Raw genomic sequence first — 67,654 nt, forward strand, 5'->3', positions numbered from 1 at the left:
AAACTGTGTTATATAAATAAAAACTGCTGAGTTGACATATTTGGTCTCTGGTGGCTTTGTGGAGGAACATTCAACATTCAGGGAAGCCAGAGAAATGATCTTTCCTCCCCGGGGTTCCTCTGACTGGCTTTGATCTCTGTGTGCAGCCTGAGGCTGTTATTGACAGGCTGGCAATCGATGCAGTGACACCAAAACATCCATGTGCTGTGGCAGATAAGGGCATGAGCAGTGTCTGCTGCCGATTTGGGCTTGCTCAGTGCCCAGGGCAGGTGGCATGGGCAGCAGCACTGGCTCTCAGCACCACAGTGTGGGTGCCCTGGGTGCTAAAACAGCATTTATTGCCATTTAAAGCAGCAGAAATGCCACACTCCTGGCAATTTGGGAATCAGCATGGACTGTGTTTGGCTTTAAGGGGCAATTCCACAGTACAGCCTGGAAATAAATATGTATTTTATCCAGTTACAGTACATCTGTGTCAGATATTGAGTGTGGGATACATGAATGGTAACATGAATGTCCAGGTTTTGCTCTGAAGATTTGTTATGGACTGAAGTGCAGCAGGAATATCAGTGCTCACCTTGTGGAGTAAAGCTTTTCCCCTCCCACCTGCTCCACTGCAGCACAGCACGTTCTTATCTCACTGTTTAAATAACTTTATGGTCTGTATTGAAACTTGTGCTCTTCATTTACCACAGGGCAGTGACTCTAGTTAATGAGAAACCCGGCAGGCAGGTGCATTTCCAGGGACCAGCTGCATTTCAAAACAAACCTGCAGCTCTCACTCTGAGGTCTTTATTGACTGTGGGAGAGGAAGCCTCTGGGGCTGTCACTGCAGTGACACAGCTCATGTGGGGATGGAGAGGTGTGTCAGGGATCTGAGCTCACCTTTAGCCGGGTGAGGACTTTGCTGCTGTCCTTAGTGGGATTTGTGGTTGAAAAACGCTGCAGGATTTTAAGGCTGGTGTTCCTGTGAAAGACAATAAGTGATTCTAGTTTTACAGGATGGGTAGAGGGGTTTGGGTTTTGTGTCTCAAAGCTGCACTGACAGACAATTAAAGGAATCAGTGTGTCGCAGACATCTTTTCATAAAAAACCCTTTCCTTAGGATTTTTCCTCCTGAGAAGCTGAGAGGCCTCAGGAACAAAATGTAAACATTGATTATCTGCTGCTGTGGAATGCAACAGGTGCATCTGTGATTGGCCCATCTTGGATGTTTATAATTCATGGCCAATTAATGCCCAGCTGGCTCGGAGAGAGAGTCTGAGACAGCTGCCTTTGTTATCATTCCTTTCTATTCTATTCTTAGGATTTCATCAGAAGGCTAGCTTTCTTCTATTCTTTTAGTATAGTTTTAATGTAATATATATCATAAAATAATAAATCAAGCCTTCTGTAACATAGAGTCAGATCTCAGTCTCTTCCCTCATCCAAAAACCCCTGTGAACACCGTCACATCAGTGCAGGGGTTCATTATTGCAGCCAGGAGAAGAAGAGCTGGAGCTGACTGACTCTGGTTGTGATGTTTTGCTGCAGTGACAGTCCTGGGGCACATGGAGTAGTTTGGGAGGGTCAGGCCCTAGCACAGATCATCTGGGTTTCTTCCCCAAACTGCTGTGCTCTGAGTTTCTCCTTCATTCACACAAAGTTCTGTGCCCCATTCCCCAAGCTCACTGTGGTGCCATAGATTTGGGACATGGGAATGCTGACTGGAACTGTTGCTGCTGCACATTTTTTCCCCTACACACTCCTCAGTGCCAGGGGTGGTGGGGCTGCCTGCCTGCACACCTTGGAGCCCTGCTGGGGCTGTTCAGGTGGGGTTTTTGGGGTGCATCCTCTGGTTTAGCACTTCCTGGGGCTGGGGGGTAGAGCCTGCTGTGATGCTGGGTGTTTGCTTTTGGGTGTTTTGCCAAATTGGGTCAGATCTGTGTCAGCTCTCTGGGCTGTTAGAGGGAAGGAGGTCACACATGGGCCTGCTGAAGGTTTCCTGTGCTCAGGGGCTTCCCAGCCCTCATCCTGTCAGCTGTGTGCCACTGCAGCCTCGTGCTGAGCTTCAGGAGGGGCTGCTTCCTCCAGGCAGGCCAGTCTGCTCTCCAGGGCTTGCTTGTCACAGACATCTTTTATGGCAAATCCTTTCCTTAGGATTTTTCCTCCTAAGAAGCTGAAAGGCCTCAGGAACAAAATGTAAACAATGACTATCTGCTGCTGTGGAATGCAACAGGTGCATCTGTGATTGGTCTCATGAGGTTGTTTCTAATTAATGGCCAATCACCATGAGCTGGCTCGGACCCTCTGGTCAGTCACAAGATTTTATTATCATTCCTTTCTATTCCTTGCTAGCCTTCTGATGAAATCCTTTCTTCTATTCTCTTAGTAGACTTTTAATATATCATTTTCTTTTCATATAATATATATCATAAAATAATAAATCAGCCTTCTGAAACATTGGGTCAAGATTCTCATCTCTTCCCTCGTCCTGGGACCCCTGTGAACACCACCACATTGTTGGTGTTGCCTGTTTCATTTCCTCTTACTCTCTAAGATATTTTCTATTGTAGATACTATAAGAGATTTTAAATACCTAAATTAAATTACTGCAGCAAAACCAATTGCTGTAATAATTTCTTCTGCTCCTGGAATTTTGCTGTGCAAGGGATGCAGAAATGTTCCCACTTGCAGGCCAGAAGCAGTTGATTTGTTGATGCACAAACATTATATCTGTGTGTGCTGTCAGGATGCTGTCAGCAATTGCCTTCCAGCCACAAGCTTTCCAGCTCTCACATATTTTCCTAAGAGCCCTGAATACCCCAGAGCCCCCCAAGGCTGGGGGCTGCCCCTGGGAGCCAAAGCCCTGTCTGGGGCAGCAGCAGCCTGCTCAGCCCTCCTGCCAAAGCCACCGAGGGCCCTGCCAGGGCTGGGGAGCAGGGTTGCACAAGTGTTGGAGGAAATGCAGCCTCGGGTTAAGCAATAGGTCAGGAGCTTTGGCTGGGGAAGGTTTCTGTGGCTCCTGCCGTGCTGCAGTTGCTGTGGGGAGGTGCAGGTGCTCCATGGAGGTGCAGAGCTGGGGGCTGCAGCTAATCCTGCTCGGTGTCACCCTCCTCCTCCTGCTCCCTGTGGGCTGCCTGGGGATTTCCAGCCCCAGGATTGCCATGGAGAGCTGAATGGAGGCTGCAGCAGGAGCAGGACCTGGTCACTGTCTGGTGTTCCTGTGGTCCCAGCATGGAGGTGATTCCTGCAGAACTGGGTGTCACAGTGTTCACAGAGGTCTCAGGATGAGGGAAGAGATGAGGATCTGACTCCATGTTTCAGAAGGCTTGATTTATTATTTTATTATATATATATTATATTAAAACTATACTAAAAGAATAGAAGAAAGGATTTCCTCAGAAGGCCAGCTAAGAATAGAAAAAGAATGATAACAAAGGTTTGTGGCTCAGACTCTTTGTCCAAGCCAGCTGACTGTGATTGGCCATTAATTACAAACATCCAACATGGGCCAATCACAGATGCACCTGTTGCATTCCACAGCAGCAGATAATCAATGTTTACATTTTGTTCCTGAGGCCTCCCAGCTTCTCAGGAGGAAAAATCCTACAGAAAGGATTTTCCATAAAAGATGTCTGCAACAAGTGGGGGGCCAGCTTGGGGCTCCCGTGGCACCTGCCAGGACCTGGTTTTCTGTGCCATTTCTGAGCAGCACGGGGCAGTCCCTGTGTGCAGGGTGAGTCAGGCTGCTGCTGTTGGCGTTGCATCAGTTCCCTGCGTGTGGGAGCTGCACGGGCACGTTGGGAGCACAGATCCCTGCCTGTCCTGCTGCTGCTGGAGCCCAGCCCCTGCTCTGCTCCAGCCACAGCTCATCCTGACCCCCTCCCAAAGAGCCTGCAGGAGCTGTCCTGTAGGGGGACGCAGTATGGGTAAATGAAGCTGGTATAGAATGCAATCTTATCCCCTAAAGAGTTGCAGCTGAACCAATTACTAAAGATTAGGAGCAGGCCTGATCTTAACAGGCCACAGCTGTAGCCAATAAGAACAGTGGTGTAAAAGAGTGGATTGGTGGGATCTGGAGTCAGATGGCTGCTGCAAGGACCAGGAACAGTCAGTGCTTAGAGGAGCTGCCTGAAAGAAACATCGAGGAGATGTGAGACTCAGGTGATATGGAATCCTTGCACTATAATGATAACAGAACTCTTGATCTATAAGAGAACAGTGTCCCAACCCTGCTGGGGAAAGACCAAGCACACGCAAACAATGGAGAGCAGCTGCCTGTATTGAGCAGGGGGAGCCTGGGGCAGGGTGCAGCCCCTCAGCCCTGCAGGCTCCTGGGCCAGGTGTTGTGGCCAGCACAGAGCCCTCAGCCATGCCTGGGGAGCTGGCTGTCCTTGGCCGCTGTCTCAAGGAGCCAGCCCAGGGTTGTGACATGCACAGGAGCAGCTGGAGAGGATGGATCTGCCCTATCAGGAAGCCAGTGGGTAAGTTCTGCAATCCCTCACCCCAGCGCAAGGTGACTGAAGCTGCTGCTGACCAGACTCTTGTTCCTGGAACCCCAAAAGCAGCAGAGCAGGAGGATACAGCAGAGCAGGAGGATGCTCCTCAGTGGGCTTCACCCAGGCACAGTCAGCCCAGGGCAGGAAGGGCTGTGCCGTGTCCAGGGCCAGTGGCTTGTCCTGAGCTGCCTCCAGCCGGCTCCTGCTCCTGGGGAATGGCTGCAGCTCTGCTGGATGGGGCCAGGCCCAGCCAGCACCAGGGGATGGATGGAGGCACATACAGGGGTGCAGCTGGGACTGCAGCAGCCTGGGCAGGGAGGGATGTGTGGATCCTGCCTGGTTTGCTGAGTCCTGCTCACACCTTCACTCACATTTTCTGCCTGTCATGCTGGATGGAGCCACGTGATTGCTGAGGTGCCTCCATCCATGGGCGACCTGGAAAAGAGCAAAGGAGAGAGGGGACAGCAGTGGGAGCCCCCAGCCAGGCTCCTGCTGGGAACAGAACTGAGAACCGCCCTCCCTGGGCTGCCCAGTGCCACCCAGTGCCCAGGTGTGTCACAGACATCTTTTATGAAAAATCCTTTCCTTAGGATTTTTCCTCCTGAGAAGCTGGGAGGCCTCAGGAACAAAATGTAAACATTGATTATCTGCTGCTGTGGGATGCAACAGGTGGATCTGGGATTGGCCCATGTTGGATGTTTGTAATTAATGGTCAATCACAGTCAGCTGGTTTGGACTCTGTCTGAGACAGAAGCTTTTGTTATTCATTCTTTCTTTTTTTTCTGTTATTAGCTAGCCTTCTGATGAAGTCCTTTCTTCTATTCTTTTAGTATAGTTTTAATATAATATATATCATAAATATTCTGAAACATGGAGTCAGATCCTCATCTCTTCCCTCATCCTCAGACCCCTGTGAACACTGTCACACAGGTGGCAGCTGGGGGATCACCCACACTGCCCATAGCAGAGCTCAGCACATTGCCCCCTCCCCACCACTGCCTCCCCGAGCCCCTCCACCATTCCCATTCCCTCCACCATCCCCATTCCCTACCTTCTGGGCTCTCTCCCTCACTCCCACTGGCACTTGGGTCCTCTGCTTCCCCCAGCAGTTCGGGGCTGTCCCTGCTGTTCCAGGGCAGCTCCTGCAGCTGGAGCAGGGTGTGAGGGTCCGGGGCGTCACAGGGGCTGTGGGGGCTCGCACCCCCTGTTCCCCCCAGCACTCACCCGCTGGCGCAGGCTCTGCTGTTCCCGCAGCAGCTCCAGGAACCTGGAGCTCCACAGCAGCTTCTCAGCCCCCAGCTCGGTGCACAGGAATCGGACATCGGCCTCCAGCGCCTCCAGCCTGGCCAGCACGGCCTCGCTGCCCTGGCCACGCCACTGCCCTGGCAGCACAGCTCAGCTCGGCTCCTGCCACCCCGCGGGGCACTGCCAGCCCCAGGGGCACCCCGGGCCAGGCACCCACCTGTCTGCGCAGGCTGCCACGCAGAATCCGAGTCCGCATCCTCCTCCTCCTCGCTCCCCTCCAGTCTCAGCTGCAGGGCTGTGCCGAGCTGGAAGCCAACACGGACAGTGGGCATGGGCAGGTGCATGGGCACCAGAGCCCCCCGGTGCCACCCAGCAGGCGCTGTCACCGGGCCCGGCTGTCCCGGGGCTCTCCCAGCCGGGCTTTACCTCCTCGGTCACCTGGAAGGCGCCATCCCAGCAGCTCTTGTAGCACATCAGCAGCACCTGGGCAAGAGGACGGCTCACACCTGCCCTGAGCGGTGTCCCTGCATCCACAGCGCTCTCGCTGGGCACAACCGCACCCGCCCAGCGCCTTGAGCCGCGCAGCCCCAAGGAACGGGGGTGCCGCTCCCGCACGGGGTGCTGCGGTGAGGCAGCTGCAACACCACAGCAGCAGTGCAGCGATTGCACCCTGACCCCAGCTGCAACACCACAGCAGCAGTGCAGCGATTGCACCCTGACCCCAGCTGCAACACCCACAGCAGCAGCAGTGCAGCGATTGCATCCTGACCCCAGCTGCAACACCCGCCAGCCCCCCAGAGCAGCAGCGGTGCAGGTATTGCACCCCGCGTCCAGCCCCCAGTGCAACACCCACAGCAGCAGCGCAGGTACTGCATCCCCCCTCCAGCCCCCCATAGCAGCAGCGGTGCAGGGATCGCACCCCAGCACGCCCCATTTGGAGCCGGCCGAGGTTCGGGGAGCCCCCCGGGGAAGGGTCCGTGCGGTACCGACCCAGGCCAGGCTCCAGAGCCGCCGCAGCCCCCGCAGCGCCGTCCCGCAGAGCTCCAGGAGCCAGCGGCCCCCGGCGCGCAGCAGCCGCGTCCAGCAGGGCCCGGCCGGGGCTCGGTGCCGGCCCATGGTGGGCACCTGTGGGCCGGACATGGACCTGATCAGGCCCAGCCATGGCTCAGGGCCGGACACGGGGCTCAGCCTCGGCCGGGGCTGCCCAGCAGCGATACCGAGGGTGGTCAGGCTCTGTCCCGGCTGGCCGTGATCAGCACAGCGAGAGGGGAGCGGACACGCGGGACCCCTGCCGCAATCCCCACTCCCTCCCCGTTCCCTTCCCGCTGCCCCCTTACCCAGCCGTGCACCGCGCCCCTCCTGCGCCTCGGCCCCCAGATGAACTCCTCCTGCCTAATCCTCTTGGTGACGAGGCTGGGCAGGGATTAGCGCTTCCCTAACGCTCCACCTTTAGGGTCCATAAGGACAGGGGTTGCTCTTCTGCGCTTTCCTTTGCTCAGGATTCATCTTTCACAAGCAAAGGACTCAGGACGTATTTCTAAGCACTACTTTTAGCTTTAATTAGCTTTCAGGTAAAGGCTGTGCAGCTCTCTCTGACTCCTGTGCCCATCCTGGGGATCTTTAGTCACTCAGGCTCTTTAGGAAGTAAAACAGAAGCGTTCAGAAGTCAAATGGGAGTTTTAGGCACAACTGCTGGAGTCAGGACCCAGCGGGGAACAGCTGATCCTTTGACTGAATCGGGTGTGTGCCATTTCTCTTTCTGCCCCATCAATGTGCAGAACAGGCTGTGCCTCCTTCGGTGACAAACACAGCCAGGGCAGGAATGCCTGCACTTCACGTTGTCCCTGCAGCACCCAAATGTGTCACAGGGAATGCAAAGCTGGCCCTGCCTGCACAAAGGCTCTGAGCTGCACCAGTGCTTTGCTGCTTCTTCAAAATGTTCCACCCAAAAAAGTCTGACAGCTTTCCTCGAGGGCAGAGGTGCAGCAGAGACTTCAGCCTCTGAAATCCAGGTGCTCCAGCCATCCCTGCTCAGAGCAGCAGCAGAACTGTTTTCATACCGAGGCCAGGGAACCAAAACCATCAGCTGGGAATTCTTTTTTCCAGAACTAAGTAGGAGCAAGGCCTTGTAGTTTATGCTGTTTCCTAGATCTTCCACCCCCCTGTACTTAAACTGTAGCTTAAAACACACAAGTAGGCCAGCTTTGCAGCTTGGCCTTTAAGCTGCTCTATCCTGATCCCCCTGAGGAGGAGCAGCCACCAGTCCCAGCTCCCTGCAGGATAAGCCAGCTCCCTCCAGGAACAAACACAGAGCTGCCTTGATCCCCAGATCAGACACAGCCCAAAGCAGAATTCTGCTCCCTCACAATCCCAGACCCAAAACCTAGGGGAGCAAAGGGGCAGCAGAACATCTGAACCCTCAGATGTTCCACAGTCTGCACACTCTGGGGACTCAGTGACATCCCTGTCCCATGCAGGGGTTACACAAACACATCCCAGCACTGATAAAGCAATTCCCCACAGCTCAGTTCAACAGTAGCAATAAGATTCTGGCGTGGTTGCTGCGAGAAGCATCCAGCCATGATTCCTGTCCCTCTCCAGGGACAATCCAGCTGCCTCATCCTGATCTGTCAGCAATATTCCCTCACCAGCACAACCATGGACATTCCAGTCATGCCTTGCAGCAGGATCAGCCAAGCTGGAGATCAGAGCCTGGCACTCCCTGCAGAATTTAGGAACAGCTGCCCCAGGAGAGAAAGCACCAAGAGAACACCCAGGGACAAGGAACAGCTCCAGTGCCAAAGGGGAAGAATCCCAGCAAGTCCCCATAGAGCAGGTGGACACTAAAAAGCAGCAGGAGTCAAAGTCTGGACTGAATAAACCATGAGAAGAGACAAACATGGAACTTTTATTGTTTATGTACAAATGACAGAGGTTTGTATTTAAAAGAGAACCCACCCAAAGTCAGCGACAGTGAAGAGCTGGCTCTGAGCTCTGGCCCTTCCTGTACCTAATGCACTGAGGAATATTGGGAGATGGTGTTTAAAATGAAAGAGAAAAGGGTTAAACTGCCTTCTTCTCTGCTTGAGTAAGAATCAAAAGCTGCTCCACAAAATGAAGAACCTTCCACTACACGGACTAAACAAAGAAACCCAAAGTCAACTTGTAACTGTACACTTCAGCTTTAAAAAAGGCACAACAAAACCAACAAAATAAAACAAAACCAAAAGAAACCAAACCTGCAAAGCTAAATATCAGCAACAAAAGTTATTTAAGTCTCACAACATGGATGGGACACACTGAATCCTAGCCCAGTTCCAGTGGAAAAGGAAATGCCTCTGTGTGGGTCTGCAGGTGACAGGGGGCAGCAGTGTCAGCCTTTCCAGCAAGATCCCGACCAAGGTGGAAGCACAGAACAGTCAGGAACTCAGAACTACTACAACTACTGCACCACCTTTGTCCTCCTGCAACTCAGGTGATTTTAAAATGATGCAAAGTACATGGTCCAGGATTTCCTCCCCCCATCCAAGTCCCTTAGAATGAGTCACTCCTGCTGCAGCTGCCATCCTGCTTCAGGGCTTCTCAGTGGGGAGTCACAGACCTAAATCCCAGGAGCATCAGCACTGATGGCTCTAGTAGTCCTGCAGAGAAAGGACAGCACATGCACATTAACACCTTCCCACCTCCATTCTGCTTTTGGAGCTGGGGGTCTCAGTCCTCTCTCATCTCACACACCACTAGCTGCAGGCAGAACAGATCTTTCTCTTGTAGCTAAACATTGAAAAGCAGGACCCTTCCAACCTTGAGTATCAACTCAAACCAGATGCTTTTGATGCTCCAGATCATGACAAGAGGATGCAAAGCAGCTTTTTCCATGAGAAGCACACAGGAGTTATCTGTGACCTGGGCTCAGCTGCTGCCACAGCCAGGGGACAATGCTGACCTCACACTGCGACTCCTCAACCATGACAATAAGAACTCAAATGACAGCAGCAGCAGCAGCAGCAGGAGGGTTTTTAAAGCTTGCGAGTCAGCCAGCCCTTCCAGTGAGCAATGAAAACACAGACAGAGCACGGATACTTACGGCTCTTGGCTTTTTGTTTAACTTGAGATCAATCCTGTGGTTGGAAAGACAAGAGAAACGTCCATGTCAATACCTGACCCAACACCAGAGTTACTGCACAGGGCACAGCTAGACAGAGACTATGGTTAATCCATCACTCCCAGCTGGCTGAGCCAGGGGCTGTGCCCAGGGTTACTGGGCACCAGAGCAGCACAGGAGAGCCGAGTTATTATTTGCCAAAAAGCAGACTCCATCCACTCCCAGACAGAGTTAAGGGGCACAATCAATCACAGGGCACTTAGGCAGTGAACAAGGGGAACTAGGCATGCTTTATGTTAATTTAATCTGCCAGAGGTGTAACTATGCCACAGGTAATTAGCCAGACACAGCGTGAGAGTTATTTACTTGGATAGAGAGAGGAGTTAGGATGACAGGGATTATATGAGCCAAAATTACTGAGTTAAGTACATTTTTCCAAAAGGAAATATCCAAGTCTATACTTATCTCCTTAAGCAGCAAAGCCAAAATAATCAGTTTTTATACTAAGTTTTAAAGTTAAAAAGTTTTATCTATTCAAATATGAAACAGAAAGGTAAAGAAGAGTGAAGTTAATTTATAATTTGCTGAAGTTATTAAATAAAATGTTACCTCCATCACGCTTTTCTGTTTTTAAAAAATACTTCCCAGCCTAACCTAATATACATACCTACAATTAAACAGATAAACTAGGGGTTAGCGAGGTCTCAAAAGGCACATCGTGTCTACACACTAACAACACAGCACGAGTACTAATTCAAGTCAAACTTACTCAAAGTCATAATCAAACATGCCAGACGGGCTGAGGGGCAGCATTTGAAAGGAAGAAAGCAATAGAAATTAATATACTAATGAATTAAATCAATTAATTGATTAGCCACCCTAGCGAGTTTGCTAAAAAAAATAAAATGAAATAAATAATAAAGCCAGTGTTCAAACACCATCAAGTTCTTCAGATATCTTAACCAGACTGGACACAAAAAGCTCTCTGGCTTGGCAATGCAGAGTCCCCCTCCCCACTGGATTTTGGGAACAAGAGGTGTTAGCAGAGAGCTGGGTTTGGTCACACAGGGGATTTCAGGAGCTGAAGGAAGGGCAGCTGCCAGACCCAGGGCAGGACAGGAACCCAGGAGGGCTTGGGAAACCAAAGTGAGGGGTCAGGAAGCTGGGGAGGGGGCTGGGCTGCCAGGGCAAGGCAAAGCTGCTTCAGGCAGAGGTGACACAGAACTTGGTGCCCAACCTGCACTGGGCTGCTCCTCCCACACCCCAACAAGGCTGCTGTCCCCAGCTGGGTTACCCAGGGACATTGGGCCAGAGCTGTGCACTTTGGGGACTGTCCCACCCCCCAGACAAGTGGCCTCCAGACACAGCTGTGCCCACAGCTGGCAGGACTGATCAGGGAATCCCATTCCAGCACTGCACTAAGAGCAAACAGCACTGGGTTTGCTCAAACCCAGCCAAGCACACAGAAAATCTCCAGCCTGGCCTTGCTGTGGTGTGGCAGGGAGCAGAGGGACAGCACAGCCCCTGCAGCCACACCTGAGGCCCTGGGTGCACCTGAAGCCAAAGGTCCCACAGGGGGAGGCAGCGAGGCTCCTGCAGGGCCCTTCCCCAGCACCTCCCAGAACGGGGCAGCACAAGCCAGAGTCGTGCTGGCAAGAGGAAAAGCTTCTGAATAAAGAGAAAAGCCAACATTTCTTTTATTTTTCTCTTTTGACCCCTCAGGGGACCCACAGGTCTGGCTGAAGCACCTGTGGGGTTGTAGGGCCTGGAATGCCCTCGCTGCATGTTGTTGCTGGGGGGTTTTTAACCTAAACATATTCGAGAATTGTTTGGTCTTGTCTGCCAAAATTTAGGGGATACTCAGTAACAGCAATCACAATTTGAACAGAGCTTTTATTACAGACAAATTTAATGATCTTTTTATGTTTTTTAATTCTCTATCTGGCCCTGCTAAGCATTACAAACAGTCAGTTCCTGCCTTGCTGAGCCCCTCGGAGTGTCTGAAGGGGCCTGGGAACACAGAAGCTGCCACAGGTGAGCAGGGCAGGGCTGCTCTGTCCAGCCAAAGCTGCACAGGGGGATGTGAAGGAACCCAGAGCCACACAACCTGTTGGGAGACAGCTTCCCTCCAGCTCCTGTCCCTAAAGTCCAGGTCAAGGACCAGAGCAAAGAGATTTGTGTCAGTTCCAGCACCTGCCCTGCACCCCACCATGTTGTTGGCCATGGTTTGTGCAGGGAGAATATTTTATAATTTGTTTGAAATGGCAGTTTCCTTAAGCTGTACTTCAGTTTTACAGGTTGTTTCTCTGGACTTGTTCACGGATGTGGTTTCCTTGTGTTATTCCTGAACTTCTTCCAAATATCTACAGGCAAAAAAAGAGATTTGAACTTCTTTGGATTCCCAGTTCATGGGGAACCAAAGGGACATCCAGTCCTTTTGGATATTTGCCCAATTCAGGCTGCTGCAGGAAGGAAATTCTGACCTAAGAATTAAAGACATGCTAATGACTCAACACTTAATGAAGGCAAAAAAGGAGTTAAGCATTTTTCAAGCGTTGTACCTACCTCATGTCCCCACCCCACCTGTCCCCAGCCCCCCTTGTAAATTTTACCACTTTAAACCCTTTCTCTAATTGCATGGCAGATCCCTTAAAGAGGAGAGCCAGGCAGAGCCAACAGCTCAGAGCCAGCACAGACTGGCTCTGAGAAAGCTTTTAAAACTAGAAAGTTTTAAAAGCTCCATTACTTCTATGAAATCCTTAAGCCCCAGGTTCAGCAACCTTCCAGACAGCTCTGCAGGGTCTCCTCTCCAGGGTTTTCCTCCCTCAGGACCTGACTCAGGCACTGTCACAGCCAGAGCCTGGCTGAGGGCACAGGGACCAGCTCACTGCCCTCATTATGCCTCAGGGGCAGAGCTGGACAGGTAAATCCAACCAGAAAAGAGGTCAAGGAATCTGTTCCACGTGAATTTCAGGTCAGTTTAATAACAAACACTCTGAGGTGAAGGTGACACAGCAACTCCTCTATGCCAGCACTGAGACTCGGTTGGGATGTGAGAGCTAGAAGGGGCTGGAGTGGAAATCCAGACACAGGGAGTGTCCAAAACCCCAAAAACATTCCTATTTGCATTCCACTCTCCCTCAAAGCAAGCACTAACATTCCTGTCCTCCTGGGCTCTGCAGAAACCAAGCAGCAATCTCAGGAGGTCAGGACCTGCTGGAAGGAACAAGCTTTATCCTGCAGAGATGGGAGAGCTGGAGAAGCTGCCCAGCTGTGCCACAGCAGGAGTGAGCACCCTGTGCTGCTTATTTAACCTCCTCAGCACTCTCCCCTCCTCTTCCAAAAGCAGGAAAACCCCCAAAAAACTAACCCCAGCTGCCTGTTGGTTATTCCAACGTGTTCCCCTCAGGCGATAAATTCAATCCAGCCCCAGCCAACTGTCCAGGTGTGGTGAGCAGGCTGCTGGTCCCACTGACCTGTGTCTGTTTTTGTTCTTTCTCTTTTTGTGGCTGCTGTGGTGGCTCCCAGAGGAAGTGGAGGAAGCAGCTTTCTGAGGCTTCACACCCTGCACGGAGCCATCCAGCTCTTCAGCATCCTCCTGGTTGGGCTCATTCTCCTGGTTGTGGAAGTCTGGAGAAGTGTCACTCTCTGTGCCACTGCCCGGCTCCCCTAGAGCAGGACAAAGCCAGGTGAGCACCAGGGTGAGCTCCTGGCACAGCCCTGAGGGGGGGAAACAGCCCCAGAACAGCAGCAGAGGCACCTGAGCAGCACCAGGTGAATCACAGAGCCTCTGCAGGATGGACACGAGGCTGCTCCCCAGCACTGAGGAACCACATCTGATTTGGTGCTGGTCACAAAAAGGTTTCTCAGTGTCCTGGAGGTGAGTGGTCCCTCCCCAGGCCTCCTGTGACTGACACATTTACAGATGCAGGGCTTCAGCTCCTCCAGCCTCTTCCTCCACAGAGCACCAAAGCAAATTCAATCCTTTTCACACACAACACAGCCCTCTGAGCCTGGAAGGAACTTGGGAAGCCAGGAGCAGCCTGAGGGCAGCAGACAGAGGGGCTGGGCAGGGGAGCCAGACCCCAGACAGGGCAGAATGGTGGGGAGAGTGTAATTCTTCTCAAATTCAGAGCAAAATGACAAAGGGACTTACGCTTCTCAATGAGCTGGTCCTGCACTCCAGCTAATGCACTGACAGCCTGCAAAACAAACAGGATGTCAAGGCAAGCAGGGATTCACTTCCCAGGGCTCAAAGCACAGAGCCCAGGTCACACAGACACATCCCTCTGAAGTGCCCGATGTGGCACCGGGGCTCTGGGGCAGAGACAAAGCCAGGGGACAGCAGTGACACCAGGGACGGGCACCCTCCCACCCCTTAACACTCTGGAAGAGGCTGCAGGGTGGGATAGGGATGCTTAGGGCAGGGAGTCAGGGCAGGTATGGGATTTCAAATGGGGAAGTCATTCTGCAGGTGATCCCAGCAGGACTGAGGTACTAAGGGACAGGATGGGATGGGATGGGATGGGATGGGATGGGATGGGATGGGATAGGAATAAAACAGGAACAGCAATAGGGACAAGGAGAGGGATGGGGATAAAACAGGAACACAAATGGGAACAAGGAAAGGGATGGGATGGGGATAAAACAGGAACAGGACTGGGGACAAGGAAAGGGATGGGAATGCAGACAGGGATGAGGACAGAGATGAGGAGAGGGGTGGCCACAGGGACGGTGATGGGGTCAGGGCTCACCCCAGCACTCACCGCTGCTGAGGTGACCGAGGACTTGCTGAAGAGCCTCTCGGCCTCCTTGAACTTGCGGTTCCTGCGGTCGTTTTTGCTGTTGGAGTTCCTGAAACAGAGACAGGCGCGATGGCGGGGCCGGGCGGGCGGAGGGGCCCGGGCGGGCGGGCAGCGCCTCCTCCGCCCCTCACTCACTTCTGGTTGGTGAGATAGCGATCCCAGCCGCGGATGATGTTGCCGTACATCTGCGTGTCCTCCAGGTAGCTGCCCTCGAAGGCGTAGATCTGCCGCTCCAGGTTTGCCAGCGTCTCCTGCCGGGAAACACCGCCGCGCATGGAGCAGGCCGGGCCGCGCCGCTGCGGCCCCGCCGCTCCCCCGGCCGCTCCGCCGCCACCCGCACCGCACCGAGCCCTTCCCCGGTGCTCACCGCCAGCTCCTGCTTGCGTTTCACCAGCTCGGCGAGCTCCCGGCGGGTGTCGGGGATCTGAGGGGGCCCGCCGGCCTTGGCGTGCAGCGCGGCCATGGCGGCGCGGCCTGCGCGGGAGGGGCGGGGCGGTGCCGGCAGCCGCCGCCAGGGGCGCTGCAGAGGCGGGAGGGGCGGGGCGACAACCTCACCCTCATTACACCCTGCACTCCTAATTAATTATCCCGACTATCCTGGGAGGATGAATGGGGCTCAACCAAACACGAATCCGAAAAATCCTAGCTTTTTCTTCCATCTCTCACCTAGGCTGAATAGCAATCATTATCATCTACAACCCTAAATTTACCCTCCTCAGCTTCTACCTGGCTATTCCCTCAGCAGCCCTGGGAGGATAAATGGGGCTCAACCAAACACAAATCCGAAAAATCCTACCTTTTTCTTCCATCTCCCACCTCATTATCATCTACAACCCTAAACTTACCCTCCTCAACCTTCTACCTATACACTATAATAACTGCAACCGTTTTCCTCATCCTAAATGCAATCAAAAGTCCTAAAGCTTTGTGCCCTAATAACTGCATGGACCAAAATTCCGTCACTAAATCAATACCCTGGGGTAGCTTGGTCCATTGAGGGTGCTGGTGAGGAGGGAGGGATGGGGTGATAACCTCACCCTCATTAAACCCTACACTCCTAATTAATTATCCTGATTATCCTCTCAGCAGCCCTTGGAGGATGAGTGGGACTCAACCAAACACAAATCTGAAAAATCCTAGCTTTTTCTTCCATCTCCCACCTCATGATCATCTACAACCCTAAACTTCCCCTCCTCAACCTTCTACCTATACGCTATAATAACTGCAACCATTTTCCTCACCCTAAATGCAATCAAAGTCCTAAAGCTTTCTGCCCTAATAACTGCATGGACCAAAATTCCATCACTAAACGCAATACTCCCAAGGGTTGGAGCGTTCTGTGGTTCTGCTGCTAAAAATTCTGCTAAAAATTCAGAATTTCCCCGAGTCTGTGGTCTTTAGGGTCACTCTGAAAGGAAGGGGGGGTTTGTCTTTACAAACAACCTGTGGGTCTGCTAGTAGATAAAACCAGCACTGAGAGATGAAAGAAATAATGGGAAGGATTCTACTGATTGATAAATGGAATGAGAGGGATTTACACATCTACTGTAGGTCTGCTGATAAATAAAATTGGATACTGAGGGATGAAGGAAACAATGGGAAGGATTCCACTGATTGATAAATGGAATGAGAGGGATTTGTCTTTACAGACAAACTGTAGGTCTGCTGATAAATAAAACTGGAAACTGAGAGATAAAAGAAGTAATGAGAAGAAGCATTAATTTCATAGGACTTCCACTGATTGGCACAAGGAAAATAAAAAGGGGGGTATACATTAGAAGGGGGTCTCTAATAGGTGTTCTAGGAAGTTTGTACCTCTCAAGTACCTCAGTCAGTGGGGAAGAGAGGGAAATGCAGCTGGGAAACTGGGATAAAAAGGAGGCTGTGTCCTCTAACAACTTGAGAGACCCCATGGGAAATGTCCCATGGCCTCTCCCTTTATTAGGATGAAGTTCCAGGACTCCTCTGTCTCCTGTTTGGACACAAACCTCAGGTGTTAGTGGATTAATTTTCCTGACACCTCCAACCCAAACCCTTCTGTGATCCTATTAAACTGAGTCACTCTGATCCTCTGCAGTGACACTGGGGGCCAGTTTGCCCTTTTGCAGTACAGCAATTCTGTCACCTCCCATTCGTGTGAGAACCCTGTCAGGGCACACAGAATGATCCACCCTGGGGTGAGAAAGGGGAGCAATACAAACCTCCTGTGCTCACAGCTTCTCCAGGATACAAATTGTGCAGTTTTGAACTTATTTGGTTTCTTTACTACAGAAACAACTACTGAAACTTCAAGTCTTCTGAGGAAAAAAGAAAAAAGGACGCTAGAAAAATATTACAACTGAAAGCAATCAAGGCTAAATTTACAAATTGTTTATTTAAAAACCCTTGGAGTAGATATAAAGGAGCTCCTCCTGCTCAAACCCCATCCTACCCATCTGAAACCCCAGAGCAATGCCCCATATTTACACTATCCATGTGTACAACAAGCACCTTTGTGTACAGTCTGTACACAGCAGGGACAAAGAGGTGAGACCACAAACACCCAGGTGAGTCAGTGAAGTGTGGGACACACACATTGAACATAAAGCAACGTTGGAGAGACACCAAAAACTCTGCAACTCCCAGTGAGTGGGACTGGTGCTTCTCTCCCTAAACACTGACTTCTTCACTGTTAAACAAAGGACTTGGGTAAGTTTTTATAAAAAGAGAACTTAAATAGTGCAAACTGGTTAAAACATGTCACCCTATCAAAGGTGTTTCTTCCTGACACAAACAAACCCTGGGGTGGGGTCAGGAAAAAGGGTTCTAGCTTACAACCCAGACACTCCACATCCAGGGCAGCTTCAGCATCATGTGTGGGAACAGGGAACTTGGGTCACAGTCTCATCACCTGAAATTCCAAGAACTGTTTAACTTCTGTTTCACATTCTCTTGTGATTTCCAGACGGAATTCCAGTGAAATGCCCGTCCCTCAGTTACCAATGAGACAAATTAAATACTAAAAACATACAAATACATGAGAATCTTTGCCACATTTCTGCCATTTTAGCAGTGATCCAGGTAAATTCTCCTGTCAGAACTCTCAACAGGCAGAGGAATTTGGCAAACTACTGAACAGGACGTGCATCAGGTACTCTCTAACTAACCTTTCAGTCTGTAGCATTTTCAAAGGGCTACAACAAAACAAGTCATAAAAATAATTTTCCAGATGCTGTCTGTGTTTGACATGGTTTGCTGGAAGAGTCTGGCAACATCTGTGGAGGGTTTCCAGCACCAAGAGTTTTCACATCCAGGTGCTCTTCGGCTTCTTGGGAGAAAAATAAAATAAAAAATAAAGCTGTATTTCCTGATATGCAAAACTATCAAACACAAATAACGAGCAAAGCTCCTCAAAACAAACTATGGGAACAGACCAGCAACAGAGAAAGGACTTTAAGGCAACAAGAGGCATCAGTGCTGCAATGCTCCACGTTCACATCCCAGTCCTGTTCAACCACAAGGAGTTTCCCTCCTCTGCCTCTCCCCAGCTTCTCCCTCCTCCGTTAACTGTCAGACTCCTCCTCCTTCTCCTCATCCTCATCATCGTCCTTGGTGTTGGCCTCAGATTTGTCAGAGGACTCGTGGAGCAGCACGTACTCCCTGCTGCTGAAGCCGAACTTGAGCACGTCCTTCTCCTTGAGTTCGTAGTAGCGCTGGGGCTCGATGCGCTGGTTGTTGAGGAAGGTGCCGTTCCCCGAGCCCAGGTCGATGATGTAGGGCCTCACCCTGCGGCCCACGGTGCCATCAGCCCGGGTGTACTCCACCAGCCTGCAACAAAACCACTGCTCAGCCACCTGAGACACTGCAAACGTGTTCAAAAAGCAGCAGGGGCAGAAATTGTGCTCTGCGGGGTGGTGGGAAGATGGCTTATAACGAAGGGTCTTGTAACTTTTTGACCTAAACTGTAAAAACGTGAACTAAACTCACTTACCTATGTAAGAAAACAAAACAAAAAGAACCCTGCGTTGTGAAAAACAATTTAAAAACCTTAAATTCCTTCCAAATTCCTCCCACTCCCCAAGCTCCAACTGGTACTGGAAGACGGCTTATAACTAAGAGCCTTGTAACTTGTTAACCTATACTTACAAACACCAACTAAACTCACTTTTCTTACTTGTGTAGGAAAAAAACCCAACTGAATTATTAAAACCAATTCAAAAATATCATCCTAAATTCCTTCAAAGCCCCTCCCACTCCTGAGCTCTCACCAGAACTGGAAGACTGCTTATAACTAAGAGTCTTGAAACGCTTTAATCTATACTTAAAAACATGAACTAAACTCAGATTTCTTATTTACGTAAAGAAAAAAACCAAACAACTGCATTATCAAAACCAATTCAAAATTCTTAAATTCCTTCCAAACTCCTCCCACTCCCTCGAGCTCTCACTGGTACTTGAGGATAGCTTATAACTAAGAGCCTTGTAACATTTTAACCTATACTGTAAAACCATGAACTAAACACACTTTTCTTACTTATGTAGAAAAAAATAACCAACTGAATTATCAAAACCAATTCAAAAATCTCATCTTAAATTCCTTCAAAACTCCTCTCAGTCCCGAAGCTGCCTGAGCTCCCACTGGTACTGGAAGACAGCTTACAACTAAGAGTCTTGTAACTTTTTAACTGTAAAACCATGAACTAAACTCACTTTTCTTAATTATGTAGAAAAAACCACAAACAACTGCATTATCAAAAACAATTAAAAACCCTTAAATTTGTTCCAAGCTGCTCCCACTCCTGAGCCTCACTGGTACTGGAAGACAGCGTGCTGCTTGGAGCAGGAGGAGTGGTCAATGGAGATGGGTTTTATTAATTAATAGATCTTTAAAAAGCCTTATAACTGAGTGCCTAGTAACCTTTTAACCTATACCATAAAAACATGAACTACTTTCCTAAAAAAAAAACCAAACTGCATTATCAAAACCAATTCAAAAATCATCTTAAATTCCTTCCAAACTCCTCCCACTCCCTGAGCTCTCACGGGTACTGGAAGACAGCTTATAACTAAGTATAACTTGCAACTTTTTAACCTATACTGTAAAACCATGAACTAAAGGCACTTTTCTTACTTGTGTAAAAAAAAAAAAAACAAAACCAAAAACCAAACTGCATTATCAAAACCAATTCAAAAATCATCTTAAATTCCTTCCAAGCTCCTCCCATCCCCGAGCTCTCACCGGTACTGGAAGACGGCTTACAACTAAGTATAACTTGCAACTTTTTAACCTATACTGTAAAAATGTGAACTAAACTCTCTTACCTATGTAAAAAAAACCCCAAAACCAACTGCATTATAAAAACCAATTAAAAAATCTGATCTTAAATTCCTTCCAAGCTCCTCCCCCCGCCGAGCCTCACCGGTACTGGAAGACGGCGTGCTGCTTGGAGCAGGAGGGGTGGTCGATGGGGATGGGTTTTATTAATCAATAAACCTTTAAAAAGCCTTATAACTGAGTGCCTAGTAACCTTTTAACCTACACAGTAAAAATGTGAACTAAACTCTCTTACCTATGTAAAAAACCAACTGCACTATCAAAACCAATTCAAACCCCTTAAACTCCTCCCAAACCACCCCTGCCGAGCCTCACCGGTACTGGAAGACGGCGTGCTGCTTGGAGCAGGAGGGGTGGTCGATGGGGATGTCGGCGATGCGGCGGTGCCGGCCCAGCAGGTAGGCGCTCTGCCTGTGGATGTACATCACGGGCAGGAACTCGTCGTTCTTGAAGGGATACAGGCGCCAGCGCGTCTTGGGGATGCGCGCCTCGGGCGGCTCGCTGTACTTGATCACCACGCCCCGGAAGGTGTTGCTGTCCTCCAGCAGCGCCCCCGACAGCTCGAAGCTCGGTTTCTCCTTGTTGGCGGCGGGTTTTTCTTTCTGCTTGCTGTCTGACTGCCAGGGCTCAGCGTCGGGCTCGCCCTGCCGGTGCTCTCGCCTCCTCTCGTTGTGCAGCTCCCTCTCCGCCTGCTGCTCCCGCAGGTTCTGTGCGTCCCGCTCGTGGCTGCGAGCTCCAGGGTTCTTCTTCCTGTCTGAGTGCTCCTTGTGCCTGTCCCTGTCCCCGCTCCTGTCGCGGTCCCGCCGCTGCTCCTGCTCTGCTGGGTGCCTCTGCTTCCTCTCCTCCTTCACCCTGCCACAGTGATCCTCCCGCTCCTGCAGGGACAGCCAGAGTCAAACAGCAGCTCAGCCACTCAGCCTTTTGGAAAATCAGCAGCTTATAGCTAAGTAGAACTTGTAACTTTTTAACCTATGCTGGAAAAATAGGAACTAAACTCATTTACCTATGCAAAAACCCCCCAAAAACTAAACTGCATTATCAAAACCCTTAAATTCCCTCCAAACCTTGCCCACTCGCTGAGCTCTCACTGGTACTTGAGGACAGCTTTTAACTAAGAGCCTTATAACTTTTTAACCTATACTTACAAACACAAACTAAACTCACTTTCCTTACTTATGTAAAAAAACCAACTGCATTATCAAAACCAATTCAAAAATAATTTTCAAATCCTTCCAAACTCCTGCCAGTCCCTGAGCTCTCACTAGTACTTGAGGATAGCTTATAACTAAGAGCCTTGTAACTTTTTAACCTGTACTGTAAAAACATGAACTAAACGGTCTTACCTATGTATAAAAAAACCAAAAAACAAACTACATTATCAAAATCAATTAAAAACCCTTAAATTTCTTCCAAACTCCTCCCAGTCCCAAACTCTCACTGGTACTGGAAGACAGTCTTGTAACTTTTTAACCTATACTTACAAACACAAACTAAACTCACTTTCCTTACTTATGTAAAAAAACCAACTGCATTATCAAAACCAATTAAAAAATCATTTTAAATTCCTTCCAAACTCCTGCCAGTCCCCAAGCTCTCACTGGTACTGGAAGATGGCTTATAACTAAGAGCCTTGTAACTTTTTAATCTAAACTGTAAAAACATGAACTAGATGTTCTTATCTATGTAAAAAAAAAAAAAAAAAAACAAAAAAACAAAAAACCCAAACAAACAACAAACTGCATTGTCAAAACCAATTAAAAACCCTTAAATTCCTTCCAAACTCCTCCCAGTCCCAAACTCTCACTGGTACTGGAAGACAGCTTATAACTACGAGTCTTGTAACTTTTTAACCTATACTTACAAACACAAATTAAACTCACTTTTCTTACTTATGTAAAAAACCCAACTGCATTATCAAAAACTAATTCAAAAATCATCTTAAATTCCTTCCAAGCTCCTGCCAGTCCCCGAGTTCTCACTGGTACTGAAAGATGACTTATAACTTGAAACTTTTTAACCTAAACTGTAAAAACCTGAACTAAACTCACTTACCTATGTAAGACAACAAAAAAAAAACCTCTGCATTATCAAAACCAATTGAGAAATCATCTTCAATTCCTACAAAACCCCTCCCACTGCTGAGTCTCACTGGTACTGGAAGATGGCTTATAACAAAGAGCCCTGTAACTTTTTAACCTGTAAAAACACCAACTTGTAAAAACATAAACTAAGAGTCTTGTAACTTTTTAACCTGTAAAAACATGAACTTTTAAACTGTAAAAACACGAACTGAACAGCAGCTCATCTACCTCGGCCTTTTAGAAAATCCCAATCCCACACACTGGGATACTGGGATGTCCCTCCCTCTGATTTGAGGCGCATCTGTGGTTGTGCACACACGGGAAATAAATGAGGGTGCAGTGCTGAACCCACCATTGGTGACCCTGCAAATGGCACTGACGCAGACACACAGGGAGTATTTACACAGGATGCAGAAAGGGTTTTGCCATCTTGCTGGGGTGCAGCTCTGACACCACCTGGAACAGATTTCCCTGCCAAACCACTTGGCTTCCCGCAATTTGCATGGAATAAAGCGCCACAAACAGGCAGCGCAGCCTGCTCTGGGGAAAGGATGCAGCTCCCTGGGCTGCGGCACCGGCAGGGCTCTGAGAGGAGCTCCAGGCACGGGTGGCACAGCTGAGCCGGGCAGCGGGAGCTCCTGACTCGCCAGACACGGCACACCGGGCAGGGCCCTGTCTGAACCGACCTTCTGTGCTCGCCAGGCCGAGTCCCGGGAACCGGGCCCCGCTGCACCGACAGCCCCGCTCACCTGCTTCACCCTCACGGCGCCGTGGTGCGGGCTGTGGCTGCGGCTCCTCCTGCCTCGCGGCGAGCGGCTCCTCCTCCCGGACCTGCTCCTCCGCCGGGGCGACCTGCGGAACAACGGGAGGGGTTGAGCGGCGGGGCCGGGCCGAGCGTGGCGGGGCCGAGCGGCTGGGCCTCCTCACCTGCTGCCCGCGCGCGGCCCTGCCGGGCCCCGCCGCTCCTCGCTCGGGCTGCGCCGGGGGCTGCGCCGCTCGGCCTTCACCGCCACCTCCCGCCGCCGCCGCCGCTCTCTCCGCCGCTCCTCCGCCGCGGCCTCCATGGCGCCCGTCCCGACGGAAGTGCCGCCACTTCCGCCCCGCCGGTACTTCCGGCCCGCCGGCGCTTCCGCCCGGGCGTTGGTGCGCGGCGCGGTCGCCATGGTGACAGTGCCGCGGCCGCCATGGCGGCGCCGCCGGAGTCGCTGCTGCGGTACTGCCCGCCCGTGGTGGTGTCCCACCGAGAAGACAGGCCCTCCGCGGCGGTGAGCGCCCACGGGGCACGCGGGGGGGCACCGCGCTCCGCCGGGGCTGAGCGGGCCGGGGACGCGGTGCCCTGCCCGCTGCTACAGCGCTGTCGTGTTCCCGCAGGGTCAGGCTCCGCGCACCCCCGCCGGCTTCGCCACGCAGCAGCCGCAGGAGCTCCTGAACCTCATCCTGCCGCCGCGGTGAGCGGGGCCGGGCCGGGGCCGGCGGTGCCCGGGGGGCGCCCGGTGCCTCCGGTAACGGCCGGTGCTTGTCTGGCAGGGAGTGGGAGGAGGCGCAGAAGCTCTGGGTGCAGGAGGTGAGCACCGCGCCCAGCACCCGCCGCGACGTCGTGCAGCTGCAGGAACAGCTGGACCGGCAGCTGCAGCAGCGGCAGGCGCGGGAGACCGGGCTGTGCCCCGTGCGCAGGGAGCTCTACACGCAGTGCTTCGGTCAGTGCCCGACACAGCTCCCACCCCGGGGACAGCCTGCACATGAAAAACAGCCTTAAATCCTTGTAGTTACCCTCTTAGCTGCGCTTCGACCGAGTTTAGTTAAAGTAACTTATAGCCGTTTATATGTTACACACCCTAATGACAGTGCTAGGCTCCCAAAGGTGAGGGGTTGCCTTCACATGAAAAACAGCATGAAATACTCGTAGCTACCCTCTTAGCTGCACTTCAACCAAGTTTAGTTAAAGTTACTTATAGCCATTTTTATGTTACACTCCAGTGACACAGTGCTGAGCTCCCAAAGGCGAGGGGATGCCTGCATGTGAAAAACAGCTTTAAATCCTCCTAGTTGTCCTCTAAGTTTCACTTGAACTACGTTTATCTGAAGTAACTTATAGCTGTATGTGTGTTACACACTCTAATCGCACAGTGCTGGGCTCCTTAAGGTAAGGGGTTGCCTGCACATGAAAAACAGCCTTAAATCCTTGTAGTTATCCTCTTAGTTTCACTTCAACTAAGTTTATTTAAAGTTACTTATAGCTCTGTGTGTGTTACACACTCTACAGTGTGAGGGGTTGCCTGCACATGAAAAACAGCCTTAAATCCTCATAGTTATCCTCTTAACTGCACTTCAACCGAGTTTATTTAAAGTTACTTAAAGCTGTGTGTGTGTTACATGGGCTCCCAAAGGCGAGGGGTTGCCTGTGAAAAACAGCTTTAAATCCTTGAAGTTACCCTCTTAGCTGCACTTTAACTAAGTTTTATCTAAAGTAACTTACAGCTGTGTGTGTTACACACTCTATGGTGTGGGCTCCCAAAGGTGAGGGGATGCCTGCACGTGAAAAACAGCTTTAAATCCTCATAGATTTCCTCTTAGCTGCACTTCAACTAAGTTTATTTAAAGTTACTTACAGCTCTGTGTGTGTTACACACTCTAATGACACAGTGCTGGGCTCCCAAAGCTGAGGGTTAGCCATGGGTTGGAGAGCAGGGTCCTCTGAGGGCTCCCCCATGACTGCAACAATCATTACACGTTTTTAAGTGTTTGCTGTTGCAGATTAGGGGATCAGCTAATTACTGGCATTACCTGGAGGGCTGCACCACCACTCTGCTTTTACCTGCTGTGCTCAATGTAACAAAACACTGCACAAACCAACAACCCATCAAATTCCTCCTCCTCCATAAAACACTGCAAAACAACAAGTTATTTACACAAACCGTGTGAGAAAGTTTGTTACAGGAATATAAACATGAGAATGCTTAGAAAATCTTGAATGATCAGCGTGACAGCGAGATGAGCAGCCGTGTCCCTGGCAGAGGCACTGCAGGCTCTGTCCCTCCTCCCTTGCAGACGAGCTGATCCGGCAGACCACGGTGAGCTGTGCGGAGCGGGGGCTGCTGCTGCTGCGCGTGCGGGACGAGCTGCAGCTGACACTGTCGGCGTACCAGGCGCTCTACGAGAGCAGCGTGGCCTTCGGCGTGCGCAAGGCGCTGCAGGCCGAGCAGGGCAAGGCCCACCTGGAGAAAAGGGTGAGACACCTGCACTGAATGGTCTGAAGGACAGGGGGTGGAAGCAGGTTTCCTTGCTGTAAGAGCCTGAATGAGAGATGTGGAGCTGTCAGCTCCAGCTGCAGGCAGGCCTGGAGTCCTGCATCCCTCATTCAGGCTCTTACTAATGGTGCCCCACGTTGGGTGCCACTCTGAGAGCTTAAATGAGACGTGGGACTCCAGGCTGCTCTCCAAAGTGCAGTTTATTGTATCCAAGATTTTCAGCAGTCCAGCATTGTGGGTGACAGAGCCTGTGCCTACAGCTGGAGTCCTGCATCCCTCATTCAGGCTCTTACTGATGGCGCCGCACGTTGGGCGCCACTGTAAGAGCCTAAATGAGACATGTGGGACTCCAGGCAGCTCTACAAAATGCAGTTTGTTACATCCAAGAGGTTACAGCAGTCCAGGGTCATGAGTGACAAAGCCTGTGCCGACAGCTGTCAGCTCCAGCTGCAGGCAGGCCTGGAGTCCTGCATCCCTCATTCAGGCTCTTACTGATGGCGCCGCACGTTGGGCACCACTATAAGAGCTTAAAGAGAGATGGGGACTCCATGCAGCTCTCCAAAATGCAGTTTATTCCATGCAAGATGTTACAGCAGTCCAGGGTCATAGGCAACAGAGCCTGTGCCTACAGCTCTGTCAGCTCCAGCTGCAGGCAGACCTGGAGGCCCTTTAATTTTGGTTACAATGCATTCTATACTTTTCTTTTGGTTACAATGCATTCTGTGCTTTTCTTTGCTGAGTATCTTAATACAGCAGAACCAATCTATACCTTAACTTTTATCTATAGCCTATCATAACTACTATAATTACCATATTCATGTTACTGTTCTCCAATCACTAAAAGTCAGTACATTACAGTTTAAGCTAGAAGTTGGTTTTTCTTGCAGTGGAAAGTTCTGAGACCTTTTTTCTACTTGCAACATTGGCAGGCTTGTTTGCCTGTGTTATCTTTCTGTTTGGTAAAAACATCTTCTGTTTAAAGTGAGTTTATTCTTTGCTCTAAGCCACGAAAACCCCTTCTAACTAACACACCCTTTGCCTCCTTGGTTATCCAGTAAGACTGGCTCAGCAATTCTTTTCTTCTATATCAAAACTTGCTTCCATCTCTATTCCTTCATCAGACTCTACATTTAAAAATCTTTCTGCTAAACATACACATCTGTGAGACTTTCTTGTCAAACTTTCATCCTTCCCAACACCTTGCCAAACTACTTGGGTTCCTGTGGTGGTGTTCACAGGGGTCCCAGGATGAGGGAAGAGATGAGAATCTTGACTCTATGTTGCAGAAGGCTGATTTATTATTTTATATTAATATATTATATTAAGATATATATTACATTAAAAGAAAATATATTAGATATATTAGAACCATACTAAAAGAATAGAAGAAAGGATTTCATCAGAAGGCTAGAAAGGAATGGAATGGTAATAAAATCTTGTGACTGACCAGAGACTGGACTTTGATTGGCCATTAATTAAAAACAACCACATGAGACCAATCACAGATGCACCTGTTGCATTTCACAGCAGCAGATAGTTATTGTTTACATTTCGTTTCTGAGGTCTCTCAGCTTCTTAGGAGAAAAGATCCAACTAAAGGATTTTTCATAAAATATGTCCTTGACAGGTTCCCACAAGGCGCTCTGCAGGCACTATGCAGACTGTGGGAAAGCTGTTTCCTTTCCCAAAGTCTGCACAGTGGAATTTTTGTCTGCTATGCTAATTCCAAACCTCCACCTTGACCCCTTCCTGTTTGCCTTAGTGTTTATATCAAGTTTCTGTTGTGGTGGTTTATTTTATGGGAAGAACCTTCTTTGATAGTGTTTAGAGAATTTCTTATGTCAAGTTTCTGTTGTGGTGGGTTATTTTATAGGAAGATCCTCTTTGATAGTGTTTAGAGAATTTCTGCTCTTTAAATCTTTACAGCTTCCCATTGTACAAGAGATTCTAAAAAATTACTTTAAAAACATAGTCCGCTGTCTCTGCTTGCCATGTATGAACTCTGATACTGAATTTCTTTCTCTTTTACTGTTGAAAACAATGCAAAAGCAGAGTTTAATTAGTGCTAGTATCCCAATTAATGTAATACAATTATTTTACTGAAACCTGTTATCTTTTTTCAAGTTTTGACTGTAAATTAAAGTGTGACAAGGTGAATGACGCCTTGGGGCCCCGTGATGGAGCTTTCTGCACATGAACATAGCAGATTTTATATCCTTAAATTTATTGTTTCTGTTTCCGCAGGATGGCAGCAAAGACCATCAAAATACTCAGCTCACTCTCCTCGGGCTTAGCTGCTCTTCTGAAGCTTGTTGTACAGCTTTAAAGACTGCACCACACTCCACTCTCTCCTGATGCCATAAATTTTTTCTCTTGTATTTTTCAGATTCTGCACTGCATTAGTAAATAACTCTGAACTTCTTCATATAGAGTGTTAGCAAGTTCTCTTCACAGTTTAGTTAGCCAAAACAATCTTTTTTCTTTTCCTGAGAACACCATTATAGCTTCAGGCTCAAAAAGTATGAGCAGTAAATTGAGGAGAGCAAACTGGGAGGATGGGACTTCATAACCTGAAGCTGTAATTCAGCAATTAACTCCAATATGTAAATGGGCCAATACTTATAAAACTGTGAAAACTCTTGACCCATGGTGCATTTTGGGTGTAGCCACAACCAGGCTCATGCACTGCCAAAGGTGTATCCTTTGAAAGCCTTTTAATAAAACTTCCTTCATTCCTTTAACTCTGGCTAGCCTCTGTTCTAGGTAGCCTCTCAAGGCATCAGTCCCATCTGAACTAAAAATTGACTATTTTCCAACAAAACCTGAGACATCTGTACTCTTTCCCAAGATTGCAGAGCTGGAAGAGGAGAAGGAGGAGCTGGAAAAACAAGTGAGCGAAGAGAAAGCGAAATGTGAGGCCATTGAAAGGCAAGAAACAGAACGGAGAGAAATAGAAGAGAAGAAACACAGTGAGGAGGTTCTGTTCCTCAAACGGACAAACCAGCAGCTGAAGGTCAGTACAAATCCAGAATTCCAAATACTAGTGGTAAAATTCTCATTAAAACCATTAAAGCCCTAGTAACACAACACACCATTTAACATTAAATATTACCCAAGAACAACTGTGCAGGGACTGGATAATTACTTGTGCTTGTGGCTTTGGGGAGAACAGAGCTGCTGCTCTGTACTTTGTTTTTAAAAGGAAAACAAAACCCCACATCTTTTAAGTAAGGAAAGAATGTCACCCTGAACAGCATCAAATGTTTCTGGCTACAACTACAAACATTTCCCTTAGAGCAAGCTGCTTTTCCTGCAGATTTTACTTTTTAACTCAGATTTTCAGGCTGCCTTGGAATGTTTTAGGACACAAAATCTTAGATCAGATGTGTGTTGCCCCTGAATCAGATTCTTCCTTGAAGTACCTGTACTTGACCAGCTGTGTGTGCCACTGCTGAGGGTTATTGTGGCTGCTCCCATCCATCCACTAACTGGCATCAAATTTTCTCACTAATCACAAAATTTGCTGTTCCCAGCTACTCTTGTCCTGGAGTCAGTTCATGTTCCAAATGCTAGAGAGCCAAATACTTAATTTAGCTCACATAGTCCAGCTTCAAATCTGAGAATTCAGACCACTGTTTCAACAGCTTTTATTTAATTTCCTCCTCAATGCTTCACATTCTAAACAGAATCTCTCATCGTACAGAGCCAAGGCCAGCTCTCTTCTCCTCAGAATGTAACAAATTTCATGCCAGGAACGACAAACTAATTTATAAAACATGTAGGAACGGAATTGCTGGGGAACAAACCTGGCCTGGCTCTCCTGGCAGCAGCACAACATCCCTCAGCTCCTTGCTGTGAACATCCAACAGAAAATTTAGCCCTCCACAGCACTGAAGGTTTATTTTTTGGTTAGGAAATCTAATTTGTCTCACTGTCTCATTTGTTTTTCAGGCCCAACTTGAATGCATCATTGCAGCAAAGAATTAATTGTTTTGTTGTCCTCAAGGCAGGCTCAGAAGAGCTGTCAGAGCAAGAAGCTTGCAATTAGTGACAAAGATTTGTCTTCCTAAAATGATCTTGAGTTTTCACTTACCAGTAACAGCAGGCAGTGTAACTGTGTTCTTTCTTTCTCTCTTGAAGAGTTGAAATTCAAGAGCTTTTATTAATTACTGCTCCCTCCTTCAGAGCCATCTCAGCAGTCAGCTCTTTGAACAGTGAACTTGTCTGGAACTTGCCTGTTGGTAATGTGCTAATGACCTTCAAAGCAATAACTAATAAATATTTTTAAATGCAAACATCTCTCTGACATTATTAATTTGAAAATGTTGTAGAAGATTCAGAAATATAGAAGTGCCTACAAGCAAAGTAAGTCACATGCACCAAGAAATGGCAGCTCACTCTTGGACAGGTGTCTTGGGGGCATTTCCTTGAGTATCTGCTGGTGTCAACTGTTCATGGACATCCCTTGCCAGAACCATCAGCAGTGACAGCACAGGCAACAGCAGAGCTCTGGGTGTGACTGTTTCTGGTGAAATGAAGGGGCACAATGGCACTCACAGATTCACTTCTCACTGGAAGCAAATGAAATCCCTGCTTGAGGTACCTCTGTGAGCAGCCGGTTACACTGAAGGTGAACAAGGCAAAGAGAATTCCCTGTAGTCATGTGAAAAACCCCACAAAGCCAGTTTCCAGAACTGGAAAAACTGGGTTTCCAGAACAAAACCCACCCAAACCCCACCACTGAGCAACACTGGAATAGCTGCTTGGCTACTGCAGTGTTTGCTGGCCTGGGACAGCGATGTGGAAATACCACCAGCTCCAACTGCACAAAGAACTTTCAGATGATGCAGAAACAAAGACAGAGATGCTGTTCCTGGGGCCAGGACAGACCGGTCACACTGGGCTTTGAACAGGAACCGCAAGTTTTATAGTAAAAAAAGCCACCGCATACTAGAGCTGTTTTATGTAAAATTTAATAGAATAAGCAGCTATTGCTTATGGTTGTATTTTTTGTGCTTTGATCTTTGTCCCTCCAAGCCAGTTTTTTTCTTGTTCTTATTCTTATTTTTCACGTTGTGAGTTTCATAATAGCGGACTCCGACTTTCTTGGAGCGCTGCTGCCTCTCGGCTCGTCTCCTCTGCAAACACAAAACACATTAGCAAATCCCCAGCATCCAGAGCCTCAGTGTCTGCAACTCTCCAATGGTGTTCACTTTGCATTCCACACACGTTAAGTAAAATAAATAATTTCAAACAAAATGTTACTGATGTGACTCTGCACAGAACCCACCCGCCCTGCTCTTATGGGAGAAAACTCCATTTCAGTCTTTGCAGCAAGACACAAAATTCAATCTGGTGTGCATAGTCAGGTAAGAGGGAGGTGACAGAAGTTGTCACATTCATAACAGAATTCAGATTTCATTCCCCTTCTGTTCATGCCCAAAGTCTCAAAGCTCTTTAGTGATATGGCCAAGGATAGAAAAGCCAGCTGATTTCCCTGCTCAGTTGTACTACAGGAAAGAACACTTACTTCTTTGGATGTGAGTTTCTTACAAGGCTGTTTACCCAACTGGTCATCATCATCACTTTCCTCTTCTTTCATCTTTCTTTTCTTCTCTGTGCCTGCAAACAGCAGAGATCATGCCCTTGGTATCTTCCAGAACATTCATTTGTTTGAAGAACTGCAGGCTGAGGTCACCATTTCAACTCCTTGAGCAACATATTCCCTTGGCTGTATTTAAGAGCTTCTACCAAAACAACATGAATGTTCCTCACAAGAGAATCACAGCTATTACTGTGAAAACTGCTCTTGAACAGCAGGTTGCTCCAGCCTCAGCCAAGTCCAGGAGAATTCCACAATCCTGTCAGAACAGGGCTCTCACACTGGATTGTGCCTTTACTAAAACTGACAACAACTCAGTAAAAACCTATAGCTTGAAGTATCTCTGCTTTTATAACATCCCAAATCCCATCCACTCCTTCCTCTAACACCCAGGGCTGCTCTGGCTGCAGCCTGCTGGGAGCCCAGGCTGCTGGAACTCAAAAATTGCCTTCACTGTATCCTCCCTCACTGAGAGGGACACCTCCCATCACACACAGCTGTTCCACAGGAAGGCTACACCAGGTCAGCAGCAGCCCTTGCGACAGCTAAAGGGAGATTTAAGTAGTTTTAGGGGAAAAGATCTTGCACACAGGATCCAGTGGATGCTTCTCCCCTTAATGCCATTTTTTTTCTCTACTAATCTTATTTTACCTCTGTCTCCAGTTTCTTTGGGTTCTTCAGCCTTCTCCACGGATTTTGCAAACACTTGGTCACTCAGTCGCTTGGGGATTCTATGGAAGATAAAACCAGCAATAAAAGATTGTTGTTACACAAACAGTGACCACCTCTGAGAAGCCATCAGACTCCAGCAGATCCCAGTCCCCTGACAGCATCAAAGCCAGTCTTTGCACCAGAATATTGCAATACCCTTGTTGCTGGAGTTGTTGTGCTTGTGTGCTATATGAGAGAGAAAATGTAGCACTTAAACCTTGAAATCTCCCTCATCATAAAGCTGGTGGGTGAGCTTTGCTAAAACTGGGCCTGCTGTATGTGCCAGGACTCACTGCACATGCATGAACACCCAGAGATATCCAACCTTGGGATTATCCAACATCAAGGAGGGATCCAAGGATGCAGTATTGCTGCCCAGATAACCAAGATAATGCTAACTCCAATCCATAGTTTAGGAGGCAGCTTTCCAAAAGTGAGAACATTTTTAATTTGCTGGTAAATAGCAGCTCCTGGAGTAATCTTTCAAAAACAAACTGCTATTTTGCCCAATTCCCAACCCTTATAGCTAAGCCCGATAAGCTGTGGCAACTTATGTGTGTCAAGCAAGTCAGAAATGGAGTCAATCTACAGCAGAGCCTCATCAACCCTTTCCCCCCCTGCAATACATTGGACAGATTCAGGTACCTTATTGCTGAGAATCTCTTGGCCTTGGCTTTATCCAAAAATTTTCTGTATTTTGCAATCTTGTCCTCCAAAGCCTTAAGAACTGCTTTAGAGCTCTCCTGCACACCTGGTGCCATCTGCAATTCCTCCTCTCCTGGATGTTCCTCATTCTTCTCTTCCTCCTCTTCCTCCTCCTCTTCCTCCTCTCCAGTGGATTCATGGTCAGTGTCATCAAAGCCTGGCACATCCACAGGAACCAGGTCTTCTTCTGAGAACTGAGGTGCCACGTTAATCCTGCCGAAGTTCTGCCGCACGTGGGACATGAGCTGCCTGATTTCATTGTTTGTGTTGTTCCCCTCCTCTGCTGCCTCCACAGCTGGTGCCACCAACTCAAAGACTTTCTCCTCAGTGATATCTTGGCTGGATGTCACAGCTGCTTCCAGCACAGGAGGCTGCAAGGAAGAGCAGGGTGTATTATCCCCAAAGTCTGTCCCACCATCTCCAGGAACAATTTTCATTTTCTCTCATCAGAAAAAGCCTAAGATGACAACATGATTACTGACATTTCTCATAGTAATAATGACTCAGACATCTCTGTAAAGAGCACTGCTACCTGGTCCTCACAAAATTCAGGTGTCACATGAAGGACCATGCTTGGGCAGAGCCCAGGACATGCACTGCCAAAGATCCATGGCACTCTGGGAGAAGCAGCAGTGAATACCATTAGGAAAATCAAATATGAGGGAAGAGGAGACACAAGCATCACATTCTTACCTGGGGAGCTGGCTGACCTGCCACTGGTTCTGCCATTGGTGGCATCACAAAGAAAGGGATTCTGCCCCTCTGCCAGTCATTGAGAACCATCTTGCTCACAGTCTGCAAGTCAGGCTCACCACCCTGAGAGAAACAGAAGAGTTTATGTCCATGTTTGTGGGGCACACAGCCCTCCCATGCACCATGAGCAACAGAACCATTGCCATTTCCCATGTTCAGAACAGGATCTTCCAGCCCACAAATGCAGGAAGCTGGCACACCTTTAGCAGTTTTCCAGTCCTAGCAGCAAGTTTCTCAAGGAAGTCCACTGTATCCGTCCAGCACTCAATTTTGTATGTCTTCCTGATGTACTCCTCTTTGGCTCTTTCCAGCACAGCACAAATATGATCTTCAGGGCTCTTAATCTTTTCAACTTGAACCTGAAAAAGCACAGCAGAGCATCAGCAGAGAATCAACCCTCTGAGACCATCACAGTGGGAACAAGCAAAGCCTCCCAGCCCCCAGTGCAGGCACATACCACTCCCTTGAGCACAATGTCTGTCTCTGAGTCTCCTGATGGATAAACCACCCCGGGGCAGTCGATGAGGAAGATCCGCCGCATCAAGGTGATGTACTGCCACACCTGCAAGAGAGCAGCAGCTCCCATCAGCACCTCCACACAGGCCTTGCTTCATTCTGGCAGCCCAGAGCCAGAGAAACAGAGCCTGAGTGCTCCAGATTGCAAGGCAAGATGTGTTCCATTACCATCTGTATGGCAGATTATCTTTGTCATGTGGGCATTTAGCCTTATCTCTCTCTGAGTGATCAATCACACCTCCCTCTGGGAGGACACCTGCTGATAACAGCTACTGAATGTCCCTGCATGGCTGATAAGAACTACAGCATCCCATTGGGAGATGGGAGCCCAGAGGGAGGAGCCAAGCATTCCTACCTGGATAGAATCTGGAGATTCTGCAACACCAGCACGGCTTCTGCACTGCATTGCCCAGAGGAACAGCAGCTGCCTCTGCCCCTGGATCTTCAGAGGCAGAGACTGCACCTTTCTGCAGGATCCCTGCTCCAGCAGAACCAGCCCTGACACTGCAGGAGGGCTGAGCCACAATTCCAATGGCACTGCTGCCAACAGCCTGACCCACAGGGTGTCAGGTTGGGTTCTGGCTCTGGCAGTGTTGGTTTAGTTCACTGCACTGTTTATTTTATCCTTTTTTTTTCCTTTTCCCTATTAAAGAACTGTTATTTCCTGCTCCTATATTTGTTGCCTGAGAGTCCCTTAATTTAAAATTTATAGCATTTTGGAGGGGTGGGGAGGGTTTACATTCTCTGTTTCAGGGGAGGCTCCTGCCTTCCTTAGCAGCCTCCTGTCTTTCCAAACCAAGACACTGACCCAGCGTTTGGATCAGGGAGTGAGGGCAGCTGAGAATTCCCATCACAGCCCTGCAGTACAGCAGGGTGGGAATTGGGGAATGCTGCCAGAGCAGGGCCTCAGATCAGGGACTGTCCATGAGCTCCTCCTCAGGGTCCCACAACCTGTGCAGGTCAGTGCAGAACCTGACAAGGTCACTAGGCTGTTTCACACGAGCACATTTGTGTCTTTAGCACTGGGATGTTCCTACCTTTGTTTCCCCTGCAATGGGGGCCACACTGCAGACCTTCTTGGACCTCAGGGTATTGATCACTGAGCTCTTGCCAACGTTGGGGTAACCAATGAATCCCACACTGATCTGCTTCTTGTCAGAGTGTAACTGGTGAGAAATAACAGATCCTTTTACATCTTGGAGTGAGGGACAGAATTACCACTGCAGTCCTGAACCCCAATTGCTAACAAAGCAAAAGACCACACACAGTAACCTCCCCAAGCCAACCACAGATCCCCAAAATCGTTTTGTACCTTTCCAAACTGCCTGAGGAGCTGGATGAAGGCACCTTTGCCGAATGGGTTTGTGAGGCTGGCATGGAAAGCAAGTGTTGGATACTCCTGGGAAAGGACAGTGACCCAACGCTTCTGCAGAGGCAAAGAGGGCTGGGTTAGAGACTGGGGCTGGACAGTGACACTCTGAGCTCAGAGAGGAGGACACAGCCTCTGCACTGGGCTCACAACTGCAACATGAACATTGCTAAGGAAGAACCTTTGAAGCACTTCCCCAGCCCAACAGTATTGTTTGTATTAAAGACAAACAATTTCCCAAAAATGCCTTCACTGCTAGCTAAAACTCATTAGTTTAATGACATAAAGCAAACCAGCTGGGGTGGATATGGATCCTAGGCAGACTAACATTTAGCACACTCTGGAGACAACAGCTGAACTGTTAAATCCAGACAGAGGAAGTAGGGAATTTGTGGCTGGCGTGTGTTGCTCAACTTGGCCAAACTTGGACAGATTTACATGGTAATTGTTACTTTTACTGCAGGCAAGCAGAGAACTCCCAGTGCCCCAGTTGCAGTACGCCCTTCCAGACCAGCATGGGGACTGGCACAGAGCTACAGCCACAACAGGAACAAAGAAGGTCCACAGAATAACAGGCAGGACTGTGCTTACAGTGGCCCAGGTAGGAATGAGATCACATTTGTTCAGGACAAAAATGAGATGTTTCCAAGGCTTCTCCTTTTTAAGGTAGGATTCCACGTGAGGGGAGCGAGTGCCCATGGGATCTCGGGCATCCAGAACTTGAACAACAACATCTGATGAGTCAATCACCTGAAAAATATAAAAAAAAAAACACACAGAAATAATGGATTTTGCAGAAAGCAAGATATCTGTACCTCCCAAATGAAAACTAGTGATATTTGAAACTATATAATTAATTTAAAAACCTTGTATCCTTCACAAACTGCTAGTTCCCCACAGACAAGTGAAGTTCAGACTAACATCCATTGATGCTCTACTCTCTCCTCTCCTAAATCCCCTCCAAATTCAGCCTGGAGAGCTGAACAACTTTTACCTGCTCTTACGCACCAGTGAAGAAACCACTACACCCAAATGGGAAAACTAAAGTGCTGCAGCACACAAACCCCCAGTGTTCATCCTCCATTCAGCAACAACTCCCTTCTCCCATTTCATAATGCATCAGGGTATAAAGGATGTTTTCTGGACCAATATGAAACACACAACCAAGCAGGAACCTGCTGTTAGTCCACGAAGCAGCTACAGCAGGGAGCTGTCATTTATGACTTGTTTCAAGCCAAGTGAATTTGTTTCACAGCTTTTTCCTGCAGTTTTGGCAGCCTCTTACTGAAATCTGTTTTGCTGAACCATTCCCAGTGCTTTTAGATCCAAATGAAAAGGTTTTTAGCTACATTCAGAAATTCAGAGCAAAAAGTCAAACAATTTCACACCTAGAGAGTCACAGAGAGCACACAAACTGCTCATACCACCCCGATTCACTCAGTCTCCATTTCTCTGGCAGCCATGGTGGCTCATGGAGAATTGAGGGTCAGAGCTCTCCCAAGATGACCCCATCAACATGCCAGATGTTTTTAGCCTAAAGAAACTAAAGGGAACATGACTCTTTTACTTGTGGTGAAGACCCAGGAGTCCAAGAGAAACTGATACCTTCACTCTGCCAGTCCTCTTCTAGATCATGTATTTTAAGAATGTTTGTTCCTGCAGGACAAGAGCTCAAGAATCAAGCTCAGTCAGGCAGAGATTTAGAACTTAAAATCTACTCTTTTTGAGTTTTTCTCATTGTTGCTGTACAGGATTTCAGTGCTGTGCTGAAGCCCCTAACTGTGTAAAGGCTGACAGATGTGATTGCTGTAAAATCCAAGTGCCATTTACCTTGTAGAGCTCACCCCAGATTCTTTTGGACTGTCCTTTCTTAAAGATTTCCTCTTGTGCTTCATCCCTAGAAGATATCACCAGAAACATCAGCACCACAGATACAGAGTCAGGATCATCTTCTCTTAATCCATTTACAGACAAAAGAGGGGACAAAGCCCAAGTAACAATTGGTATTTAGCCAAAACCCCACATTCAGCTAATCTCCTTTTCCTTCCTCCTCACACAGTAACAACATTGATGGAGGTACCAGATCCATATTTAAAAACAAGGCTGGCTTTTCCTATATGTACACAATGAATAATTTTTCCTTTCCAGTCACCTTACACCAGTGTCCTCTGTCACCAGGTCTCGGTCCTTGCCCTGGTCATAAGACTCTGATGAAGCCTCAGCATTCTCCACCAGAGACTGCACATCACTTGCAGACAGATTTGGTCTTTTCCTCTGTGCTTTGGGGCCAAACGTTGTTTCAAATGTTTCTGTGTCAAGAATGTGAACTCTGGAGGTCTGAGGAAAAACAGGTTGGTTAAAAAAAACAAACCCCAAACACCATTTTTTTCCAATCTCTCGTGAAACACAGGAAAAGAGCCCCAAGTTCAACACAGCCCTGGCAGCCTGTAAGTGACAGGCACTTCCTTAATAATGTTTGAGTTTTCCACTTCAAGCTTTGAGAAACACAAGAGTGGATACTTAATAAGCAACAAAACATTCTGCACTTGCCAACGAGCCATGCTTCAGTTCTTCCACCATAAATGGTGTCAAATGCAATTACAGGCACCGTGATGAAAATTCAGCTGCTATCTTTGATCACTGCTTGTTTTTCTAACAAGAGCACAAATCTCGCCAAATTCTCAGATTTTTGTCAGGGATAATTACAATCAAAACTAGATTTTAAAGCTTGCAATGAAAGCCAGCTTGTCTTGGAACAGCAAACAGTGCATGGCTGAAAGGAGCAATTTGTTTTTGTAATGCATGTTTTAACACAACCTTTTCCCTAATTTAAATAATGTTCTTATGACATGAACTTGCAAAGTTTCCATATGACAAAACATCTACCAATAGTCCAAAATAATGGTTTGGACACAGTGAAAAAATGGCAGTAACTAAAATTGGATGTACTAGAAATGAAGGGTGAATGAAGAAGAATTTCTGGTACAGGATAAAACACGTGTTTGAGTTGAAATTCATCATGTGAGTGTCTGCAGGGTGCAGCAGCCTCAGGAAAGGCACAAAAGCTGTTAGAGGCATTAGAACGTCAAAAGACCATACACAGTAACCCCTCAAACCCCCATTAACCTATCAGAAATCAGATCATAATATGACAATATCATAACCTGTCACAGAATCACAGAAGGCTTTGGGCTGGAAGGGACCTTAAAGCCCATCCAGTGCCACCCCTGCCATGGCAGGGACGCTTTCCACTGTCCCAGGTGGCTCCAAACCTGGCCTTGGGCACTGCCAGGGATGGGGCAGCCACAGCTGCTCTGAGTACCCTGTGCCAGGCCTGCCCACCCTCACAGAAAAGAATTTTTGGGGTAATTTCCTATTGGAAAATGAGAATTTTTATTAAATAATATATCTCTCTTTGCTCTAACACTTGATGGCCACAGTGACAGGACAGAACCATCCTTCCCCAAGGAATCCACTCCAGCTGCCCCTTGTAGAAGGCAGCATTTCCCAGTATTTCCCAGACTGATCAGGACAGCAGAGCTGCTCACAGCTGTGCACACAGGGATACCCACGTGTGGTTTGATCCTGTCGTGGAACAGGGACATGGGCAGCTTCTTCTGCTTCATGATCACCCTGTAAGGATCCTTCATTACAGTCTCCATCTCCTCCTGGAATTTCTGCAGGGATGATTGCTTGATCACACGAGTATTTCCTGTAAAAAAACAAACATCACACTTGGCCATTCCTGATCTCAACTGCTCCAACTGGGGACACTAATAAAACATGAGCTTTGCATCTAGAAACAAAAATATCAGTGAAAACAAAAAGGGTTTTACTTGAGACCAAGCCCAAAGAAGCAGCCAATCCCTTTCTTTGCCACCATTTATAGGAAATTTTAAAAGTATCTTTAGGATATTTACTAGCCATACACATGGGCAAACCTTGGGGAACAAAACAGGAGCCAAAATAACCCCCCTGAGGGAGAGCAAAGCCCCAAAGCACAGGTACAGGCAAGGGGTGACAATGATGCCTCAGGATTTCAGCTTTTCTATTTTCATATATTTGTAATCCTGCAGTTCTTTAGTGTATAACTCCAAACTCCACACACAGTGGGAGCTGCTGCTTCCCCATTTGGGGCAGACACAACAATTCCTCTCCAGGCCTGGCAGTCAAGGACACCTCACTGCCTCAGGCCCCAGAGATGGAAACAAAAGTGAGTTGGGGGCAGCAAACTTGGGGTAAATGACTTCATTAGCTGAAGCTGTAATTGGAAGATGAACCCCCAATATGCAAATGAACCAAACTTATAAAAAAAGTGTGAAAACTCATGACCTGTCATCCATTTTGGGTGGCCCTTGGGGGGCTTTGTCTGCCCTAAATGTACCTGGAGGTCCTTCAATAAGTATAATTGCTTTTTATTCCCTTAATTTTGTCTGCCCTCTGTTTTTTGGTAGCCCCACAAGGCATCAACAACAGCAGGGGTCCCTCTCCTTCCCACACAGCTCTCAGATCACCATTCTGAAACAAACCCCTTCCATCACACTAAATTCAACAGCTTTGAAGCTTGCTGAGTCTGGAATTTGGACAAAACTCACCAAACCATTTGATATTTGGTTCCACTCTTGCAACAGTGCCTGGTGCCACAGTTGACTGATACTGCAGAGGTTTGATGATTTTGCCACGTTTGTTCCTGAGGGACAAATGAAGAAATGTCAGTGCACAAAGGGCAGCACTGACCCCTCAGGCCCTGTGTGTGCCAGGCCAGAAGCAGAAGCACAAAATGCAGAGGGACTGTGATGGTGTTCACAGGGGTTCTTGGATGAGGGATGAGGATCTGACTCCATGTTTCAGAAGGCTGATTTATTATTTTATGATATATATTACATTAAAACTATACTAAAAGGATAGAAGAAAGGATTTCATCAGAAGGCTGGCTAAGAATAGAATAGGAATGATAAAGGTTTGTGGCTTGGCTCTCTGTCTGAGCCAGCTGACTGTGATTGGCCATTAATTAGAAACAACCTCATGAGACCAATCACAGATGCACCTGTTGCATCCCACAGCAGCAGATAATCAATGTTTACATTTTGTTCCTGAGGCCTCTCAGCTTCTCAGGAGGAAAAAATCCTAAGGAAAGGACTTTTCATAAAAGATGTCTGTGACAGAGGGACCCTGCCCTGCAGTGGTGAATGCTGCTGTGCATCCCTGAGGTGAGTTACCCAACCCGAGTGGCACTGATGGCAGTCACAGCCCTTGGTGTCACTCCAGCCAGGCCAGACCCTCCCTGCAGCTGCTTGTGGCAGCCAGGAAGGGCTCCTGGGGCTGCAAAAGGCACCAGTGCTGTTTTCTGGCAAACCCCACTGAGCTCTCTCACAAAGCCCTTTAACCAGCTCTGCAGGACTCACCCATACAGGATGTACAAGAGGAGACCTGGTTTGAACTCAGCAATATCTCAAAATCCCTCCTTCCCATCTGCTCCCCAAACAGGGGGAAATTTGGCACAAGAAACCAAAGAAGGTGATGTGAAACAGAACTGCCATGGCACAGCCAGGTGGGTGCTGCTCCCCTGCCATGGATGTCTAAGTGTGGGACAGGGGCACCCTCTGTGGAGATGCTGAGGGAGCTGAGGCTCTTCAGGTGTTTGGGGGGAGATTTTGAGCTTTGCTGCTGTGGGAAATTCAGGAATTCTGTGTGGTCTGGGTCTCTCCAGGCAGATGCATCAAGTGTTTTACACCTGTATCCTGGGTACATTGCTGGGCTGCTGAGAGCTCAGGATCAGGCCTGGGATCAGGATCAGGCTCAGGATCAGGCTGGGATCAGGCTCAGGATCAGGCTCAGGATCAGGCTGGGATCAGGATCAGGATCAGGCCTGGGATCAGGCTCAGGCTCAGGATCAGGCTCAGGATCAGGCCTGGGATCAGGATCAGGATGGGATCAGGCCTGGGATCAGGATCAGGATCAGGCTGGGATCAGGCTCAGGATCAGGGTGGGATCAGGCTTGGAATCAGGCTCAGGCCTCTGATCAGGCCTAGGATCAGGATCAGGCTCCCCAGCTCAAAGGGTTACAGAGCCCACCACAGAGCAACTCTCAAAGTTTCCATATGACAAAACAGCTACCAATAGTCCAAGATAATGGTTTAGACACCATGAAAAAATGGCAGTAATTAAAACTTGATGCACTAGAAATGAAGGCTGAATGAACAAGAATTTCTTGTGCAGGATAAAACACATGTTGGACTACAAACTCATCATGTGAGTGCCTGCAGGGTGCAGCAGCCTCAGGAAAGGCACAGAAGCTGTTAGAAAGATTAGAACATCAGCTGGCACATTAATGTATCACAAATCAATCATAATATGACAGTATCATAATCTATCACAGAATCAAAGAAGGCTTTGGGTTGGAAGGGACCTTAAAGCCCATCCACTGTCCCACTGCCCTGTCCAGCCTGGCCTTGGGCACTGCCAGGGACCCAGGGACAGCCACAGCTGCTCTGGGCACCTGTGCCAAGGCCTGACCCTCACAGGGAACAATTTTTATGGTAATTTCCTATTGGAAAACGAGAATTTTTATTAAACAATGTATCCTTCCTTCCCAGTGCCAGTCCCAGCCAGGGATCCAGGGACAGCCACAGCTGCTCTGGGCACGCTCTGCCAGGGCCTGCCCACCCTCACAGGGAACGATTTTTGTGGTAATTTCCTATTGAAAAACAAGAATATTTATTAAATAATGTATCTTTCCTTCCCAGTTCCAGTCCCGAGGCGTTCTGGGGCCTGTCCCGGGATCGCGGCCAGGCCAGGCCGGGCCCTCACCTGCGCTCCTTCTGCCGGTACATGTTGAGCCGCCGGATGGTCGCTCGGTCCCGCATGTTGTTCCCTCCCTCGCCCCCGATGCGATCTGCGGAGACAAGAGAACATCAGCCCCGCTTCGCTTCGGTTCGCTCCGGTTCAGCCCGCCCGACCCGCGGCCCTGCCCGTACCGGGGTTGGTGCTGGCGCGGGAGGGGTTGATGGAGCAGCGGCCCTTGTAGCGCGGCTTCACCATGGTGCCGGTATTGGTATCAGTGTGTGTGAGGGTTCCGGTGTCGGTATCGGTGTGGATGCGGGTTCCGGCGCCGGTATCGGTGTGGATGCGGGTTCCGGCGCCGGTATCACTGTCGGTTCGGGTTCCGGCGCCGGTATGGGTGTGGATGCGGGTTCCGGTGCCGGTATCACTGTCGGTTCGGGTTCCGCTGCCGGTATCGGTTCCGGGGCCGGTGCCGGGACAGGCCCGGAGCGCTCAGGCCGGGCCGCGGACACGCGCGCGGCACTTCCGGCGCTCAGCAGCGCCTGACGCAATTCCGGGAGCACCGCGCGGCGGCGCAGGCGCAGTGGCACCTCCGGGCCCGGTTGCCACGGCAACCTCGGCTCGGCCTGCCCGGGCCCGGGTCCCTTTGTGTCACCCTGTGTCACCCGTGTCCCCTCCGTGCCCCTGTGCCCCGGGCTCTGTGTCACTGTGTCCCGTGTCAGTGCCCGTCTCTGGAGTGGCGGTGCCCGCCCGGAGCGCCGCAGTGTGGCCGGTCCGGCCCGGGCCCGCGGGGTGGTTGGGAGTCCCGCTGGCACGGGAGCCCCCATTGTTCGGGAATGGAGTTTGTGCAGTGACACATCATGGAAATGGTTCGGGAGAGCGGCGGGAGCGCTCCCTGCCTATCGCTGGGATAGGGGTGGCTGGCGTGACACTGGGGCTGCTGATGTGACACTGGGGCTGCTGATGTGACACTGGGGTGGCTGGTGGGATACTGGGGCTGATAAAGGGGCACTGGGGTGGTTGGTGGGATACTGGGGGCGCTGGTGGGACACTGGGGTTGCCAGAGGACACTGGGACAGCCATAGGGACACTGGGGCTACTCATGGGACACTGGGACAGCCAGAGGGGCCCTGGCGCTGCCAGAGGGACACTTGGACAGCCACAGGGACAATGGGGTGGCTGATGTGACACTGGGGCTGCTGATGGGACACTGGAGCAGCCAGAGGGACACTGGGGCAGTCAGGAGGACACTGGGGCTCCTAAAGGGGCACTGGGACTGCTTGTGTGACACTGGGACAGCCAGAGGGACCCTGGGGCTGCCAGAGGGGCACTTGTACACCCAGAGGGACACTGGGGTGGCTGATGTGACACTGGGGCTGCTGGTGGGACACTGACTCTACTAAAGGGACATTGGGACAGCCAGAGGGGCAGTGGGACAGTCAGAAGGACATTGGGGCTGCCAGAGGGGCACTGAGGCTGCTGGTGTGACATGGGGCTGCTAAAGGGGCACTGGGACAACCAGTGGGACTGCCAGAGGGGCATAGGAGCAGTCGGAGGGGCACTGGGGCTACTGGTGTGACACTGGTACAGCCAGAGGCGCCCTGGGCCAGTCAGAAGGACATTGGGGCTACTAAAGGGGCACTGGGGCTGCTGGTGCGACACTGGGGCTGCCAGAGGGACACTGGGACATCCAGAGGGGCCCTGGCGCTGCCAGAGGGGCACTTGGACAGCCACAGGGACACTGGGGTGGCCGATGTGACGCTGGGGATGCTGATAGGACACTAGGGCTGCCAGAGGGGCACTCAGACTGCTGGTGTGACACTGGAGTGGCTGGTGGGGCACTGGGGCTGCTAAAGGGGCACTGGGACAACCAGGGGGACAGTGGGGCTGCCAGAGGGGCATTGAAGCAGCCAGAGGGGCACTGGGACTGCTGGTGTGACACTGGGACAGCCAGAGGGACACCAGGACAGTCAGAGGGACACTGCTGCAGCAGGGACTCGAGCACCAGGCCATGCTGCTGGGTGTTTACAGGCACACAGGGCTGCTCTTTCTGGGTTACTGGCAAAGAATTTCAGAAATCAGCAATAACAACACTGCGTGTTTTCATGTGCGAGTAAAGAACTGCGTGGATGGTGCATTAACAGAGCAAATCTGTGCAAGGTCTGTGTCCAGAGCCCACATCCCTGTCACTGCCAGACTGTAACAGCAATTTGAAATCCCCTCACCTAGGGGAAATGAACAAAGCTGAGCTGAAACTGTGTTAATTGATAGCAGAGCTTGGGCTGGGGCCAAGCTCAGCACCTGGGGGAATACTTGCCCAAAACACAGCTCTGGCCCATCCTTCCCAAACACTTATTAGCAGCACAGCAATGTCCTTCTGGTGCTGCTAATGCTCCTTTAAGCCCAGAACAATAACAGAGCTGCTGGGATTTTGTTCTCCTAATGATTTTCAGTGTTTTGCTGTGAGGTGCAGAGTCCCTGCTGCACAAGGGAGCCACGATGAGTCAGGCCTTGGGACATGTTTTGTAAGACTGAGTCTGGACTTGGAGGCTGTTTGGCTTAAGCCTCCACGTTCTGGTTTTTCTCTTTAATAGAATTATCTGTGCCTTGGGCATTGAAAAAGTACACATTGATGTGGCTATAAAAAAAAATCAATTCCAAATTGTAGATAATTGTTTAAGCTATCAGACTCGAGGCTCATGGAGAAGAGTTTTCCCGGGACAAGTGTGTTTTCTATTAGAGTCGATATCAATCTGTCAGAAGAGCCTTTTGATTTTCAACATTTTAGACTAAATAGTTGAGTAATACTTTTGCTCTGCTCTCCCCAACTCTTTCTTCCTTTCCCTTAAGAAAACTCCCTCTTTATTGTTAGCAAGACATCTTGGGGAGCAGCCAGAAAGTCGCCGTCTCTTTCTGTGAGGGAACAGACCCAGCCAGCTTTGGGCAGGAGGTTGTGGCAGGGAGAGCTTGGCTTGGGGATGCCCTGGAGTTGGCTGCTGAATTCCCAGGCTGGAAGTGTTGGTGGGACCCTTTACCAGCCATTGGGGTGGGCTGCAAGCCTGGATTTTGTGTCATAAAATCCCGCTGATAATGTGTGGGACCTGCTTTTAAACTGGCACCTTGCCGTGGCTCTTTCCTCACCCTCACAGATCCCCTGACCCAAATTCCAGCAAGGGGCCAGCAGTTGGTGTTGAACTTGCAGCATCCTTGAGGCTGCAGCTGCTTGTGTATCTGATAACATGCAAGTCAGATATTTTGCTCCACTAAACTGATGTTTTGTTGTTCCATGACTCACAGCTTTTCCTTTGCTGTTGATGATTTCCCCCTATTTCAATCTTTGGCTTCTTCTCATTCTGTCCTGCCCAGGACAACAAGGTCACAGATCCATGTCTCTCTCCTCTGCTATGTGGCCTCAGCTCCTCTGCCTGACCAGGGCTGAAATGAAAGAATTTTGAGTTTTATGTGGCCTCATCTTTGTCAAATCCCAGTGAATGTGGTTACATGATGCCATCAGAATGACTCATTCCCATAATTACATATGTTCTGAGGGGTTATTCCCATTGTATTATTAAAAGCTAGCGATGTTGGATTTTTGGCAGGGCTTGTATTCCTCGTATGATCTACAGATTTTGTCAATTAACTGAAGGAAAAGTAGATTTCCAAGAGTTCAGAACAAGACCAGACTTGCTCTCAGAGCCCTTTTTCAGTGTGGTATTGAGCTCCTCTGTTTCATTAACAGGACAAAACAGCCTCAGCCATCTCCCTTACAGCAGCAGTTCCTTGCAGAGCACAAGTGGATTTTGTAGCTCCTCTTCAAAATCACACAGAAGATCAGAATCAGAAGTTTATCACCACAGCAGCTTTTTCCCAGCTCAGTTCCTCAGGCTTGGCTTCCCAGGGATACAGCAGCAGGAGCAGGAGGGCTCCTGGGCAAAAGGTTCCAGATGTGACGGCAAAGACAAAGTGATCCTGGATTGTTGCTTTGAATATGGAGTTCCCAAAATGGTGACTGAAGGAGGAAAAGCTGAAGTCAAGAAAAAGGCAGAGAGGTGTAAGAGAGCTTTGAAAGCCAGGAAAAGTAACTTCTGGGCTCCTCTGTGGCCCTGTCAGTGCTCGAAACCAGCATTTCACCTCAGGCAGGAAATTACAATATACCACCTACCTGGCTGCCTCTCTCTTCCTGTTCTTCAAAAATCCTGGAAATTCCAGCAAGCAGCTCCAGCCAAACTTTGGTTTGGCATTCAGTTGGGTGTGATGTATTACTGAGTACATAAATGCCATCAGGGTGATTTATTGATGGTGCCTAATTAAATACTCTGGTATTTCTGTACTTTTAATATAGATTTTTAAAATGTGATGCCTATCATGTCTGTCTGTGAAGTCTATTGACTTCATAAAATTTGTAAATATATATCTGAATTATCCCTTTTAGTGTTCTCAGACAATGTAATCCAAACCATAGTTTTAGAGATAACCTTTTTCTCACTATCCTACTTTGTTTCCTTTAATCAAAGCTAAGATTTCTCCTGAGTGAGAAATCATTTAAACATAAACATGGGCTAAGGAGTATATATACATTACCTTCACCTCTCTGAGGGTGGAAAGTCAGTGAATTACTATGTGAGGAGTGTGTGTGCACACAGTTCATTGACTGTAGATGATGAAAAATACAGATTTGTATTACCCAGAGAGGGTTAAGAATGTGATAGAACCAACATTTCTTTGGTGACATTCATCTTCTTTAGGTTCCAAATCTCAGCAAATAAGAGAGAAATGAAACAATTCCAAACCCACAACTGCAAGCTGCCCATTATTGTTCCCCCCATGGCATTGGATGCATTGCTCAAAATCTGAGGAGACAGACTGGAAACCATCCTGCAGATTCTGAGTTAATGGAATTCTGTCCAGCAAATAACACCAGGGAAAATGAAGTTGTTCCCTGTGCAGTGGAGCTCCTGACAAACCATGTCTGTCTGTCTGTCTCTCTGTGCATCCAGCAGCTGCTGCTCCAGTCCAGCACCAAGCTGGTCAAAGCAAAGGGTGGGAATAGGTGCAGGAGCTGGAGCAGTGACATTCCCATCCATGATCCATGTGGTCCTTTGGCTCTCAGGAGAGGCTCCTGTATCTGTGGACATTTTTGATCAGTTGGGTTTGACTCCAGTTTTGGTGAATAAACAAATGAAGCTGGTTCAGCAAACCCATTTATTGATTTATTTGTTTAAAGACATGTATTTTACAGTGATGCCAAGGAGACAACACCACAACAGGGTCATTTAGTGCATGGAAAGAGAGCGTTCACATGTGTGTGAGTTGAGGTGACATCACCCAGCTGAGGATATCTCAGCTTGGACTGGGGAGCTCAGTGTGCAGTTCATGCTGGTCAAAGGCAAAATGTTCCTAAATTCATAACTGAACCAGCTCTCTGGAAGTGGGAATAAGCACAATTCTTGAGCTGACTCAAAAAAAAAAAAAAAAAAGAAAATAAATTGGATTTATTTTTTAATATTTTTTCTCCTAATTGTTCTAAAACAATTTAATTTTAAAATCACCCCTACTGAAAAATCTTGGATATTCTTAATATTCATCTTAAACTTCCTGTTGCCTTTGTCCCTTTTTCTTCCCATTTTGCTCTGAAAAAAGGAAGAAAGTAGGGGAAAGGCTACAACAGAAAGAAGTTTGTCAGATTTTCTAATAATCCCTAGAGTTCTCTAAAATAGGTTCTGTTGATTTATTACATGCAGTTTAGTTTTGAAATAGTTGTGCTAATAGTGCCAGGAGTTACTGTAGGGAATCAAGTCATTACCAGAGCCTCATGTAGGAAACTTTCCTAATGCATTTTCTCTTCCTTAATCCTCACTGAGAGCTCGCTGGGGACGTGGCTCCAGGAGGGAGCTGAGCTTCACCAGTGGGTGCTGCTAAAACTCGAAGGGAAAATGGTTCTGCTGACAAGTAAAAATACTTCTCTCACAGGCTAGAAAATAGAGCAAGGTTGGATCATTGAGCTGGGAAGCTTTCAAAAATCATATGAACATGATCCATAAACAACTTAAAGGATGACTTTTAAGAACCTCTTTCTCCCCCCTGCTTGGTATGCTGGTCGTTTATCATTGTGCTGAAATGGAATCCCCTTTCAAAGATGGAACAGCTTCTTGTTTACTTAAACACAAAGTGGACGAGAGGCTGAAAGGTTTTTCTGCCAGCAGAGCAGTCAGGGAGAGCTTGGTACAGCTCTGGAGCCCAAACAATGTGCAGCCTCCATGTCCTGCCCCTAGCCAAGCCAGCCCTGGGGTGCCTGGCTGGAGGGAATTGGGGTGTTCTGGCCAGAGCTGAGTCCCCAGTGAGCACCAGGAGAGAACCAGGGCTGGGGGTGTGGGCAGGTGACCCTCAGAGGAACAGGAGCTCTCTCCTGCACACCTGTTGGCTCCAAACCACAGAGCAGAGATGGGATGGAGGCAGTACAGCCAAGATTGGATTCACCAGGGTTAATCTGGGTGAGTTTCCCCTGCCCCTCTGGTGCTATGGAAGCAGTAGGGCCAAGATTGGATTCACCAGGGTTAATCTGGGTGAGTTTCCCCTGCCCCTCTGGTGCTATGGAAGCAGTAGGGCCAAGATTGGATTCACCAGGGTTAGTCTGGGTGAGTTTCCCCTGCCCCTCTGGTGCTATGGAAGCAGTAGGGCCAAGATTGGATTCACCAGGGTTAGTCTGGGTGAGTTTCCCCTACCCCTTGCCCTACCAGGGGAGTGGAGCTCCAGCAGCATGTCCCTGATCCACCCTGAGAGCCATGGCACATCCTTGGGAGCAGAGAGCTTCTGCTGAACTCTAGAGAAACGAAATGTGTCTCTATGTATTTATACACAGAGAAATCACATTTTAAAACCCCAGGGCAGTGAAGAGGAGCCCCTCTGTGACCCTGCCCTGAGCAGAGCAGGCAGCAAAGCCACGCAGGGCTCACCAGTCCTTGTCCCAGTTCCTCTGCTCAGGTGGCAGCTCTGGCAGAGCAGGAGAATCCAGGGAATTCCAGCACACAGGTAGTTTCTACCCAATTCAAAATTTTTTTTTTTCTCTCCTGCAGGACCTGAGCTGTGCCTTCCCCTCCCTCCTGCCTCCCTCCTGCCACACACTGGGGTGGCACCAGCTGTCCCCAGCCCCGGATTGTCCCACAGCTGGGACTGGCTGAGCAGAGTCCCAGTGTGCTTTTCTGCACATAGGACTTCCATTGATTTCTACAGGAATTGTGTGTGTATGGAACAAGTGCAGAATGTGTAATGGAAAGCTGCAGTGGAGATAAAAAGGAGGTAAAAAATGCATGTGTATGGATCCACTGCCCATGGGTGCTGGAGCAGACCCCAGTCACAGTCTGTATGCATTCAAAAAAAATGTTTCAGCAACCTGTGGTTTGTTGGAACCTCTCATTTTCTCAATCTGCTGTGTGTTAAGTGGATCCTTCAGTGGGGAGCTCCTCGGGGCTCAGATCCCTCTTGCAGGATGGCTGATTTGTGCTGGCAGCATTTCCTGGGATTTTCTTAAAGCTTTGGTGAGTTTCCCTTCCACAAGTGAGTCTCTGTCCTGTGGGACACCAGCCTCCATAGGGGCCAAGGTATGAACCACACACTCAGGAAGCTGGTTGTCATTTTGATTTTGGGTTTTGTTTTTTTTTAATTTGAAATAATTCTTTGAAGCAGATTCAGGGCAGATGCCACTGACCTCTTACCACAAACATGTATTTGCAATGATAAAGTCATACAGCTTAAAACACAAAATAAGGGGTGAGGGAAGAGAAAGAGGCCCCTGCTGTGTGTGTCTGGGGGGTTCAGTCTCATCCCCTGGCTGAGTGGGGCTGTGTGCTTGGGCTCCATTTGAGGCCTTGATTATGAAATCAATCCCGTGTCTGGGTCCTTCAGTGGCTCATGCTCCACCTCTCCTCCCTGCAGTGTCCCCACAGAGCCCTGGGGACGCTGTGGCTTTGCTCCCACTCCTCAGCAGCATTCTCCCACTGCCCTGGGCAGGGTGTGTGTCTGCAGCCTCCTTCAGGGTTTGTGTGTGGCCTCTGTCAGTCCGTGGGTCAGTCTGGAGTATATGTCTGTCTCTGGACACGTTACATGGTGTAGCAGTGCTCTGTTCAATAAAGCTTTCATATACATAGCAGCAATGGAGTCTTGCCATCCATGACACGCTGCCAGCTACTGGGCAGGGCTGGCGGCCGTCGCGGGCACCGTGGCCCCTCTCTGTTTGTTCTTCCTCTTCTTGGTGCCAGACTTTGTGTCTTTGGTGTCTTTCCTATTTCTGTTCCCATTATCTTGCTTTCCTTGCTCTTCCTTTTTCTTCCTTTTCCCTGCAGTAAAGCAAAGGGGCAGCGTGAGGTGGAGTGGGGGGAACAGATCGGTGCTGTCCCCTTCACCCTGTCCCCCTGGTTAATTCCTGTGCATTTAATCCCTGCTCAGAGCCCTTTCCCCTCAGAAAACTCAGCACAGCTGCAATCCTTGTCCATTCTGTAGCAAGATAACCAAACCACCATTCATCCTGAAGACTCTAATTCCTGGCAAAAACAGATCAATTCTGGTAGAGAAGACAACTCCTATCACGACAGCACACAGGCATGCACCCCTGGCTGCTCTCTGGCCAGGGAAGAAACTAAAATGGGGGGGGGGGGGGGGTTTGGCATGGGTTGGACTGGATCTTGAAAGTCTCTTCCATTCTTGCCATTCTGTGAATTCTGTAAAATAGGTGAAACCTGTGGCACACAACAAGCTGTGCCAAGCTGGGAGCTGAGCCCCCTCCACCTGCAGCTCCTCCAGGTGCCATCCCATCCCCATCCCCTGCCCTTCAGAGGAGCCAGGAGCTGCACAGCACATTGTGACACTGTTCAATTGGCTGACTGCCTATCCCTGAGCTCCCTGGGGTGAGGGCAGGGATGGGAGCCCCCAGCTCTGCTCACCTTCGGGGCACTGGCTCTTCTGCACCGTGCAGCGCCGCACCTCCGTGGTGGCCGGGCACAGGGACACGTCCCCAGAGGGCGCCTGCAGGATCCGCCGGGTCCGGTCCTCATTGCCCTTCTTGAAGCCACAGAGCTTCCTTTTCTTGGAGCAAGGGCCCCACGGACCCCACTCACTCATTTCACATTGTGCTGCAGAGAACGAGAGAGCCCAGCTGTAACTCCTGCTCCAGGCCATCCCGGAGACCACCTCTCCCCCATCTTAGGCTGCAAGGGAGTCTGTGTTTCCCCAGCAGGTTCCTAAGTCCCAGAGCACCCCTTTGAGTCTGTGTTTCCCCAGCAGGTTCCTAAATCCCCTGAGCACCCCTGGCTGCTTACCAGGACTGCTGCACTCCATGGTGCCGTTGGCAGCAGCGTAGCCTTCGGGGCACGTCACGTAACATCTCCCTTTGTGCAAATACAAACCTTCCTTACATTTTGTGCAAAAGTTTCGACTGAAACACGACTCACAGTTCTCAATTTTGCATTCTGGAGGAGGAAAAAAATAATAAAAAAAAAAAATCACCAAAGCCATCATGTAGTTTGATGTGAGCAGAAGGGTCAAGAAGCTCCACACTGCCAAGCCAGGGGGCTCACAGCAGCCAAGGCTCTGAACATCCTGTGCCACTCAGGAGTGAGTTTTCTTTGCCCCATTCCCTGTGCAGGACAGCCGTGTGCTGCAGCTCTCACAGCCACTGCCAGGCCAGGATCAGGCAGGGTGGGAAGGTTTTGGGCTGGGGTTCAGCTGAGCATGGCCAGCCAAAGGGGAGGGTGCAAAGGACACAGCCCTGGCTCCAGCTGCAGCTGCAGGACAGGCTGCATGGAAAGGGAGCTGCATGGAAAGCTGGCTGTGAAGGTGCTGTGCATGGACCTGCCAGGGCACTGATCCCAGGTCTCATGTCCAGCTCTTTCTGATGCTCTGGCTACAGGACTCAAGTCAGGGATTTCACTCAGAGCTGCCTGAGTCTGGCGAACAGTAGGGCAGGAAAAGAGGCACTGAGTGCCTGAAAGGATCTCCCTCCTCACAAAGGCTGCCAGTCTGGCAACCCACGTAACAAAACTGCCCAAAGGTCCTGCAAGATCCCACATCCACAGCATGGTTGTGCAGTGCTGAGCTGGGCTGTTCTTAGGCTGTCATGCTCAGCCCTGCTCACCCCTTCCCCAGAGCCACAGTGTTGTGCTGTGATTTCAGGGTTTACCCCAGAACCTCGGGTCCCTCCCCTGATGATTGCCTCCCAGGTGTGTCAGTCACCTCTCCTTTCCCCTCCCAGCACTGTCTGTCACTCCTGGAATTCCAGAAGGTGTCGAGTGATTGGCAGATTCAAAGGATGCCCTCTACCCCTGGGGGCATTGGGCCATCCAGGTGTCCTTTGTCCCTTTGTCTCTCCCCTCCTGTCCCTGCTTGGTGGCTCCCTGCCCCTTCCCTGCCCCTCTCCCCGGGTTCAAAGGAGCAGCAACCACGGGCTCAGGGAGTTCTGCTGGAGCTGGTGCTGCATTCAGAGGCCTGTGGGCCAGAATAAAGCTCTGCATCCAAACCCTCCATCAGAACCGACTCCTTTCCTTCACCAGCGCCTTAAAGCTTCTCTGCCAGAGGGAAACCTGAGGAACAGCCCCTGTTATGGGGGAAGCTCCATCCCAGCACCACCAGAGCTCCTGCAGGCCTGGACTTGTCCCCACGGGCCCAGCTGCAGCACCCAGGCAGCCCAAAGTGTCTGTGGGGTGAAACACCACACACCCAGGCAGCCCAAAGTGTCTGTGGGGTGAAACACCACACACCCAGCCGGCCAAAAGTGTCTGTGGGGTGAAACACCACACACCCAGCCAGCCCAAAGTGTCTGTGGGATGAAACACCACACACCCAGCCAGCCCAAAGTGTCTGTGGGATGAAACACCACACACCCAGCCAGCCCAAAGTGTCTCTGGGTGAAACACCACACAGGCCCACAGGCCTCTGAACCAAATAGTGCCACTGTTTGGTTCAGCAGCAAGGCCAGACAAGCTCAGGCACGTCCTGTCCAGCAATATTGGTAAATATTCCAATACCACAGCAGCCCCTGCCCTGCCCACAGCCTCCCCCAGCCCCACACTCACTGATGCACTTGTTCATGTCCGTGTTGCGAAGGCCGAAGTAGCCCAGGGGACAGGAGGGCAGGCAAATCCCGATCTGCCGGATGTCGTTGCGCTCCAGGAGGATGAAGAGTTTGGGGGAGCACCTCAGGCACCCGTTGAACTCGGAGCACAGGTCACAGCCCCTGGCACAGCCCTGGCTCAGCTCTGTGCTGACTGCAAGAGCAGCAGAGGGGCCCTGGTTAGTGCTGGGCTCTGCAACTGTGCCCACAAACCACTGGCACCAGTGGCAGGGAGGGCAGGAATGGGGGCACAGCAAGGGTCCTGCAGCACTGGTGCACTGGTAAGGGATGCCACAGAGTCAGAGATGTGCTAAGGACAGGCACAAGAGTCACAACATGGCTGTGCTGAGGAGCAGGACCCTGAAACAGCCACCAGTGGTGCCTAGGGCCTGGCACTGTCCATTCCAGCCCTGGAACAGCCAGAGCTGTGCCTAGAGACCCAGCACTACCCTGAAACACCCACAGTTGTGCCCAGAGACCCAGCACTACCCTGAAACACCCACAGTTGTGCCCAGGGACCCAGCACTGCCCATCCCAGCTCTGAAACAGCTCCAGCTGTGCCCAGGGAGCCACCCCAGCCCTGAAACACCCACCAACTCTGCCCAGGACCCAGCACTGCCCACGTCAGCCCTGAAACAGCCCCAGCTGTGCCCAGGACCCAGCACTGTCCACCCCAGCCCTCTGCCTCCCTTCCCTGGGGCCCATTGGGGCACACACTAACATGGGCATGGCCCAAGGGGTCCAGCCCCTTCTGCTGCCTGCCCTGCAGTGCCTCCATGCCCAGGAGCAGAGTTCATGGCTCTGGAGCAAAACTGTTCCATTAATTCTGTCCCGGGCTGGATCTCACCCTGACCCTGCCTATGTTACATTCTCTCTGGCAGTCAGGAGGTGTCACTGCCCCCAAAATAGAGATGTGTTCTCAGCTCCTACATTCAGTCCAAGAAAAATACTCAATCCCATGTCTTGAGAGTTTTCTGCTTTCAATTATCATATAAAATGCTGCTTGTTTTGAAACCAATCGCATTCTTTGCAGACTAGAATGCAGGTTATTTTTATTAGTTTATTATGCAAGCCATGTCCTTGTTTATAGAAAAGCTGTGTATTTAAAAGATGTATTCTTTTAAATACCATGTTTACTACACTTCAAAAGCAAGCACAGAGCAGCACAGTGCTCAAGTGCCAGGACTAGAGGTGAGAGAGCTGCTCTGTCCCCCTGCCATGACCCAAGAGCTGCTCTGTCCCCCTGCCATGGTCCAAGAGCTGCTCTGTCCCCTCACCATGACCCAAGAGCTGCTCTGTCCCCCTGCCATGACGCAAGAGCTGCTCTGTCCCCCTGCCATGACGCAAGAGCTGCCCTGTCCCTCTGTCCTGACCCAAGAGCTGCCCTGTCCCTCTGTCCTGACCCAAGAACTGCTCTGTCCCCCTGCCATGACCTGGCAGCCCCCCCTGCCTGTCCCAGCCCCTTTTCCAGGCCTGTGGCTGCTTCAGCCTTGGGAAAAGCCACCAAAGGCAGGGAGCCCCCAGCCCCCAGCTGCCAGGAGGGTCCCCTGGTCTGGATTGGGACCCCCAGGGATCAGCCCCATCCCTCCTGCAGCGCTGGGCTCTGGTGCCAAGCTCTGTCTCCATGGCAAAGGTATAAACTGGGCTCCCTCTGGGAATTGCCCTTTATAGAATTAGCCATGATGTCAGGTTTTCCTTGTTCTCCCAGGGCTCGGCAGTCCCAGTTTTAATATAAAATCAATTTTCTATAATTTAATTTAAACCAGTTTTAATGTAAAACAGCTCTAGCATGAGCTTACATAAAGGAGGGCAGTTGGCTGCTCTGGTGCCAATTCTGCCCTGCACGAGCCCCTCCAGGGACCCTCTGGGCTGGAGGCAGAACTGACCCCCCCATGGCCTCAGGGATGTTGGGAAGGATGAAAGTTTGACAAGAAAGTCTCACAGATATGTGTGCTTGGCAAAAAGATTTTTAAATGTAGAATCTGAAGAAGGAATAGAGATGGAAGCAAGTTTTGATATAGAAGAAAAGAATTGCTGAGCCAGTCTTACTGGATAACCAAGGAGGCAAAGGGTGTGTTAGTTAGAAGGGGTTTTATGCCTTAGAGCAAAGGATAAACCCACCCCAAACAAGAAGATGTTTTTACCAAGCAGAAAGCACAGGCAGACAAAATTGCCAATGTTGCAAGTAGAAAAAATGGTCTCAGAATTTTCTACTGCAAGAAAACTGAAAACCAACTTCTAGCTTAAACTGTAATGTACTGACTTTTAGTGATTGGAGAACAGTAACATGAATATGGTAATTACAGTAGTTATGACAGGCTATAGATAAAAGTTAAGGTATCGATTGGTTCTGCTGTATTGAGATGCTCAGCAAAGAAAAGTATAGAATTGTGACCAAGAGAAAAGTGTATAATGCATTGTAAACTAAAGAAAATTATAGAATGCACTGTAGCCAAAACCAAAGGGTCTCCAGGCCTGCCTGCAGCTGGAGCTGACAGCTGTGGGCACAGGCTCTGTCACCCACAACCCTGGACTGCTGTAATCTCTTGAATACAATAAACTGCATTTTGGAGAGCAGCCTGGAGTCCCACATCTCTCATTTCAGCTCTTACATCAGGGGACAGGTCAGGGCACATGGTGAGAGGGATTTGGGGATCTCTGCAGGCTCTTGGGGCACCACAGGCCCTGCCCAGCCCTGTGTGCTGTAAACACACTCACACCATGAGAAGAAGTAGAGAAGAAAAGCATTTCATACATACTTCGTCTTTGCCTCTTGCCCTTCACCACCTTGCTGCTGCCTGTTGGATCCATGGAGCTCAGAAAAAACACCACCACAAGCAGTCCAAGCTGCATAGTAACTCTCCAGAGCTGCAGCCCCTCCGTGCTGGGGTGGCTGGGGGAGCGTGCTCCTCAGCTGGGGGCTCTGCTGCCCCTAAATCCTCAGAGCTGAGAGTCTGTGCACAGAGCCAGGGCTGGCACCATATCCACGAGCTGCAGCAGCAGCAGGCAGCTCAGGTAGCAGGGAACATGGCTCTGCCTTCATCCCTGTCAGCAGGGCAGGAGCTCAGCCCCAGCGCTGTCCAGGGCTCAGCTGTGGGTGTTAGGGGCTCACAGTGTCCAGGGGTGCTGGCAAGAACTGCAAAAGAAGAGGAGAAATGGGTTAATTTGACAGACAGCAGCACTCCCACAATGGCTGGGGGTGAGCACAAGGGTGTGGGGTGCACTGGGAGTGCTGGCAGGGAGTGGTGTGGGGAGAAGTGTGCTCCAGACTCATCCATGAGTCCCTGATACAGAATCCCAGAATCCCAGAATCACAGAATCACTGAATCACAGGATCACAGAATCCCAGAATCGCAGAATCACAGAATCCCAGAATCACAGGATCACTGAATCCCAGAATCCCAGGATCACTGAATCACGGAATCACAGAGTCACAGAATCACAGAATCACTGAATCCCAGGATCACTGAATCACTGAATCACTGAATCAGAATCCCAGAGTCACAGAATCCCAGAATCACAGGATCACTGAATCACAGAATCACTGAATCCCAGGATCACTGAATCACTGAATCAGAATCCCAGAATCCCAGAATCCCAGTATCACAGAATACCAGAATCACAGAATCACTGAATTCCAGAATCACTGAATCACTGAATTCCAGAATCACTGAATCCCAGAATCCCAGAATCACAGAATCACTGAATCCCAGAACCTCTGAATCACAGAATCACAGAGTCACAGTATCACAGAATAATGGGGTTGGAAGAGACCTCTAAGATGATTGAGTCCAACCTATGCCCTAACACCTCAACCAGACTATAGCACCCAGTGCCATGTCCAGTCCTTTTTTAAACACATCCAGAGATGATGATTCTCCCTGGGAAGAGCATCCCAGTGCTTTATTATCCTTCCAGTGAAAAACTTATTCCTAATATCCAACCTATCTCTTCCCTGACATATCCTGAGACTAGTAACCAGTTTGAAAGCTCAGTGCATCTTTGCCATCTGCCAGTGCTGCAAACAGTAGTTATGGCTGGAACTTGTTTAAAACAGAGCCAGAGCCCTGGGCTGCCCTCCCCGAGAGGCAGATGGCTGCAGTGGGTGCCAGGCACACAAGATGTTTCCCATCAAGGGGGCACCTCTGGGGCTGGTAGTCAAGCCAGCCTGCAGTCCCCAGCCAGCCTGGTGTGTCTGGGGACGGGGTGGGATCCTCTGCCCAGAACTGCTGCCTTTCTGCTCGAAGGGAATTTCCAAACCTCCCATCTCCCGTTCATTCCCCGAGGCGCAGGGCAGGGTCAGCGCTGCCTGCGCAGGGCTGGGAGCGGGAGCTGCTCTGTCCTGGGCTCACTGGCACAGACAGCCTGGTGTGGGGCAGAGAGACTGGCACAGGGCAGAGAGACTGGTGTGGGGCAGAGAGAGCCTGGTGTGGGGCAGGGACAGCTTGCTGTGGGGCAGAGAGACTGGTGTGGGGCAGGGACAGCCTGGTGTGGGGCAAAGAGAGAGCCTGGTGTGGGGCAGAGAGCCTGGCACAGGGCAGAAAGCCTGGCATGGAGCAGAGAATCCAAGGTGGGGCAGAGAACCCATCATGGGGCAGCAAGCCCAGCATAGGGCAGAGAACCCAACGTGGGGCATAGAACCCAGTGCAGGGCAGTGAGCCCAGGTGTGAGTGCCACACCGCCCTCCCCAAGCCATGGCACAGAGTGGCCCAATGTGCTGGCAGCACAGAGTGATGGGATGGCAGCACCAGCAGCACAGGCTGGCACCAAACCAACAGCTCTGAGTGAAATTCAGGAGAGAGAAGGAAAGCCCAGCTGCCAGCCAAGACTCCGCATCCTTTCCTGAGAGTGCCCAAAGCCTTGCTCAGCTGGCTCCTGACATTTTCCCTGTACTTTCCAAGTGTTTTTCCCTATGCCTGGTATGAAGGCAGGGCAAGTTCCACGTTGCACCAAGAGCTCTGGCACTGCCAAGCCAGCCCCACTCCTCTCTGCAGCTGGCAAAGCCCTGCCAACGGCAGACATTGTGCTGGAATGGAGGCGACAACATCTTCTCTGTGAAGTCAAATGGAACAGAAAATTGTTTTAATCCCTCTCTAATAACTGCGCAATCACCGATGCCCCAAACAACAGCTGGCGACAGCGCTGGAAGTGAGCCTGGACCCTGCCTGGGATGGTCCCCATGGGGCTGTCCCCTCCCTGCCCACCCTGCCTGGGGGACCTGCTGAGGGCCACTGGCACAGCACCCTCTGCCCCAGCTCATCTGAGGGGAATTATGGCCTCCAGGTGTGGCCATAACCCCTCTGGAGCAGAGCACCTGGAGGGAGGGGCTGCCCCAGCAGCATTGGTCTGCTGTGACCTGGGTATTGCTGAGCCTTGTGGCACAAACACTCCTGGCTCTCACCTGGGCCACTGTCTCTCCACCCTGGTGGCTCTGAACTTTTCCCTGTCCCCCTACCCTGGTGGCTCTGACCTTTTCATTGTGTGACCCAGGTATTACTGAGCCTTGTGGCAGCCCATGGCACAAACACTCTTGGCACTCACCTGTGCCATCACCACTGTCCCCCCACCGTGGTGGCTCTGAACTTTTCACTGTCCCCCTGTCCTGGTGGCTCTGAACTTTTCCCTGTCCTCTGGCCCTGGTGGCTCTGAAGTTTTCACTGTGTGACCCAGGTTTTGCTGAGCCTTGTGGCTGCTGGTGGCACAAACACTCCTGGCACTCACCTGTGCCATCGCCACTGTCCCCCCACCCTGATGGCTCTGAATATTTCCTGTCCCCTCACCCCAGTGGCGCTGAACCTTTCCTGTCCCTCCATCCTGATGGCTGTGAACTTTTCACTCTCCCCTGGCCCTGGTGTCTCTGAACTTTTCCCTGTCCCCCTCTCCTGATGACTCTGAACTTTTCACTGTCCCCCCATCTTGGTGGCTCTGAACTTTTCCTTGTCCCCCCACCCTGGTGGCTCTGAACCTTTCACTGTCCCCCTGTCCTAGTGGCTCTGAAATTTCCCTGTCCCCTCACCCTGGTGGCTCTGAGCTTTTCACTGTCCCCCTGTCCTGGTGGCTCTGAATTTTTCCCGTGTCCCCGTGTCTCTGCCAGGGCAGGAGCCCAGCTCTCACCATGTGCTTGTCATTACAGCCCACGGCTCCTCCACAGGATTTTCAAATAAATAATTAGTCACTTGTGTAAACACCGACTTGTTCTGCACTTCCAAGCCTGTTTGCTGCAAGCTGCTTTATAAACACTGTCAAGTGCTCCAGCTGGGCTGGTGCAGCGTTCAGGGAGCTGAGCACAGGGGATCCCCGCAGCTCCTCTGCACTTAGGGGGCAGCAGGGGCAGTGAGGTCCCTTGGACAGGTGCTGTGGGACAGTCCCCATGCCCAGCACAGCCACCTGTGGGGATGGCATCAGTGCAGCACAGCCCAGAGTGTCCCCAAGGAGCTGCGGAGGGACAACGGTGCTGCTCCTGATGTTTAATTCCGCCGTGTTTACACAACACTCCCAGCGTGGGGACAGCCCCCAGCGTGGGGACAGCAGCAGGGATGGATGTGCTGAGTGAGCCAACACAGCCCCATGTGCCAAGAGCCAGCGTGAAACTCGTGGACCCCATTGCTGAGGGCAGCCAGGGCAGGAAGTGCCACAGAAACCTTGAGATTGCAGCACAAACCAAGCGAGCACTCACTTCTGTTGCAGACATCTTTTATGAAAAATCCTTTCTTTAGGATTTTTTTCTCCCGAGAAGTTGAGAGGCCTCAGGAACAAAATGTAAACAATGATTATCTGCTGCTGTAGAATGGAACAGGTGGATCTTTGATTGGCCCATGTTGGATGTTTGTAATTAATGGCAAATCAAAGTGAGCTGGCTCGGACAGAGAGTCTGAGCCACAAACCTTTGTTATCATTCTTTCTTTTTCTATTCTTAGCTGGCCTTCTGATTAAATCCTTTCTTCTAGTCTTTTAGTATAGTTTTAATATAATATATATCATAAAATAATAAATCAGCCTTCTGAGACATGGAGTCAGATCCTTGTCTCTTCCCTCATCATAAGACCCCTGTGAACACCATCACACACTTCTCCCTCCTGGTTTCCTCATTTTCTAGCCCAAAAGGAGCCTGGGCTTGGCCAGAGCTGCTGCCTCAGCGCTGAAGGGCACTGTAGGTGCTGTCTTTGCAGGTCACACAGAACCCACAGGTGTCCCAATCCCCCCACGAGCACTGGGGGTCTGTGGGGAGCTGGCTGGCTGGGCTGCCTTCCCCACCCTCCCTGCAGGACACGAGTTATGGTTCCTTCTGTTACTGCAGCCATCAGTCAAGCTCAGGTTGCTACAAGCAATTTCCAGTCTAAACATTCGCAGGATTTATGCCATTATCCAATCTACAGGAAGAATTTGGGGTAACCTGAATTGTTCTGAGTTCATTTATGGAGAGACCTGGCCCCTGGATGTGAGATGGCACTAAGCCTTGTTTGCAATTCAATCAGGATAAATTGGTCCTTGGGAGCTGCAATACAAACCAGAAAATGTAAACCATGCAGATAATTTGCCATTAGTCCTCCTCCACACAAGGTGAGAAAGACCAACATTATATCCCACCAGGGATCCCAAATGTAAACAGGCTCTCCAAAGGTTTACTGAGCCTTGCAGAGAAGGACCAGATGCTGGAGGCAGGACAGACCTGGTTAGAGCAGGAATGAACCCCTCGGAGCTGCCAACAGCCCAGCTGTGAGCTGGGGAATTTGGGTTTGCAGGAGCTGCATGGAGAATTTGAATTTCCTCTGTGTGAATGTGCTCAGAGTGGCTTCATGCAGGAGGAGTCAGGGTTTTGCAGGGGTTGTTTGGTCCCACATCTCCCAGTCCTACACCAGGGGACAGGACTCCCCACCCTGAGGCCTCCTAGGCCCAGGACACACCATCACAAAACCTCCAACACCTAGGACACACCACTCTGAGGCCTCTAACATCCAGGACACATCACCCCAAAGCCTCCAACGCTCAGGACACACCATCCTGAGGGCTCCCAGCCCAGGAGACACCACCCCAAAGCCTCCAGCCCCAAGACACAGCACCCTGAGGCCTCCAACACCCAGGACACACCACCCTGAGGCCTCTCAGCCCCAGGATACACCACCCTGAGGGCTCCCAGCCCCACACATCACCCCAAAACCTTCAACACCCAGCACACACCACCCCAAATCCTCCCAGCACCAGGACACACCATCCCAAAGCCTCCAACACCCAGGACACACCACTGTGAGGCCTCCAACACCAGGCACACACCATTCCAAAACCTCCAACACCCAGGACACACCACCCCAAATCCTCCCAGCCTAGGACACACCACCCCAAGGCCTTCAACACCCAGCACACACCACCCCAAAGCCTCCTAGCCCCAGGACACACCTCCCCAAAGCCTTCTAGCCCCAGGGCAGACTCCAGCTCTGGAAGGTTGTGGGTGGCAGCAGCAGCTCCATGCTGCTCACTCCCCAGCCTGCCTTTGTGGAGCTTTCAACAGGCCCCTCAACCACCAGAGATGGCAGCTGGTTATCCCTGGTTATCCCTGGTTATCCCCGTTCCACAGCACCCAGGGATGTGCCCTGGTGCTCCCTGAGTCCTCTCCCTGCTCTGCCTGTGCCCGGTGCCCTGTTCCCTGCACTGGTGCCCCCATGGCAGAGCTCCCTGCCTGCTCCACCAGCCCCACCATGGCAGGGAAGGGCTGAAGGAGCAGCTTTGGGGCCTCATTCTCTTTGTCCATCAGCAGGGCTGATGCTCCAGGAGCAGCTCTGTGAATCCCTCAGGGAAAGTCCACCAGCAGGGCTGATGCTCCAGGAGCAGCTCTGTGAGTCCCTGTGCAGTGCAAGGTCCCACCAGGCCTGGCTCAGCCATCCCAGCTGCCACAGGGTGTCTCGCGTGCCTCTGGCAAACAGCGCATGCACAGGCACAGGCAGAGCCACTTTGTTCTGTTTAGTCTTTGAAGCAATAAAAGAGGGCTGCATTAAGTCCAATTTCCGAACCAGAAGGTCCTCATTTGATATCAGATCCCAGCGCCAAGTCCTGCAAAATCCCCAACCCATAAACTTCACTGAAAAAATAAAAATAAAAATAATAGAAGCCTGATCTGGCAGCAGAGATATCCACAGCATTGCTGAGGTCTGACTTCCTCCAGCAGCTCCTACACTGCATTCCCTGTGCTGTGACACTGAGGAGGGGCTGCTGCTTGTGCTCCAAAAAAGCCCACCCCAATGATTTGTTCCAAAAATAAAACTTTACACCTTAGCTAAAAAAACTTTGCAAGATAAGTCTATATGTGTTATAATTATATAGATATAATTATATAATCATATTAGTAGTAATACCTTGCATCATTCAGTGTGTGCGACAAATGATGAACAAAACTATCAAAAAAGTTTTTATCATACAAAAAACCCCATAAACTTCACTGAAAAAAATAAAAATAATAAAAGCCCAAGTGCCCAATAAGTGCCCCACAGTAAAATAAAAGCCCAATAAGTGCCCCAAAGTGCCCCAATAAGCAAAAATAAAAGCCCAATAAGTGCCGCACAGTAGCTGCTCCAAAAAAACCCATCCCAATGATTTGTTCCAAAAATAGAACTTTAAAAAAACTTTGCAAGATAACTCTATGTGTGTTAAGTGTTTTAGTATTATATTAGTAGTAATACCTTGCATACTTCAGTGTGTGCAACAGATGATGAACAAAACTATCATACAAAAAACCCATAAACTTCACTGAAAAAAAAAAAATTAAAAGCCCAATCTGGCAGCTTTGGGCTGCCCCACAGTAGCTGCTCCAAAACAACCCCAGTGCCACAGGCCTCCCTCCAGGAGCAGAGAGCTCCAGCCCTGTAAAACATCAGGAAATGTTTTACAGGGGGATTCCCGTGGCCCTCATGCCAGCACACAGGCTGCTCTGCACAAGGAGAGCCCTGAGGCAGGCAGGCTGCAGGATCTGTGCCTGCTGCTCCTCCACAGAACCAGAGCAGCAGCTGGAGCTGTACTGGGATCACCCTGGCGGGCACAGCTCTGTGTTTGGGGTCTGATTGCAGTGATAGGACCAGCAAACTTGTGTGTGTTGGGTCCAGCAGGCACAGCTCTGTATTTGGGGTCTGACTGCAGTCATGGGATGGGAACAGCAAATCTGTGTTGGGTCCAGCAGGCACAGCTCTGTGTTTGGGATCTGACTGCAGTAAAAGGAGCAGGAAACCTGTGTGTGTTGGGTACAGCTCTGTGTTTGGGGTCTGGCTGCAGCTGTGGGAGCAGCAAGCCTGCACACGGTGGCACAGCCAGCTGGGCTTGGCAGTGCTCAGGGCATCCCTGCCCTGCATCTGCAGAGTTCTTGGCATCACTGCCCTGCATTTCCAGAGCCTTTGGCATCACTGCCCTGCATTTCCAGAGCTTTTGGCTGTGCTCAGGGCATCCCTGCATCTGCAGAGCTCTTGGCTGAGCTCAGGGCATCCCTGCCCTGCATTTCCAGAGCTTTTGGCAGTGTCCAGGGTGTCCCTGAATTTGCAGAGCTCTTGGCCATGCTCAGGGCATCTGCAGAGTTTTTGGCTGTGCTCAGGGCATCACTGCCCTGCATCTCCACAGCTTTTGCTATGCCCAGGGCATCCCTGTATTCCCAGAGCTCTTGGCTGTGCTCAGGGCATCCCTGCCCTGCATTTCCAGAGCTTTTGGCAGTGTCTAGGGTATCCCTGAATCTGCAGAGCTTTTGGCAGTGCTCAGGGCATCCCTGCCCTGCATTTCCAAAGCTTTTGGCCATGCTTTTGGCCATGCTCAGGGCATCTGCAGAGTTTGTGGTTGTGCTCAGAGCATCATTGCCCTGCATTTCCAGAGCTTTTGGCATCACTGCCCTGCATCTGCAGAGCTTTTGGCAGTGTCCAGGGTATCCCTGAATCTGCAGAGCTTTAGGCTGTGCTCAGGGCATCCCTGCCCTGCATTTCCAGAGCTTTTGGCATCACTGCCCTGCTTTTCCAGAGGTCTTGGCCGTGCTCATGGCATCCCTGCCCTGCATTCCCGAGCGGGTCCCGGCTCCTCCCTGCCGCGTCCCTCAGGGTGGTGCTGCTGCTCTCGCAGCAGCCGCGCAGGGCCGGGGGAGCTGATCCAGCTCGATCCTTTATTCCAGGGTGGTTTCCAGGCGTGTTGCAGCACTGGCATTGCTGCCATCCTCCCACCCATTCTGCACAGCCCTGGCCCCACAGCGGGGTGAGGGATGGAGTCAGGAGGGGTTCACCCACTCTGGGGTCACCAACAGAGCTCAGACAAAAATCACTGTGCATGGAGAATCCTCCAGAAAGAGGCAAAATCACTCCAAATAGAGAACCCTCGAGGCAGAGGTTTCACTGCATTCACTCCCTGGCAGATCTCAGCACAGCCCTGGCCACCCCAGCACTGTCAGCACTGTCCCAAGCTCACAGACCTTCAGGTGGTGGATTTTTTTGTGTGGGTATTGCTGACCCCTGCGCAGCAGAGTGGAGGCTCCACTCATGCACACATGGACTAGGAAAGAAAGACTAGAAAAACTGGAAAAAGGAAGTCAAATGAAATCTGGGGGATTTTGGCAGACATCAGAGTGACAAGGGAGCTCAGAAGAAGATAATTTATGTTTCCAGAGTCATGTCATCCCCTTTGTCTGCCTGGATTATTTCCTGTATTACCCTATTTTAATGCCTTTCACTGTAAGTGCCTCATTAAACCCAAACCCCACCGTTCAGGGGACCACACATGCCTGAGACTGTAAAATACTCCAATCCAGTGACCCCCAGCCACATCTCACAGCTCCTGGCTCCATCAGCACCGAGGCTGAAGCCACCCTGACCCTTGGGGAGCTGAGTCCCAGCCAGGCTGCAGGAACCCTCACTGAATCCAGCAGCACTTCCCTGCACGTCAGCACCAGCTCACACCACTCTAATTACTGCCATAATCCCCATTATTAATTATCTCCCCCTGGATCCCCCATTCCAGCTGCACAGAGCTGTACTTACCCCATGCCCCCATGGGTGCCTGGCAGCAGCCTTGCCTTAGGGCTGAGCCAGCAGCAAATTCCTGCTCATCCTCCTATTGCCCCCGTGCCTGGCACCAGGGGGAGGGCAGAGGGCACAGCTGGACCCACAGCTGGAACAGAACCAGCCTGGAGCTCCAGGCAGCTGATCAACACCCCAGCTCTGTCCCTGTCCCCAGTTTGGGATGGTAATACAGTGCCAGGGGACACAGAGAGCAGCTAGGGGACACAGAGAGCAGCCCAGCTCTGTCCCCCTGACCCTGTCCTCAGTGCTAGGGGACACAGAGAGCAGCACAGCTCTGTCCCCCTGTCCTTGTCCCCAGTGCTAGGGGACACAGAGAGCAGCACAGCTCTGTCCCTCTGTTCCTGTGTCCCTGTCCCCAGCCCAGATGCTAACACAGTACCAGGGCACACAGAGATCAGCCAGCTCTGTCCCTCTGTCCCTGTCTCCAGCCCAGGGGGTACCAGGGCACACACAGAGCTCAGCCCAGCTCTGTCCCTCTGTCCCTGTGTCCCTCTGTCCCCAGCCCGGACGGTGCCAGGGCACACACAGAGCTCAGCCCAGCTCTGTCCCTCTGTCCCTGTGTCCCTGTGTCCCTCTGTCCCCAGCCCGGACGGTGCCAGGGCACACACAGAGCTCAGCCCAGCTCCCCTGCAAGCCGCAGCCGCTCGGGGGAAGGGAGAGGAGGGAAGGAGGGAGGGAGGGAGGGAGGAAGGGGATCCCACAGATGGTGCTGTGATCCCGCTCCGCTCTCATTGTCTGCGCTCATTATCCACGTTGCACAAGGCGAGCCCGCGGGCAGATGCTGACACGGCTCTCGGGCTCTTCATTAGCAGCCCCGCGTTGCAAAAGCTCCATCCGCACAAACATGCATGCTTGAAGCCCTTACCTTCAGCTTGTCACTCCCTCATCCCTGCGGGAAAGACTCTACTGCGTTCTCAGCTTTAAAACGCTACAAGAACAACTACAAAATTCCTCAGTTCCTCCAGAGAAAGTTACGCGCACGTTTCTGTCAAAAATAAACGAAAAATAGATTCATGGCGAGTCCATGGAGAAGCCGGGTGCGTGTGGAAGTTTTGGTGGCTCGGTTTTTGAGGCAGGTTCCTGAGGGGGTCCCGGGTTTGGCACAGAGGAACAAAACCCTCCTGCGATGTGCGGGATCCCAGCTCGGGCTGCCTCCTGCTCCCTCAGCCCACGCTGCAAAGCAGAAAGTTCGTGATCACCTCAGAGCAATTTGCATGTCCAAAAATGCTGCTCTCAATCCGCAGACTCCATCCCATCCACCAGCCAGGAGGCTTTTTTATTATTATTATTATTACTATTCTTATTATTATTACTATTACCAGAGTATGCAGCTTTGTAAAGGCATCCAGTGCAAACTCCTGCATGAGGGAATTCCACCCCACTGGTACCACCTCCTCAGACAATATCCAGCCAAAATATTGTGTGGCTGTTGCAAAACCCGGACTGGAGCTCCACAAAGGAGCTTCCAGAGCCAGCAGGGTCTCAGTGAATTACTGCAGAGTGACACACCATCCAGTTGTCTTTGTAGTCTTTTTTTTTTTTTTTTATTTATGACAGCTAATTCCGAGTTATTACTAACATTTCAGTGGTAAGTGGTGTATGAAGTCATCAGCTGTCACAACTGCATCTGTTAATAAACATGTCAGATATTAAAAGCAGCTTATTATCCTCTGGAGGGGGGGAAGGCATGAAGGCAAAGAGCTCAGAGCTTGGTTGTCTTTCCACTGCTGAGGAAACACTCCTGCTCAGGGGAGCAGCATGGGACTGCCTGGGATATCTGCCCTCAACACCCCTGAGCAGCCTGGGAGCTCTGCTCCAGTGCTCTCAGCTCCCTGTGCCTCCTCCAGCAGGGTGAGCACAAGGCAGAGCCTGCTCTGGCCAGGGGACAGGGATGTCAGTGCTCGGGCACTTTCCCTGAGCCCCACCATGGCTGCTGGGGTGAGCAAATCCTGCACAGGGGCTCAGAGAAGGTGTCTGAGCCCCATCATCCCTGCTGGGGTGAGCAGATCCTGCTCAGGAGCTCAGGCACCTTCCCTGAGCCCCACCATACCTACTGGGGTGAGCAGATCCTGCACAGGGAACACCTGAGCCCCACCATGGCTGCTGGGGTGAGCAGATCAGCACAGGGGTGAGCAGATCCTGCACAGGGGCTCAGAGACCTTCCCTGAGCCCCACCATGCCTGCTGGGATGGGCAGATCCTGCACAGGGGCTCAGGGAAGGTGTCTGAGCCCCACTGTGCCTGCTGGGGTGAGCAGATCCTGCACCTGAGCCCCACCATGGCTGCTGGAGTGAGCAGATCCTGCACAGGGGCTCAGGGAAGGTGTCTGAGCCCCACTGTGGCTGCTGGGGTGAGTAGATCCTGCACCTGAGCCCCACCATGGCTGCTGGGGTGAGCAGATCCTGCTTAGGAGCTCAGGGAAGGTGTCTGAGCCCCACTGTGCCTGCTGGGGTGAGCAGATCCTGCTCAGATGTTCCCTGGAACCCCACTGTGCCTACTGGGGTAAGCAGATCCTGCTCAGGGGTTCAGGCACCTTCCCTGAGCCCCACCATGGCTGTTGGGGTTAGCAGATCCTGCACAGGGGCTCAAGGAAGGTGTCTGAGCCCCACCATGCCTGCTGGGGTGAGCAGATCCTGCTCAGGGTTCTCAGGCACCTTCCTTGAGCTTCACCATGGCTGCTGGGGTGAGCAGATCAGCACAGGGACTCAGGAACCTTCCCTGAGCCCCACCACACCTGCTGGGGTGGGCAGATCCTGCTCAGGTGTTCCTTGAGCCCCACCATAGCTGCTGGGGTGACAGATCCTTCT

At 50.4% G+C, this 67,654-nt stretch overlaps 6 protein-coding genes across 12 annotated transcripts in view; 2 read left to right on the top strand and 4 right to left on the bottom strand.

Moving 5' to 3' along the window:
* The window catches only part of ZC3H12A (zinc finger CCCH-type containing 12A), a 10,588-nt gene extending 10,553 nt beyond the window's left edge, over positions 1-35 (top strand). For both annotated transcript variants that reach the window (XM_059488679.1, XM_059488681.1), the window contains one exon: positions 1-35. This exon is cut by the window's left edge and continues 2,750 nt beyond it. The gene's annotated coding sequence lies outside the window, so the exon portion shown is untranslated.
* Positions 36-8,610: 8,575 nt separating this feature from the next.
* On the bottom strand, positions 8,611-15,161 carry MEAF6 (MYST/Esa1 associated factor 6). Of its 5 annotated transcripts, none has more exons than XR_009419995.1 (8): positions 15,001-15,159; positions 14,769-14,884; positions 14,595-14,682; positions 13,985-14,030; positions 13,305-13,497; positions 10,438-10,495; positions 9,811-9,844; positions 8,611-9,367 (listed from the first exon to the last, which is right to left on the bottom strand). XR_009419995.1 is itself a non-coding variant. In XM_059488766.1 (8 exons), exons 1-8 carry the CDS (start codon positions 15,094-15,096, stop codon positions 9,359-9,361), a joined length of 612 nt encoding a protein of 203 aa, XP_059344749.1. In that variant the 5' UTR covers positions 15,097-15,161; the 3' UTR covers positions 8,611-9,358. The 5 variants fall into 5 exon arrangements, 4 of the variants coding, with proteins under 4 accessions (XP_059344749.1, XP_059344750.1, XP_059344751.1 ...); XM_059488766.1 differs by lacking the exon at positions 10,438-10,495 and adding an exon at positions 10,598-10,627 and having other exon boundaries at positions 15,001-15,161; XM_059488767.1 differs by lacking the exon at positions 10,438-10,495 and having other exon boundaries at positions 15,001-15,160.
* Positions 15,162-16,988: 1,827 nt separating this feature from the next.
* Positions 16,989-23,100, bottom strand: SNIP1 (Smad nuclear interacting protein 1). Its single transcript, XM_059488837.1, has 4 exons — positions 22,956-23,100; positions 22,778-22,880; positions 20,263-20,822; positions 16,989-18,440 (listed from the first exon to the last, which is right to left on the bottom strand). The coding sequence occupies exons 1-4, from the start codon at positions 23,090-23,092 to the stop codon at positions 18,176-18,178; spliced, it is 1,065 nt and encodes a 354-aa protein (XP_059344820.1). The 5' UTR covers positions 23,093-23,100; the 3' UTR covers positions 16,989-18,175.
* An 83-nt stretch (positions 23,101-23,183) lies between these two features.
* DNALI1 (dynein axonemal light intermediate chain 1) lies at positions 23,184-29,571 on the top strand. Of its 2 annotated transcripts, none has more exons than XR_009419980.1 (6): positions 23,184-23,293; positions 23,400-23,476; positions 23,556-23,725; positions 25,077-25,255; positions 27,521-28,289; positions 29,228-29,571. XR_009419980.1 is itself a non-coding variant. In XM_059488632.1 (6 exons), the coding sequence occupies exons 1-6, from the start codon at positions 23,213-23,215 to the stop codon at positions 29,261-29,263; spliced, it is 708 nt and encodes a 235-aa protein (XP_059344615.1). In that variant the 5' UTR covers positions 23,184-23,212; the 3' UTR covers positions 29,264-29,571. The 2 variants fall into 2 exon arrangements, 1 of the variants encoding a protein (XP_059344615.1); XM_059488632.1 differs by having other exon boundaries at positions 28,125-28,289.
* A 662-nt stretch (positions 29,572-30,233) lies between these two features.
* Positions 30,234-42,224, bottom strand: GNL2 (G protein nucleolar 2). The gene is made up of 16 exons (XM_059488631.1): positions 41,910-42,224; positions 41,743-41,827; positions 39,528-39,622; positions 38,505-38,644; positions 37,085-37,269; positions 36,763-36,829; positions 35,524-35,682; positions 34,876-34,989; positions 34,601-34,729; positions 33,505-33,609; positions 33,248-33,406; positions 32,988-33,110; positions 32,235-32,665; positions 31,530-31,609; positions 30,807-30,898; positions 30,234-30,414 (listed from the first exon to the last, which is right to left on the bottom strand). The coding sequence occupies exons 1-16, from the start codon at positions 41,971-41,973 to the stop codon at positions 30,265-30,267; spliced, it is 2,178 nt and encodes a 725-aa protein (XP_059344614.1). The 5' UTR covers positions 41,974-42,224; the 3' UTR covers positions 30,234-30,264.
* A 4,679-nt stretch (positions 42,225-46,903) lies between these two features.
* Positions 46,904-66,099, bottom strand: RSPO1 (R-spondin 1). The gene is made up of 6 exons (XM_059488708.1): positions 65,714-66,099; positions 55,576-55,952; positions 52,779-52,970; positions 51,027-51,176; positions 50,652-50,840; positions 46,904-50,048 (listed from the first exon to the last, which is right to left on the bottom strand). Exons 2-6 carry the CDS (start codon positions 55,667-55,669, stop codon positions 49,897-49,899), a joined length of 777 nt encoding a protein of 258 aa, XP_059344691.1. The 5' UTR covers positions 55,670-55,952; positions 65,714-66,099; the 3' UTR covers positions 46,904-49,896.
* Between the last annotated feature and the right edge of the window lie 1,555 nt (positions 66,100-67,654).

Source organism: Ammospiza nelsoni, chromosome 25 (genome assembly GCF_027579445.1).
Source record: "Ammospiza nelsoni isolate bAmmNel1 chromosome 25, bAmmNel1.pri, whole genome shotgun sequence".
NCBI classification, from domain to species: Eukaryota; Metazoa; Chordata; class Aves; order Passeriformes; family Passerellidae; genus Ammospiza; species Ammospiza nelsoni.

Excerpts from the sequence above, each read along its gene's own strand:
- MEAF6 (XM_059488766.1), bottom strand. The coding sequence starts at position 15,096 with ATGGCCGCGCTGCACGCCAAGGCCGGCGGGCCCCCTCAGATCCCCGAC. Across the intron at positions 14,885-15,000 it reads AACGCAAGCAGGAGCTGGCG|GAGACGCTGGCAAACCTGGA; the intron begins GTGAGCACCGGG and ends GTTTCCCGGCAG. Across the intron at positions 14,031-14,594 it reads CCTCGGTCACCTCAGCAGCG|GCTGTCAGTGCATTAGCTGG; the intron begins GTGAGTGCTGGG and ends TTTGTTTTGCAG.
- SNIP1 (XM_059488837.1), bottom strand. The coding sequence starts at position 23,092 with ATGGAGGCCGCGGCGGAGGAGCGGCGGAGAGAGCGGCGGCGGCGGCGG. Across the intron at positions 20,823-22,777 it reads GCGCCGTGAGGGTGAAGCAG|GAGCGGGAGGATCACTGTGG; the intron begins GTGAGCGGGGCT and ends CTGTCCCTGCAG. Across the intron at positions 18,441-20,262 it reads CACGCCGTCTTCCAGTACCG|GCTGGTGGAGTACACCCGGG; the intron begins GTGAGGCTCGGC and ends GTTTTGTTGCAG.
- DNALI1 (XM_059488632.1), top strand. The coding sequence starts at position 23,213 with ATGGCGGCGCCGCCGGAGTCGCTGCTGCGGTACTGCCCGCCCGTGGTG. Across the intron at positions 23,726-25,076 it reads GCTCTACACGCAGTGCTTCG|ACGAGCTGATCCGGCAGACC; the intron begins GTCAGTGCCCGA and ends CCTCCCTTGCAG. Across the intron at positions 28,290-29,227 it reads GGACAAACCAGCAGCTGAAG|GCCCAACTTGAATGCATCAT; the intron begins GTCAGTACAAAT and ends TTTGTTTTTCAG.
- GNL2 (XM_059488631.1), bottom strand. The coding sequence starts at position 41,973 with ATGGTGAAGCCGCGCTACAAGGGCCGCTGCTCCATCAACCCCTCCCGC. Across the intron at positions 39,623-41,742 it reads TACCGGCAGAAGGAGCGCAG|GAACAAACGTGGCAAAATCA; the intron begins GTGAGGGCCCGG and ends TTTGTCCCTCAG. Across the intron at positions 36,830-37,084 it reads ACAGAGGACACTGGTGTAAG|GGATGAAGCACAAGAGGAAA; the intron begins GTGACTGGAAAG and ends GATATCTTCTAG.
- RSPO1 (XM_059488708.1), bottom strand. The coding sequence starts at position 55,669 with ATGCAGCTTGGACTGCTTGTGGTGGTGTTTTTTCTGAGCTCCATGGAT. Across the intron at positions 50,841-51,026 it reads CATGGAGTGCAGCAGTCCTG|CACAATGTGAAATGAGTGAG; the intron begins GTAAGCAGCCAG and ends CGTTCTCTGCAG. Across the intron at positions 50,049-50,651 it reads GAAGAGCCAGTGCCCCGAAG|GGAAAAGGAAGAAAAAGGAA; the intron begins GTGAGCAGAGCT and ends GCTTTACTGCAG.